This window comes from Neomonachus schauinslandi, chromosome 7 (genome assembly GCF_002201575.2).
Source record: "Neomonachus schauinslandi chromosome 7, ASM220157v2, whole genome shotgun sequence".
Classification (NCBI taxonomy): domain Eukaryota; kingdom Metazoa; phylum Chordata; class Mammalia; order Carnivora; family Phocidae; genus Neomonachus; species Neomonachus schauinslandi.
In genome coordinates, this window is record NC_058409.1 from 63,568,870 (window position 1) to 63,640,958 (window position 72,089).

Genomic DNA, 72,089 nt, shown 5'->3' on the forward strand with positions numbered 1-72,089 from the left:
AGACAACTAGTTTAATAGCTTATAGGCTTATAAACTTTATTCACTTTAGCAAGGAAAAAAATCCACCTTTAAAAATAATACTTTTTAAATATCCCTCCATGTTAAAGGCATTTGTGTATATTTAATTTTCTACACCAAAAATAATCCTTCCAAGACAAAGGAGAAGTAGGGGGCACTGAGTTGTAAAACAAAGACAATTCTAAGCTATTTTAAAAGGATACTAAGGAATAGTTTCCACACAGGTGTCAATTTCATTTACTTGCTAGGGAATGTGCTACTTTAATTCTCACCTTTCCTCCTCCTTGGACATTCTTGTTCCATCCTTCTTTATGCTTTGGGAAAAATCCAAGCATATCACAAGATTATTAGGAAGGGTTCTGAAAATTCACACCTCTGAATAAGACAGGGAGAGAATCTTTCATCGTCTCAATATATAAGAATCTGAATTAAGTCATTTAAAATTACATACATAGCAGTCATTTCAAGTTCTCTAGAATAATAGCAGAAGCTAAATTATCTCTTTCAAACAATCCATAAGCAAGATAAAAGAATTGGTTGGTGCTTATGCATTTCCTTGGCTCTCAAATTACAACCTCCAAATCATCTGATTTTGTCCCAGTAAGATAAATTCAAAGACCTCATCTCCTGCCTTTGGCATTAATTTGAAAAATGGCTGATACACCTTCTCAAATGTATGGGCCTTTCTAAAATGGCACAAGGCAGATTTAAATGGGTACAATTTCAAAGCTGAGCAAAAAAGATTAAGTGTTCATACTACAGATTGAACATCTAAAGAGATTTTAGGTTAAGTCCCCTTTGAAAATTCTGCCCTTGAGAGACAGTTCGCTTTTCATCACACATTTAGATTTTCATTTCATTTTTGCTACTTTCAGAGCATTCTGAAACTCTCTCTCCTCTTGTCGTTGCACTTTAACACTAGATCTAATAGCAGAAAACACGTTTTTCCCCCTTATCTTAAACATGAGCACAATTTGAATAAATTAATTTGATTTCTCTCCTGTTGTGGAAGCTCAGTCCAAATGTCTATAAACAGATTTCCAAGTTATCTCTCCCGTATTTAGGTTTGAACAGTTCATCCTTCAGAAATACAGATCTGAAAATCATTCCCAGAAATCCTTTAAAGAAGCCTATTACATTTCATTTTGAATGACTGCAATTTGTTGGACAGCAAGCAATAAGACTACACATATTTGCATATACACCAAAGAATTACATAATCTGAAAATTCTCTTTTACTAGCAATTCAGTAACACATGATACCACACTGCTCCTGCTGGAACTACAAAATATAGCCTTTCATAAAATCCTAATTTTTCTGAAATAATGTTTTTTTTTAAAGATTTTATTTATTTATTTGAGAGAGAGAGAATGAGAGAGAGAAAGCACATGAGAGGGGCGAGGGTCAGAGGGAGAAGCAGACTCCCCGCTGAGCAGGGAGCCCGATGCGGGGCTCGATCCCGGGACTCCAAGATCATGACCTGAGCCGAAGGCAGTGGCTTAACCAACTGAGCCACCCAGGCGCCCCGAAATAATGTTTTTAGGTAATAGCTTTTGAGTTTGGGATAACACTAGCCATAGTCTAGAACCTAGCCCTTTGCTATCTAACTAAAGACACAATTCCTCAGAAAGAGCCTTTAATGAAATTAGCTCAAGTTGCAGCACAAAGAAAAAAAAAGGCGGGGAAAGGAAGGAAGGACACCATGAGAAAATAAAAGAGCAGGAAAAGAGAGAAATAAGGAATTCTCTTCTGGCTTAATGATATAAGAACAACACTGGATTTCCAACAGAGGCTTCCCTGGCAGTTGACTTAGAACAAAGAAACAAAAATCTCTTATATATAAATATACTTTCAAGCTATGTCTTTGAAGTGAAAAGTGGAGGCCACATGAGTAGAACCTATTACTGTGACCAATCACAGAATCACAGGAAGCCTCACCTGGATTAAAGGCATTTCTTGAGCACAGTATGGACTTAGAATTGTCTTAAGGGATCTCTATGAAAGAAAGTATCACTTCAGGAGAGTTTCCAATGAGCAAATTCCAGTTAGCTGATGTGAGTTATTTTGCACAGGAAAATCATATAGAAAAGCTGTAGACATTAAAAGTCAACGGTATCACCCACAACAAAGATGCTCTGAAAAGTCAGATCTTAAAAAAAGATTTATACCCTTGTGGTTTATGAGGTGGGGAAAAGGGAATTTAAATTAGAAAAAAAAATGTTTTTGATAACAGAATTTACAACAGTTTAGTCTCAACTGAAATAACTAGAATATATGTGGAGTTCCCTGAAGGGTATTTAGTTGATCTACTGCTTTCGATACATGGCCTTCAAACTTGCTTTTAACCATGGAACAACTTGTTCAAATGAAAAAAGAGAAACATTAGCTCTGATCCCAAGAGCTGCTCTGGTATCTGATAATCTTTCTGTTTCGATCCCCCTGTATCCTTAAAATGAAATCCCTGATTAAATCTCACCAGAACAAAAGGAGAAAAGGGAAGGATGAGGGGGAATAAGAAGAGAATTGGTGGTGTTGACTGTCATTATACCAGGTGCTAGTCTATGTCTCTGGGGAGAACCTTACCCAAACTTGATCTTTGCCCCTCTCCTCCTCTCCAATCCAGCTAATTATACTTGAGCCAAGCCTTTGAAATCTTTATCTCTCTTCTCCTCTTTGGTCACGCTCTGTCATTCTCCTTACTCTTGTGTTTCGACCCTCTGGAAATACCTATTTCCTCTAAGTCAGAGTTTTCTTGGGCATCACTGCCATCCCTAACCAGCAGAGATCTCATAAGTTGCCTAAACCAGTACTTCCCAACAATTTGCATAACATAATAGAAAAAGATAACAGTTTTATTAATTCAATTTGGCATTTTATCTTACTATAATAGATGCTCAAGGCTGCTAGAGATAACAAGCCTGAGACCTCTGCCTGTTCGGGTCATGCCAGGCCTATGGAGGTCTAAGAGCTTTACCTCCGCACATGAGTGTGGTATAGGCAGAAGACAGTGCAAATTTTCAAGGAGGAAAAATCTAAGAGGCCCTGACCTGGAATTTTTTTTCCCACTAATACCCTCAAATTCCTTACTCCCTTATTCTCCCAGCCAACCTGCCCTCAGCCCCAGAACAATGTGTTAAACTATGGCCTTCTTCAGCTCCCAAACCTAAATTCTTAGCTACTCGGGAGAAGATTCACACAGTAATGGGAGCTGGTACCAAGAAAAATACCATGGTCTCTTAACTTCAGACAGGATCTCAAGACCATCTGGCATTCCTTTGATGGATTTTAAGCAACTCTTTCCAACTCTCTGTAACAGCATTTTAAACCTTCACCATTCTCTTGAAGACCTCAAGTCTGAGTTCTCAAAGCCTCTTAGGTCCCCTTCACAGAGAGATACAGGCCATTGGCTAGGTACTGTCTCACCTCCCCTAGACACACTTGTACCCAGATCCTGGACCTCCATGTTCTCCCTGGTTTCAGTAGAAGAAACACCCAACTACAGGCTAATTCTTCTCACCCTCTCTCCAGATCCCATCCATTCCTTGAGGATGTTGTTTCTTAAATTATATCTTCCTACATTTAACACATCCTGTCTATGGACTCTTCTTTTAATCCATTGTTATTAAAAGGCCTTTCTCAAGTCTACATTCCCCTGTTTCTCTTCTTTCCACCATAGCCACACTTCATAAAAGGAGCAGAAGACACCTATTATCTCTTCTTCACCTCCCATTCACTCCTCAAGCTGAAATGTTTCTGCCTCTTGTCAATTCGTTGAATCTGCTCCTGTCCAGACCACTAATAACTTCCTCAGTCCATTGGGCACCTTCATTCTGGAGCTGCCTGGCCATTCCTTTAACCAGTGAGACATTTGACTCCCATTGTCAAACTCTCACTTCTCTTGAGTGCTGTGGTACCACTCTTTTCTGATTTTCTTTATGCCTTTTCAGATGCCGCTTTTCAATTTCTGTTTTGAATCCCTCTTTTCCTACCATCATTCTCCTTCAAAAGTTAGGATGCTTCAGATGTCATGATGAGTCATCCCTTCTTGCTTGGCGTACTTTCTCTACAGTTTGGAAGCAATCTAACTTCCTAGTTTTAAATGCCACGTATAGTCATTTTAAAACCTTTATTTCTCTGTCTCTGTGATTATAATGGAAAATTCTTAAAGGTAGGGAATTTTTTTCTTATTTATCATTATATTTCCAATATCATTATGTGATCAATAAATATTTGTTGAATGAATGAAGGAATTCACATCTATATTTTTATCCCAGAACTTACTTTTAAGCTCCAAGATTGTTTATCACACTGCCTACTTTCTCTTTCCATTAAGCTGTTCCCCAGATGTCTCAAGCACATATTTTACCCTAAACTCATCACACTTCTATATATTCTTTGTGGTGTTCGGATAATAGCCACTCAGTGAGTGAGTCAAGGTGATCATCAGCATCCACATTTTGATATAGTTGTGTGGTTCTCTACTCTAGGAGTTTACAGTTTTGAAAAAGAAATTATGTTGCAAGAATAATATTTCAGAATTTAATGATTTATACAAGTATACAAATGTAATCCTTGAAAGTATATCCAGGGCTTACTGATCTTGTAGTATACCATAAACCCCACACCTCCCTGCTGAGTGTGGAGCCTGATGCCGGGCTCCATCTCACGACCCTGAGATCACAACCTGAGCCACCAAGGGTTGGATGCTTAACAGACTGAGCCACCCAGGCACCCCTGAACATCTGTTTTTTAATCTGCTTGGAACTACTGTCATGCTTCCTCAACTCCTTCTCTTAAAAAAAAGAGAGAGAGAAAATAGATGAGCCAGCAGTTTTTCATGGAGGTCTTCTTAGTTCTTAGACTGGAGTGGGTCTGGATGCAACCTGTCCAAAACTCCTAAGGCTTGTCTTGCCCATAGAATGTAAGAATTACAGGTTGATTTGTTTCTTCCACTAAGTAATGAGCTTCTGAAGGGCAAGAAGTTTGTCCTAGTCTCTTATATTTTCTTATTTCTTATATTCTACATCCTCAGAGATAAGCACAGTGCCTAACACAGAGTAAGTACTTAATAACTTTGGGTAAATAATACTAGCAAGTTGAGGGTTTTATTTTTGGGGTTGAGAGGATAGAATAAAATTATGCACAATTAAATAGATCAGTACGTTAAACCATAAGTTTTTATCTGGAACACAATTTATATGCTTATATTTACTGATTTTCCAAAAGAGTCAAGAAGTGCATCCTTAAACTTAGTAAGGAGAATTATAATGAAACATAGTCATTTAATTGGGTGGTTCCACACAGCTCCCTGAAGTGACATGATAAGTCTTCACCTACATTTTCCCTTGGCATTCTCCTTTCTGCCCTTCCACATTTTCTCTGGCTTCCCTTCTGGAAGGTGATCTTGGTGACTAGAATTCTGACAGCCATTTGGGGACCACACGAAAAAGAACAAGAGAATCACAGACATCTGTCCTGACATTTTTGAGCCCCTGAACCAGCAAATACCTACCTCCAGACTACTCACCACAAGAGAAAAATAAGCTGTAATGCGTTTAAGTTACTATGACTAATAATCAAATTCATTACATTAGCCATATTCCTAGCTATGGAATAGCCAACTACCTGATATTATTCAAGGCATTTTGAGACATCCCTATTGCCTCCATCCCTACCTCCTCTTATTCTTACTGCACCCTTAACATACACACTGACACAGCACAGCACTCATACACAAACACACACCTCAGTCATCAGATGGCCTAAGCCTGAAATTCCAGTTTGAGACTCATTTCCTTAGTAAGTGTGTTTAGTCTTTTTCAAAATAGAAATGTCCCTAGAATTAGTAAACTTCAACCTTACACATTCATCCTTACGACAACCTTTTATAGCTTGTTAATGATGTTGCCTGACACTTTGCTAAGAATCTAAAAGTATCTTTAGAAGACACAAACACTGCCTCAAAGAAGTTACACTCCAATGATAAAATCATTCCTGAAAACTAACAGGAAAAATAGAGTCTAGGTGCTCAGAAAGAAGTGTGGACTTGTGTTATTGAGACATGAAGAAGGCAAACCAAATTCATTATGGTGAGTAAGGAAAAATTTCCCAGAGGAAATTCCATTTCAATTCCATAGTCAGGATCAGTAAGAATTAGAGTGCTCTGTGTGTGTGTGTGTGTGTGTGTGTACGCACACGCACACATGTGCATGATAGGAGGGAAGAGGTCAGCAGGGGGAGTGTTCTAGGGTACTGTAGGAGAGAAAAGGAGGAGTCTTGTATATAATTTTATGAGTTTAACCTTTATGCCGGAAGTTAAAGAAAGCTACTGAAATATCCTAATACATGGTATAACAAGATTAGATTTGCATTTTTAAAATATTGTGTTTTTCAGTAACGTGTAGAAAGAATTACAAGGGAATAAGGCAGGAGATAAGGAGTCCAAAGAAGTTCTCTCAGACACCCAAGTAAGCAGTGATAAAGGTCTATGGCAGTAGCAGAGGCCGTGACAGTATGTTTGATGGGAAGATGATACTTGGGAAATACTTAAGAGATCAGATCCAAGTGGTTTGGAAAAGTGTACAAGCAGAGAGGTTGAGAATGCTGCCTAGGTTCCTGACTTGAGCAGTAATATTTATAACTATCCATACTAAACTTTTAATAGATTCCAAGCAAGTGGAGAAGTTGAATTTTCAAGACAAGCCGCTATGACTCCAAAGCCTGTTAGATAAACCAGCGCTGCCTCCCACCACCAAAACAGCCAATACTGACATAGACCAATATTAGGAAAAAGCATTTTAATGGGAAACAACAGAGAGAATAGATTCACCTCATTTATTTTTATAATTTTGCATATTCTGTAAGAAGACAGAGTCTTAACATAAAATTTCTCCCTGTGTTTCCAAAATTTTTTCAGCTCACTGTGAGTGAGAACACTTTCTGATGGATATATTAGAGGGTTTATAAATAGTATTTGGCCAGATGGATCACGTGAAATCCCATAACAGTGACTTAGATATGCCTGTATGGGCTTAAATATAAGTGATCAGTTTCAAAGTGTCCTTCTGAAAAATAACAAATATTCTGAGTCCAGTGCTATTTCATTGTGCTTCCACTTCTCTCCCTTCCCCCATCAAGCCTGAATTTTCAGTCATTAGTCATTGTGGAATGTGGGATTCTCTCAAATGAGGTTTCAATCTGGCACCATCAGAATTTTACCTTCCATAGCTGAAATATTTAAGGCATCCATACAATAACCAACACTAGAGATGTGTAAATAATCTGCCACAGGCCCTCAGTGATTAGAATTGTTTGTCTAAAAATGTCCTTAGGTCAGCTGGCAGGATGCTGTTCTTCTAACCTCTTCCCATTCTGGTTTTGTTTTGTTTTGTTTTTTCCATTTGCTGACTTCTCACAGGATGTGAATTTGACTTCAGTGTCACAGAACTATGAAGAATTTTTTAGAATTAGTCAAGACCATACAGCATAGTCCATATTTCATTCACCTTTAATGCTTAACTGAAGTCAGTTGATGATGTTTATAAAAGATACGTCCATGGCCACTAATGACCCCCTTGTTCCTCAAAAGATGACTTCTCACTCATAGAAACATGTCTTCATCTTTTTTCTTAATCTTTCTTCACAGTAGCACTACTCATAAGAAAAGAACAGCTGGTTTATCCCAAGAAGAATGGAGGTGATCCTTGACTATCGAACTTTGCTAATCTCCTGAAATATCAAATATTTGAAAATGCTTCAGCTGATCCCTAACACATCACACCCTTGCAGGCAAAAATCACTGACATTGAAAATTAAAATCCGCACTATCTTAAAATGCGTATTTTGTTCACTACAATGATAATGAGTTCTTTTTAAAGGTATCACTGATTCAGCCACAAGTCACTGGCTGTCAAAAAATGGCAGATTGCTCTTCTGATAAAGTGACACAGCATGAAATACATCTTTGAACATAGGCTCCTATTTAAAGTGTGGAGCTCACACCTAAGGAGGCAATACCATTAATTGGAAAATGTCTCAAGAAAGATCACACTATGTTGCAACAATAGAGTATTCAGTTATGCTTTTTGGACAAAAAGAATAAAAAAATAATGCTAATTTTCTCATCAGTCCATACAACGCTTTCATTTACTTCCATTCTAACACTGTCATATTCTTGTACTGAATTACTTAAAGATAATAATTACCACTCTTCCAAAACAGTCTTGAGGTCTGCCCTGCCTGGAAGGAGAATGAGGGTTTGATTTTCTTTAGGAAGGAGAGGTCTAGGTTTTACTCACCAACCTGCTATATGACAAACAGCCTCTTGCTCTAAAGATCTAGATTCAGATTCTTCCCCAGATTACTTGTTTGGGTTTTTCGTCAGCCCCAGAAGAGGAGCACTGGATGCTTTACACCGAAAGTCAAATTTAAGTTGAAGCAAAGACAAATGAAGAGGATGAAAAGCCATACTTCCCCAGCCAGACTAACTGGATCCACCCTGGAAATCAGTGCAAATTTAGTGTTGTAGCCAAACTACTTCGTGTCTCCTGTTCAGTCATCTCCAAATGCAGTGCAATAGGATTTAGCAACTCTAATCTGAAATCAACCTTATTCTCTTGCCAAAGGAGGCTGGAAAGGAGAGGAATCTAATTAGAAAATCAATTTTGGTGAGGATGGCTAAATAGCACATAGTTTATATATTTATCATAGAGGCAGTAATACTAAAAACCGAAATAGATAAATTGAAATAAAGACATTCCCACTAAAAGAAAAAAATACAAGTATTAAACATGTTCTAGTTCTAACAGTCTCTATGTTTTGACATTTTAAACCGATCTTCCCTAATTTGATGATAAAATCCCCTAATCCCTTCTAAAGACAAAGATTACCCATGGAATGCCATCACAATGCTTTCCTGAGACATTGGAAGTTAATTTGAGAAGATTTGGAGTTCACATCTCCTGAGCTTCATCTTGTTGTGAAGATCTGGCCAGCAACATACACGCTTTCTCCCTTACACCCATTCCAGTGCCTGCTGATCCATCAAGAACTCAGTCCCAAGTGTCCAGTTCAAGACAAAAGAGAACTTAAAACATTTATTCAGAACCAAGATAAATTTACCAGGTTAGGTGTTCACTAAGTGGGCAGCTCCCTTTCAATGCATCCAACATTTATTGAACTAGCCAACAAGCAATATCCTAGAGATCCTGTAGAGGGAATAAAAATCAGGATGCATATGGAAACTTAGATCTAGCAAGAAAATACTCAAGTATGCAAATAAGTGCAATAAACAGACTCAACCCTCAGCTCTTAGCTTAAACATTACCTCAGAAATTCTCTCCTACCCCTCTCTCCCTACATCTGACTAGGTCCCTTGTTAGCCCTTAGCCCTTCTCCTCGTATACTTTTGCTTGTCTTTGTAACACTGGCTATAATATGCAATTATGCATTTACTTCATATTAATATGTTTCATATTTGTCTCCCCCACTTAATTGTAAGGCAAGAATGGCTTTTTCTGTTTGTTTGGGGATTTTTTCTTCTTCTTCTTACTATTACTCAGAATTTAGCATCAATGCTTAGCACTGTGAAGGGGTGGGAAGAAATGGATGCAAAACTCAATTCAATAGCCAAAAAAAGAAGTATAAATAAAGTGGAATTAGTTGATCTGGAAGACTTGGGAAGATTCCATAGCACAAGAAAAAATTAGATTACTAGGATTTCAAGATTCAAAGGGGGAAGGGAAGGGATGCATCCCTCTGGCTGAGGAAAAAATAAAATGTGAATAGATACAGAAAGGGAGGAAAGTGCAAGGAATAATTCTGGAGTACTGGGTTAGATCAGAATACACCATTTTTGAAGATGAAAGTAAAAAATAAATCTGAAGGGAAATGAGAGACTAATTGTGGAGATTGTAGCTGACATACTAAGAATTTTGGCATGTGATTTTACAAAACTTAGTCATAAAGTTTTTTGATCCTGTATGTAGCTGTGTTTCTTCATCTCAAAAATAGATACAACAATGCTATACCAACTTTACCGAATTGATTCCAGGAATGCTACATATGAATTTTTTTCTATTGAAGATGCAATGAAAATTCTTGATATTGTTCATGTTGACTAAAAAAATCAATATAATATTTAAATTTAAAATGGTGAGTGATAGAACATAGGGCTGGATTTGTGCTGTTTCTTCTGAGTCATTGTTTTCTTCCTCTAACATTTTATGCACAATTAGACTTTAATGAAACATACAGCACACCCGAGGTTGAACAGTCTGCCACCAGCTTCCATGGTTGAGTTCAGATGTGTGTGTATGCAAATTAGCATGTGGGGAAAGTGCGTTTCCTTTGCTGAGATTTACAGTAGCCTTCTTTGTCCTGTTGGGTCAGGGTCTGCTTCCATTTTCCTATTAATGAGCATCACTCTCCCTTCCCACGGATCCAGGGTTGGAACAGGCTCCTGTACCAGGAGGAAGCAAATGAAAAATTCCTATATTAAACATAATGGTGCATCAAACTGAGCCTTTCCCATTCCAGGCAATTAGAATGTGTTACTCTGTCTTCCTGCCTCTGCCTCCTTCTGTACCCATGGCTTCTTGATCTTAAGTTTGGATTTGGCCTTTATAATTTCTGACTTTTGTTTCCAGTTTGGTGTTTTACTTCTTGACTGTTCTGACCTTCAAATTCTATATATGCATTGAACTGTTTGCTTTCTTAATTACTTCTTTGACCTGATAATAATCGTAATTACAGTAAAGGCCAACATCACAGGGTACTTGCTGTCTGCCAATTGTTACATGCACATTATTGCATTCTTGAAATAGTCCTTCAGTGTGTGTATCACTATTCCCATTTTGTAGAGGAGGAAATGGAATCTCTAAAATGATAAATAACTTGTCTAAGTCATACAACTGGTAGATGGCAGAAAGAGAATTCATACCAGTTTTGTCTGATTCAACATCTCTTTTCTTTCCTGCAGTAACACTCAGACTCCTGCTTTTTAACTCCTGCACGTCTAAGCTCTTCATTTCCTACCAATTTGCTGACTCAGAGCCTGGGCTACACCTATAAACTGTCTTTTTCCAACTATAACCAATTTACGAAACTGGGGAAATAAAATCATGTTGCATTTTTTACGTAGTTTGTTGGAAACACAGACTGTGGAGTCAGAGACATTAATTAGAATCCACACTGTTTCTTTTTATGTACACTGCACGACTTTTGGAAAGCTATTTATCCATCCTGAACACAGATGCCTCACCTATCACATTGGAGGACTTCCTAGATGATCTATAATGAAACTCTCAGGCTTTCTCTCTGGGGCATGCACTCAGCCCATCTGTGCCAGGACAGTGACAGGCTCTAGCTGTCCACTTCTGACACCCTACCATATTTGAAATCATCTCTCGCATTTCCCTTGTGCTTTCTTGACCAGGCAGTGTCTCTCACTCTTTTTATAAAAGGATACACAGTGTCCCCTTTATGAGGACCCACTGGAAAATCCTTTCAGATTTCAGTACCTGCAAGGGCTTAGCTTCTTCTGAGTAATTTTTCATATGTTAGCTCTATAGATACTATGAACTTTTAAATCACCAGATTCTTTCCTTTGTTTTGGTTGCTAGAAAACTCAAAACCAACTATTGGCCTACCTCTGGGAACTATTACAAATCTTATGGCATGCTTTTTGTATATTAAATTTCTATCCAATTTCCCTTGCTATTTATTATTTACTTTTGTTCAGATCATTACAGCTATTAGTTTGTTCTCCTTATCCTGTGTATGATCTATATTGCTATAAGTATAACCTTTGAAACTGTTTTTTGAACTGGAGAATGAGGCAGAAATGTATACTACTGAATGAGTAGTAGATAGGTATATAGGTAGATTCATAAATAAACCAATAAGTAAATGTAGTATGCCAGGTCTTGCTTTCCTACAGCTACTGACCAAACGGTAAGTTTAATTTTTAATGTCTTTGAGTCTTGATTATTCCATAAAAGCTTATATGAATGTTCAAAACCAGCATTGTCTTTAGCAAACCAAAAAAGTTTTCAATAGTAGAATCATTGAAAATGATGCCACCAACAGAATAAAATTTGTCTGATATTCATTAGGACATTGTTTAGGACAAAAAGTGGTAGGTCAATTTTATCTGCAAAGTAAATTGCCTGTGTTTTTGTTGATGCCAGCCAAACTGAAAGGAATCACAGCATTGTCAATCAATCAAACAATTAGCCCTTATTGGGATTATGATTCAAAAGTACATACACGCCCATATATAAAAGACCATTTCGTTAAGAATGGGGACACCACAGCCTTATAGGAATAATCCATTTGGATTTATAAAAGTCTTGATCCAGCTTAGAACTCCAAATCTCATAGAATCAAACATCTTAGATGCTTTTTCTCACCCTCCTCTAAAGCAAACCAAAACACTCCTATTTCCATTTGGATTAGAAAAAAATAACATTTTCATTAGGTTTGGTGTTTAAAGAACTAATTAGTGGGGCGCCTGGGTAGCTCAGTTGGTTAAGTGCCCACCTCTTGGTTTCGGCTCAGGTCATGATCTCAGGGTCGTGAGATCGAGCCCCTTGCCGGGCTCTGCACTGGGTGTGGAGGCTGCCTAGGATTCTCTCTTTCTCCCTCTCCCCCTGCCCCTCCCCACCCCTTCACACATGCACACGAGCTTGCTCTCTCTCGCTCGCTCTCTCTAAAACAAAAACAAAAAACCAAACTAATTAGTATGAAAACACTGTGTGTTGCAACTGGTACTGAATTTGAAACTTGCAGAAATTCATCTAGACTTTTATTTTAATCAAAAATGTCTATTGAGCAACTACCGTATTTCATATGTTAGCTCTATACATACTATGTGCTAGATACTGAGAATACAGTGATAAATAAGACAGAGTATCTGTCCTCTTGGCTCTTGCATTCTACTAAAGGTGAAACAGAACAGTGCAATGCAGTGAAGACAGCAGAGGTGGTAAAAAAAAAATAATAATTGTAGCTACTAATTTGAAGAATCACATAGGATGATGAGACTTTCCAGAGATTAGCAACAACAGGACATCACTATCACTCCTAGATTGGAGGGACAAAGAGAGGAAGTCATGTTAACTAGAATCTAAAGACTGTGGTCAGCTGGAGGAAGCTGGAACCACAGTGCACCTGAAGGAGTAAGCTGGAATGACCGAGAAAAAAATAGACATTGCTGGAGACACCACTCCAGACAGAGGGGGAGGCAAATTCCTTCCACCTGGCATCAGTGCCACCCATTGATCAAATATTCCGGGAAGCCGGCTGACATGCTAGCCTGGTAATTACAGCCTGTAGTAGTCAACGCCAAAGTCCAGCAGTCCAGTGGGAGATGGGCGAGGATGGGATCTGAGGTCAAAAAGCTCAGGCTTGCACAGGAAGAGAGGGTGACCTGGGAGCAGAGGAGCTATTTTAAATGATAGTCGGGATGGTCAGACTAGGTAGGATGGGACATTTGAGCAGGCACTGGAGATGAGAAGGAAGACACCATGGGGAGATCTGAGGGGAGCATTCCAGGCAGAGTAATAACAGATTAAAGGAGGAAAAGACCTTGTCAAGCCTGAGCAAAGGCATGAAGACGACATGTGAGGGGGTAAATGATAGGAGATGTAATCAGACAATTGGCTGGAAACAGCTCACTGTAGGCCCTTAGGGGTCATGATAAGGAGTTTAGGTTTTACTCTATTAAGTGAAGAAATTTTGACTTGTCTTCTCTACTTGCAAAATAGGCGCTGTGGAAATTAGGCATAATACTGCTTAAAACTTACATGCCAGTCTTAGGGGGAAATGGCTCAACTCTGATCTTGTAAGGACAATAAGGAGATTTGGGGCAAAATTCTCCAGCTGTGTCCCTTGGCTACATCTCCCCAACCTCACCAATGCATATATATTCAAATTAATTGGAGGAGATTTGTGAGCAAGCACTCAAAGAGAATCCATGCTTCACCACACTCTTCCTCCCATGTGAATGTAGAGAAAGTTCCAGTAAACTTCAAGCTATCAACTTAGCTGCGGATACAAGCTCTGGCATCCTCATTTTCTTTCTTTCTTTTTTTTTTTTTAATTTTTTATTGTTGTGTTAATCACCATACATTACATCATTAGTTTTCGATGCAGTGTTCCATGATTCATTGTTTGTGCATAACACCCAGTGCTCCATGCAGAATGTGCCCTCCTCAATACCCATCACCAGGCTAACCCATCCTGCCACCCCCCTCCCCTCTAGAACCCTCAGTTTGTTTTTCAGACTCTTTTTTTCTTTTTTCTTTTTTCTTTTTTTTTTTTATTTATTTGAGAGAGAGAGACAGAGAGAGAGCATGAGGGGGGGAGGGTCGGGAGGGTCAGAGGGAGAAGCAGACTCCCTGCCGAGCAGGGAGCCCGATGCGGGACTCGATCCAGGGACTCCAGGATCATGACCTGAGCCAAAGGCAGTCGCTTAACCAACTGAGCCACTCAGGTGCCCCCAGAGTCTTTTTTTCTTAACATATATTGCATTATTTGTTTCAGAGGTACAGATCTGAGATTCAACAGTCCTGCACAATTCACAGCGCTTACCAGAGCACGTACCCTCCCCAGTGTCTATCACCCAGTCACCCCATCCCTTCCACCCCACCCCCCACTCCAGCAACCCTCAGTTTGTTTCCTGAGATTAAGAAATCCTCATATCAGTGAGGTCATATGATACATGTCTTTCTCTGTTTGACTTATTTCGCTCAGCATAATACCCTCCAGTTCCATCCACATCGTTGCAAATGGCAAGATCTCATTCCTTTTGATGGCTGCATAATATTCCATTGTATATATATACCACCTCTTCTTTATCCATTCATCTGTCGATGGACATCTCGGCTCTTTCCACAGTTTGGCTATTGTGGACATTGCTGCTATAAACACTGGGGTGCACGTACCCCTTCGGATCCCTACATTTGTATCTTTGGGGTAAATACCCAGGAGTGCAATTGTTGGATCGTATGGTAGCTCTATTTTCAACTTTTTGAGGAACCTCCATACTGTTTTCCAGAGTGGCTGCACCAGCTTGCATTCCCACCAACAGTGTAGGAGGGTTCCCCTTTCTCCACATCCCCGCGAACATCTGTCGTTTCCTGACTTGTTAATTTTAGCCATTCTGACTGGTGTGAGGTGGTATCTCATTGAGGTTTTGATTTGGATTTCCCTGATGTCAAGCGATGTTGAGCACTTTTTCATGAGTCTGTTGGCCATTTTGGCATCCTCATTTTCTACTGATTGTTTCTAAACATCATAGTTAGGAAATCTCTGTGCCTTGGTTCCATTACTTTATTGTTCTTTATTTTCATTTTTTATTTTATTTAAATTCAATTAGTTGACATATAGTACATCATTAGTTTCAGATGTGGAGTTTAGTAATTCATCAGTTGCATGTAACACCCAGTGCTCATCCCATCAGTGTGCCCTCCTTAATGCCCATCACCCAGTTACCCCATCCCCCCATCCACCTCCCCTTCCGCAACCCTCAGTTTATTTCCTATAGTTAAGAGTATCTCATGGTTTGTCTCCCTCTCTGATTTCTTCCCATTCAGTTTTCCCTCCCTTCCCCTATGATCCTCTGCACTGTTTCTTATATTCCACATATGAGTGAAACTCTATGATAATTACCCTTCTCTGATTGACTTATTTCACTCAGCATAATACCCTCCAGTTCTATTCATGTCGATGTAAATGGTAAGATTCATCCTTTTTGATGGCTGAGTAATATTCCATTGTATATGTATACCACATCTTCTTTATCCATTCGTCTGTTGAAGGACATCTCGGCTCCTTCCACAGTTTGGCTATTCTGGACATTGCTGCTATGAACATTGGGGTGCAGGTGCCCCTTCACTTCACTACATCTGTATCTTTGGGCTAAATACTGAATAGTGCAATAGCTGGGTTGTAGGGTAGCTCTATTTTTAACTTCTTGAGGAACCTCCACACTGTTTTCCAGAGTGGCTATACCAGCTTGCATTATTTTTAAAAATGGTGAGATTTTTAAAAAGTAAGTTTTTAATGAGAAATTTGATTGTATGGAAATGGTCTCTTGTCACATATAATATTTCCATGCAGTTGTTAATGACTTTTGGTACTATAAATTTTATACAGTATAGACTCATTATCTTCATGATCTTCTACTTATCAACCAAAATTTATTTAAATCAGTTAATAATTATGGAAAACATTTTCTCTTTAAAAATTTATGGAGAATACAATACAAATGGCAAAAGCAAGAAAAATTTAATGAAAAGTTTTTATGGAGGACTAAGAAATAAATTATATTAAGGTATATCAGATATTTATTTATTCAGGTTATTAGTTCTTTTTTTTTTAAAGATTTTATTTATTTATTCATGAGAGACAGAGAGAGAGAGAGAGGCAGAGGGAGAAGCAGGCTCCCAAGGAGCAGGGAGCCCGATGCGGGACTCGATCCCAGGACCCTGGGATCATGACCTGAGCCGAAGGCAGATGCTTAACGACTGAGCCACCCAGGCGTCCCTCAGGTTATTAGTTCTTAAGGACCTACCACAGGCCAAGCATCATGGCAAGTATTGAGGACACAACTGAGATATGGCCCTAGACACAGTCTTTGACCACCTAGAGATTTATGATTAATGACCATGTCGCTGTACTTCCTGTGGCAGTTACAACAGTGCCTTTGCACATAGTAGGTTCTCAATAACTGTATGTCAAATGAATGAACCAGTGACTCCATTTCATGTATTAATTTCATTAAAACGAATCAACTTCCATAAGTTTACTTCCAATAGCCAGATAAGTACATTTCAGAATACCAAAAAGATTAAACCAAAAACTGGCTTTATTCAGTTGGTGTATAATAGTTAAGGTGCAGAACTGAAATCATATATGAAAAATGGTATATCACTGAAAACAGAATATGGAAACATCTAAAAATTAAACAGCTGAGTAAAGTTTTGGAAAGGCAAAACAGAAAAAGAGAAGAAAGAAAAGCCTAGACCAACCTTCCCAGTAAGAGGGAAGGGTTAGCATTGACTAGAGCAAAAGAGCACAGCTGATAATCCAATAACCCAGTACTTGCTATAACTTTTATATAAAATATTGCCCTTTTCTAAATTGTGTGATGGAAGATGGAAGCAAATTAGCATAGCATGTAGAACAGAATGGATAATGCCAGTTATTTCCAACATTTCTCTGGAAAATTATACCTGAACCTCACTTAATGGGAGCATATAAAATATATGAGTATGTCAAAGTTCAAGTGTTCTCTATATAGTAATACAGCTTTTCCTTATCTACCCCATTCTTACAACCTTTCATACCTGTATAAATTATCTAGCATGGTATATTGACAGGTATATGGTCAGAGGTAAGATGAAAATCTCCTATTATCATCTACTGTATGATTAGTAAGCTAATTAACCTAACAGTAATGCTTACTATAACAATCTCTGAATGTCTTGAAACCTGAAATTCTCTAAATATTTGGTGATGCAAATATTAAGACATATACATTGTTTAAAGAACCAAGTCAGGATCAATGAAAGAATAACCAAATGAATAGGACTATACGTCAGCCTTGTGCCAGACACTAGCAAATATTATGTACAAATAATACCTAAAGAAGAAATGATGAAGAATCCAATCTCCATCATTTCACATAATCAAAATATAGGCTGAAAATAATTTTGTCAACTCACAAGAGAGAAATATTCCACTAAATGTGGCCAAAGATCTGCTTTTCTAAGGAGATAAAAGGAGTTCATTGTATCCAGATTTAGGATAAATCTGTTCATGCAAGCAGAGGCATCTGTTGTTACTAGTATTTTTGTGTGTGTATGAATATGAATTGAATATGAATTTTACTTTCATAAGCTGCTTTTTCCATCTAGTTTTTAAATTCAAAAGTTCTGGAGAGATTTAAAGGGCAGTAGTCTTCCCCAAACTCTCAAGAGTGTGGGTAGAAAGAGGAATGCTGGGAAACAATATGCTTGTTTTTTAAAAGTGCTATAATAGCCTTGTATTTGTGAAACTCCGAAGACCACTACAGCTCTCTGGTAACAGGAATATACCAAGAAAATCTGAATCATCCCCAGGCCTAGCACAATGGAATGAGGTCAAGAATCAGAAAAGCGGAGAATATATTTCTTCCTTTAAAATTAGATGAGCAGATGCCCAAGGGAAATGACTGCTATGATGGTTGATTATCCCAGTTAAGCCCAGGCTTTTAACCTGGGTCTAGCTTTCTCCATTTATCAGCATGAAAATTTGCCTGCACACCGCCAGTTTCCATTTCCACAGAGAAAACTTTGGTGGAGGAATTAGAAATGCTGATTCTGGAGGCAATCAGAACTGGGCTCCAGGACCGGCTCTGCCCCTTCTCAGCTGTGTGACCGTGGGTAAGTGGTTCACCTTTGCGAACCTCATCAGTTTCACGGGATGGTAAGGACTGTAGGAGATAGAGTTTATCCATCACAGGGGGGTTTTTTCCCAGGTCTACAGACCTGCCCTGACCTCTCTCCATGTTCTATTTACTCTGTTCTGCCTCTGGAGAAAAATTTCTCTGATTAGTACATTTGGAACTAAAACCCATTCACACTCAGCTCTAAGGAGCAAGCATTGCCACCAAAATCACAGAGAGCAAAGATATGTTCTGCTTTTCTGTGCCTTAAATCTTACATGGGAAGCCTGTCCCACCAGCATTGTCACAGTTTGTGGGGAAGATCTTCCAGTGTGGCTTCCACTTATAATCAAGGTGACACTTATCTTCTACTTCTCTCATTTTTCTTATTTGTCAACAAGTTTAGAAGCCTGATGGGGAAGAGGAGTGCCCCTCTTCCCAGGTGCCCCTTTGGAAATCCCCATATTTGTTATTATTACAACTATCACTGGTCTTTCATTGATTTGGGAAAGGGGAAAGGGTTAAAAATATTCCGTACTCTCCAGCAGCATTCCTCAGGAGTTCATTAACATCTACCAGATAAATTACAAAATAATGGAACTGTATGAAACCTTAAAGCCCATTTAATTGAATGCCATTTTTGTACAAATAGAAACCTTCGTTCTTAAATTTATCCCAGTCCTGTAGATAGCTGCAGGCAGAATCCAGACACAGCCAAGATTTTCAGACTTCGAACTTTCTAGCCTCCCAATCTAATGTTCTTCCTACTCCCTACTCAACCCCTGCACTAAGTGAGCAACTCGTTCTGTTTTATTTGTGCCTTTTTTTTAACTAGTAAGTTTTTTTCTTAATTCAGATTTGGGGTTTTGGGAGAGAAACCAAGAACCTTAGAAAGAAGGGGGCAAGGGAGCAGGGAGAACTAAGAAGAAGCTGAGTTCACTCAGTTTGACTTGTATCCACAAATTTGGTTTCTCCTGAGGTCTCTCTAACTTGTAGATGGCCACCTTCCTGCTGTGTCTTCACATAGCTTTTCCTACGTGTGAGCTTCCCTGGAGTGTCTTCCTCTTCTTAGAAAAAAAAAAAATCAATTATGTTGAGTTAGGGCCCCACCTTTATGACCCTCATTTAATCTTAATTACATCTTTAAATGCCCTAGCTCCAAATACAGTCATATTCTAAGGTACTGGGGTTAGGGTGTCAACATGTACATTTTGGGGAGACACAATTCAGTCCATAACCCCTTTTGAGTAAAAACCTCAAAGGTTAGGGCCCAGCAATCTGTTTTAATAAGTCTTTCAGGTGATTCTGATGCAAGTTAAAGTTTGGGAGCTCCTGTACAAGCCCGCGAGAACACCCACTCATCCTGAGGAAAGGGCAGTTTGAGCTGAAGCGATAAGCTTATTGTGAGGATCTACAGATTTTTGAGAGAGGGCTGATTCTGGCGGGCACTTTCTCTCTCTCTCTCTCTCTCTCTCTCTCTCTCTCTCTCTCTCTCACACACACACACACACACACACAGATTAATCTAGGTCCAGAAGACCTCAGGACCAGTGTTGTTTTGGCAAACATGAGCATGTGAAATAAAGGGAGCTGTGGGGCTCAGTCTTGGCAAGGACCTAGCCACCGAAGGCATGACTGTGAGCGTCCATCCAATACTGTGTGAGTGCTAGAAGCACATGCAGGAGCGAGCAGATTCAACTGGCCTTTGGAAGTGGACTGAAGCTCTTGGATTGAGTAACCACCCTAATTGGATTCTTAGATAATTCTGGAAGGGGTGGGATCTCAAAAGAGAACTGATGCTCTATTTTAACACATTGAAGCCCACCTTCAAATGCAAATATAAGTGGCTCAGTCCATTAAGCGTCCGACTCTTGATTTTGGCTCAGGTCATGATATCAGGGTCATGGGATAGAGGACCATGTCAGGCTTCCGGCTCAGCAGGGATTGTGCTTGAGATTCTCTCTCCCTCTTCCTCTACCCCTCCCCCACTCGTGTGTGCGTGCTCTCGCTCACTCACTCTCTCTCAAATGAATAAATTTTTTTAAAATGCAAATATAAAGTAGAAGAGGTCATAAATTATTTATGTCATTATTGAAATTAATTAATCTAAAAGGAAAGATCACTGTGCTTCCTGAATGAGGCAGGAAGGGATAAAAGAAAAGGACACCCTTTAGGATTTAAAATCCTGGCTGGATCTCAGAATCCCCTGAGAACATTATCAATAAATGGATTTCACAATCTTGGGACACAAGCCTGGTCTTCTGGGTAAGCAGAAATTTGGAATAACATACAGAATTAATTGAATTAGTAGTTGATCATTATTAAGCATCAGAGATACAAAAATAGTACTCGCACTTCTTGTCACATGTTTATAGGAACGGGAAAAAGAAGAGAATAGGGGCACCTGGGTGGCTCAGATGGTTAAGTATCTGCCTTCAGCTCAGGTCATGATCTCAGGGTCCTGGGATCAAGTCCCGTGTGGGGCTCCCTTCTTGGTGGGGAGTCTGCTTCTCCCTCTCCCTCTGTTCCTTTCTCTCTCTCTCTCTCTCTGCCTCTTTCGCTCAAACAAATAAATAAAATCTTAAAAAAAAAGAAAAGAAGAGAATAAAGGGAGAGAAGCTTATCACAAATAATTCCACATTAGAATTTAGATATTATGAAATGGTAACACTGATAGGGGAAATGGATTCCCAGCTACTCCCCCCCTCCCCCCGCCTCCCGGACCCCATCACAGGCTTCCTGCATGAAGCTGCCGGCCCCTGACCCATTCACCAAACACAGGCATGCCACTTTCTGGCGATGTGTTTGATGCCACCACTTCAGCCCTGCTAGCAGGACCTCACACCCATTTTAAAAATCTTAATATAGTTGCTCAAGAATGAGAGATCTTTTGTCAAAATTCAGATTGAACTTGAAAGAGCTATTTCTTCCTAGGGTAATGAGCTCAACAATCACCTACAATAGTTATAAAAGGGATTCTAAAAATTAACTCAACTTCTCACCTCCCCGTCCCAATATGAAATAAATTTGGCTAATTTCAAAACAAATTAAGCAAAATAATTTCCTTTTGCAGCTTTGGGATGAGTTGTTATACTGTCTTCTTGTCATGTGTCTGTTTCTAAAAACTCCTTTTCCTTTTATACCAAACTTAATTTACTTTAATATAAAGGTCTTGCTTCTGTTAATCATATCCTAGAAGCCACCTCCTTGTTTGTTTGTTTGTTTTTAAATTAGCCTCTGTATGTATACCAGATAGGATTGTGTATTTTATCTTCCTAACATCAACAGAGATGACTAGAAACTCTTACATGGCTACTAATTCTACCTCTAACACAGGCCCAAAAAATCAATTATCCATAAATCAGGGCAGGTTTGTGTAATGCATGTAATGAGTTGTGACAAGATCCTTGAAGAGATTTTGATCAAAGCACAAAACTAAAAATTATGTTGCCTTGTTTATTCCAAACAGCCTCTTCTATATTATCAAAGCTTTTTAGTTAGTTAGTTTTTACTTTTGTTCTTCTTTTTGCAAACTTTTCTGCTATTTCCCACCATATTTGACCATTGGAACTATAATTTCTAGAGGGTCATCAGTAATAACTCATTGGTATAATTGTCGCATTCATCTGTGAATTCAACTGTGTGGCAGTTGGCAATCTCAACTCACTTGAGATAATTCCCATAATATCACAAAAAGATTGCCTTTAAATAACTCTCTCCCATCTGCCTTAGATACCAATGGTGAAGAGGCTTCAAATTAATTTTGATAGTTGTAGTTAAGAATGTTAATTAACTTGTTTATATCATACTTGCCTCCCAAACCTGTATGTGAAAACATCATACAGTATAATTACTCTTTAGAATCTACTCCTGTGTCTCCACATAAATTTCTCACCTGTCCCAGATCTTTCTTTGGAGCTTTGTGATCTGTTAGCAACATTATATATCTACCTGTTGGAATTAAAGAACCAGTGGGACCATTCTGTGTGATTTCTGGGGTTTGGCTGAACACAGCTCTTCTCTTCCTGAAAGCACTAAGATGGACAGGTATATAAGATAAAATGTAGCATTTGCATTCAGTTCCCATTGATATATGGCACAATCATTTATCGAGTTCTTTTGCAGACTAAGAAATGTAATAGGTGCATGGGGTTATGAATGAGATAGTCTCTTCAAACCTCAAGGAGCTTAGAGTACAAAATGAAAAAGTGTAGTGTCAGTTTGTTGTTCCCTTGAGTGCCAACTTTAAGCAAGACGTTGTACAGGGCAGGGGTGAAATAAACATGGAACCTGTCTTCCAGGAGTTCACAGTCAAATAGGGGAGGGGCTGCAAAAAGGAAAAGAAAGCTGAAAATGACAAGTATCATCAGTGAAGCATAAAGTGCACTAGGGCTTGAAAGGAGGCTAGCAATGTGAGCAGGAATGCTCAGAGCTGAGCTTGTGCTATTTTAATAAACAATAATTATAAGAGGTTCTCAGAGAAATTTCTTTTTATGAGGAGTCATGTAGAAAAACCCTACAAATGGATATTAAAATTATTTTTCTATGTGTATCAAAATAACAGGATGTGGTATACTTGATGGCGTATGCTAAATAGAAACACATTTGCATAGCATCTGATCTGCAGTTTTTTCAAACGCTTTTGTTGGAAGTTGACAGAAGCCTCCCAGGTGTCAGTGTGTTTGCCGAAAGACATTTTCCGTTCCCACATCTCCACACATAGACAGCATTATATTCTATGCTAAAAGGACATTGTCAAATTTTAGTCTAAAAAGAATCCTATGATCTGCCAAATAATTTTTAACTCCAGATATAACTTCCATCAGCAAATGTAACATGAAAAATAAATATGCAACTGGCTCTTAGGGTCCATGTGTTGAGCATTTGGAAAAATTAAGCTTCTAGAGAGTGCCATATTAGTGCTCTTCTGTGACTAAACCAGGCACATTATACTCTAAAATAGTCAATGTGATATCTTTCTAAAGGACAGAATGTAGTCAATAATGAAATCACAATATTAAAAAGGGAGAGGTGTTACATGGGAAAACCAAATGCTCTAATGAAGTTCATGTTTCATACCTTGCCTTTGTGGCCTTATACATGTATAGATTTTATTTTCTCAGTGTTTCACTTTATCCAACAAGACTCTAAATCCCTCAAAGGTTAGTACTGAATTGTCTGACTTCTCTACTGAAAGAAGGTCTTCTTCCCCATCCTTTTTACCTGCTAAGCCCTACTTAGGACTAAACAAAAATGAAACCCAGAGGGACACAGGGTCAACATTAAGTATTTTATGAGCAAAAGGTAGATGCAGGCTGTCTTCTGAAGAACAGACTTGTATATTAAAAGCTGCTGATCGTTCTTAATACTCCGAAAGCCTGTCAACAAGGAAATTCAAAAGCTGTCATCCCAGGAGATATTCAAAATTGGAAACAGGAAAACCATACAGGTATCTGGAGATAAGAAGGAAGGTTTGGACCTCGGGCAGCTCAACGCATTCTGCCGAATACTTTCACCTCACCCAGCACTGTTTTCCAGGAGTCCCCAGAATGTTCATCTGTTTTCACTTCGTGACGTCACAAAGGTGCTCTTCCACCTTGGACCTGCCTCATTCTTTAAGGCTTTACTCGGAATCTACCTCCACCCTGTTTCCTCACCTTAAATTCCCAATAATCTTTTCCAACTTCCTGTACCATTTTCAGATCTGTCCTCCACAATTGAAATGAGTGTTTGCTCACTGGTACTGTTAGATGTACTTGAAACAACAGTTTATAAAAAGAACAACAGTTTTAAAAAAAGAAGATGAGAACCAGGCTCAGAAAACCTAGGCAAGGCTGGGGCAGAGAATAAAAGGCCAGTGAGTGGGTCAGGCCCTAGGAGAAATTCAGATGCAGGTGATCACAAGGTGGAGCCCAGAACTAATGAAGCATTCTACAAAGGAAACATTTTTTAAGTACCTGTGCCAAAAGATAAGGTGAAAGTGGTAGTTCAGAAGCACATATTAGAAACAAGGCCAGGAGGGCAGGGAAGTAGTGACTATTTACGGCAGCAGACCTTGGAATCCAGAGAGATTCTAAGAAGCCAATTTTCAGGTGTGTGGTGAAGCATAAATGATAGTATGTATCTAAAGTAGTCGCCCATTCTTTTCCCTAGCGGCGCCATTCTTTCCAATCTCTCCCAGGACTCTTGACCATGTGACCTCACATGGAATCTTTAAACAGATCTATTTAAAGCTAGTCATGTCTGCTTTGAGGCCATAGAAGGGCCCATAACCTTGCCACACGCATGATGGGGAAGCAAGCCCTGAAGAGCAGGGATCATAGTACAGTACTTTGATTTTTCTGCTCCTTATTCCTAAACCCGATCTAGAAAAAATAAATGTGGAAAAATATAGGATTTTTGCACATCTTTAAAGTTAGGTTATTTTTAATGTGCTATTAAGGTATAACTTGACATACTGCTTATAAAAGAATGACCATCTCCAGTTTTTTCCATTCTGTGTTCTTATGCCCTCCCTATGCTTTGTGGGGTTTGATTGCCTTTATTGTGCTTGATAGATGCTGCCCTACCACGACCCCCACAGAGTTTATCACATAACTATTTTTGAAGAATTAAATAAGTTATAAAAGTATGTTTCATATATTCCACACTTATCCCCCACCTGCAGCCACTAGCTGGCATTTCTTTCTGCTTTGAAATAGCAATTTCTGATCCCCAGAGGCTTATCAAAGTGAAACACACTTTCCTTGCTAGTGTATCCAGAGAGCTAAATCAGCAATACCTGGCCTTTTTTTTAAAAAAAAGAAAGTTGTTGAAATCCCTCCAAAACCCTATAAAACTCATAATGGTCATATAAAAGTAAAATAACATTGAATTTGAACTTTTGATTGCCTTTTAGTGAATCAGATATATAAAATGTTCAACAACAAAAACAACACACACAAAAGGTAAAATTAATGAGTGAATTAAAATTGTCGACACGTAAATGAATAAAACCTCAAACTTGGTCAATACTGGAGGGAGAAGAGAACACAAACCGTAATAATCTTTCAGGAGGTGATGCTTCCAGCTAGACTCACTACAAATTCTCCTAATGAGCCCCTGAAACCACAAGTTATTGTCCTTCTTCTTTCTCTTAATGATGTAATACCAAAAGTTATTGAGCCGGATATGTGGTCACAAAGCTACAGAGTACATTAGCCAGCCTCCCTTGCAGCTACCTATGGTCACATGACTGAGTTTTGGCCAATGAGATATGACTCTAAGTAGTATGTGGCAAATCCAGTTTTTGGCCTTAAACCTTTGGTGCCCTTTCCCCATTTCTACAGGTTGGGACATAATCATATTACTGGTCACCAGGTAAATAAGGATAAGGACAACTGACAAAATAGACCCTAGGTAAAACACCTCAGCTATTACTATGACTATAAAAAAGAGAGAGAGAAAAAACAAAAAACTTTAATCTTATTTAAGCTACTGTATTTGAAGGGTCTTTTTGTTTCAGCAGCTTAACCTTTGCCCGAAACATTACATCCCTCAATCTATATCCTGGCCTCACAAAAAACTGTCTCCTTCTGCCTTCCCTTAGCTCCAACCCAACTGTATGAAGAATGACCAAACACTCCACCATAGAGAAGATGGAAAATTAACTCCAACTATCTTAACTGTCGTAAAGAAACAGACACAGTTCTCCCTGTATCTATGACTAAGAGCTTAATTTCCTGGGACCACAAGAAACCATCAACTCTAAATCACATATCAGATATTGTTCTAATTAGGACTCTTCTTATCATAAAAAAACAGTAAGCCACTTGTAGGCTATAAAGCAGGGGAGCTTTAGATAATGGTATAGATCCATGGACTCCCTGGCAAAGTACCAGCAGGGTTCATGGGCACTGAAGTCAAAGAACCAAGACAACTCATTTTATCTCTCAGGATTCACATAGCTTCTAGTTTCTGCTTCTCTCTGCACAATTCTTCTGTCCTCTTTCTTCCTTTTCTTTGCAGACCAGCTTTCTGGTAGGGGTGTCACCAGATACTCTGGCTGTCCTTTACCAGTGCTACATAGAGACAGGTCTCAAAGAAATGGGTTAGGGCAGAGATGTTCCTCAGTACGTCTACCAAAGATGCTAAGTGCTTAAATCTCTTCTCTTTGTCTTTCCCAGGACTCTCCCTTGCTACCCTTCCTCCAACACTATGAAAATCCTGTCTTCTACAGAGAGACCTTCTTTCTAGATCTCTTGGTTCTTTCCATCCCAATTCTGAGAAGTTACAAGGCAGTCAGGCTTATGGCCCAAGGTCCTGAGCTAATACACACACCATTCCCCAAAACAGTCTCAGGCTTTCCCCAAAATTCTACCCCTGTTTCTATTTACCCTCCTGTGATCTCCCTCATTTTCATCTAACTAATGTTTTGGTTAATGATCTTATCAACATGTGACACCACTGCTCACACATTATGTCTCATGAGGGAGCTGAAACTTCACTCACCCTGGGTCTCACTCAATAAGATCTCAAAATAAACTTCTAATCATCTCTCTGAATTATTTTATACATGTTGTTTCTGGCATACTTAAGATCTTATTCATCAAAAAACTTGAATAGCCCGTTATTAGATACCTACAGTGTATCACAAATTACATTGATTGATTGATTTTTAGAGAGAGAGAGAGAGCTTTCGTGAGTTGGGGGGAGGGGCAGAGGGAGAGGGAGAGAGAAAATCTTAAGCAGGCTCTACACCCAGCGTGGAGCCTGGTATGGGGCTCCATCTCACAACCCTGAGATCATGACCTGAGGAAAATCAAGAGTCAAATGCTTAACCGACTGAGCCACCCAGGCACCCCTCACAAATTACTTTTAAATAACATCCCCAATACTTCTATAAATAGAATTATTATATTATGATTTATGTATTAAGACTTTGTTTTAGCTTTTTTAAAATACATTTTAAGGAAAGGAAAGAAGGCAGCTCAGAGAGATGGAGAGAGGGAAGGAAAGAGTTTTGCTCAACCTCTGAAAGGCCCTGACCTGGCTTTAGCTCTCAGCTACCCCCTTGGATTTTATCTCCCAAACATTCACACATGTCTTAATGAAGTTTGTGGTTGCAGAGAAGTAAGGAAGAAATAACAAGTAAGTGGACAAAACTGGGAAGACTGGCCAGAGAGATACAGAGGAGGGAGATTTCTTTCAAATGGAAAGGTCAGAGGAGGATATGACATTTAAATTGACTTCAGAATATATTTTGTGTAACGTGAATAATGTGAGCATAAGAGAAAGGGAGAAAAGTGGAAAAGCCTGGTGAAAGTAAGAGAAGAGAAGAAAGTCATTTTATAGCCCAGGTTCCATAAACAAAACATGGTGTTCTGTGAACAGACAAGACTGCTTCTCCATAGCCTTCTGCTGTCTCATATGTGCCAAAACTTACACGATTCTACTGCTAGAGATTCATTTTTGGGCAACTAAGCAGAAGCCTCAATAGGGTCATATATTAGGTCTGTGTCAGTTATCAGAAACTCTTTCAATTGCCTTGTGTGACTGAGAAGGGAGGTAACAAGATACAGAATAAGCAGGCGAGTGTTGATGGGATGGTCCAGGGAAGGCCCACGGAGGAGGTCCTGCGTGCAAGGACGGCCTTGGGGGTGCATGGATGGAGCTGGAGGTGGGCCATACAGACTCTGGCCACAACACACACACACACACACACACACAGGAGAGACTATGATCAAAAGCCCATTTTTGCCTATATTACTATTTTTCCCAGAGCCACTCTGGAAAGAAAGCAAATGAGAAAGAAAGCAAAAGATTGCAGAGTGCCTCAATGTAAGACCCACGAAGGCAAGGACTTTGTCTAATTTGTCTCTGCTTTATCCCAGAGCCTACAACAGTGTCTCGCACTCAAACATTTGGGGGATGTGTAAACAAACACCTACCCTGTGTCAGGCCCTGTGCTTGGTCCTTTACCTACATGAGCTCATTCAAGTCTGACCCATAAACATGGATGAGGAAATTGAGATCCAGAGAGAAGCAGAGTCTGGCCTGAGCTCATTCAGCCAGTGAATGGCAATGCCAGGATCCAAATCCTAGTCTCATTGACTAAGGCCAGTGCTATTAACTACCGTGAAACGCTTCTTCACCAGACAGGAAACCAGACCATGACTATAGCACACAGTAATCTCCGTTCAGCGCAACTAACTCTGATGATAGAGTCATTCAGATGGAAACTGGAGGAGCCAGTTTTAAGGAAGGCTGAGGGAGTGCAGAATGCAAAGTGAAGCTGACTGTATTTTATGGTCTCAAATTTGGTTCGCCTGAAGTTTAATTGGGACCAGAATTAGTTCAAAGCACCAGTGAGAATTTATTTTTTATCTCTGCCTCTCTCTTTGCTTTAAAATCCTGTAGAAGAAAAACAAAAACTATTCCTTCATTAAGCAAGTGGCATCAGAAACTATCACATCAGTGTTGAAAAACACCAAGTAATTTCTTAGTTTCAGAAACCTCAGGTTGCCACTAACAAAATCCCAAGAAGGCTGTGATAACCAGTTACTCAGAAATATTTTGGTGATTCTTTGGTAGACTTAAACCAGAGTAGCTCTCTATATAATAATTTCTATTAATCATCACAAGCACAAAGATGTTTCTTTTACTCTAGGACTCTATAAAATAATCAATGGTAGAAGAATGAAAAGACAGGAGGAATAAGTGGGAGGAAATATATATTAAACAGTACCATTCATTTTGTATTCTTTACTAATGGACTTTGGCAGGTGACATTGTACATTCAGGCTGAGTCTGCTTCTGAACGTTTCTACTGAATGCCAGAGAAGTGTGATGCAACAGACACTAAACTGACGGGCAGCCTTGTGCTAGCTAGTAAAGAACGGAAATGAGTCATCCATTTTCACCCACACTCTTGAAACTAAACCTGAAAGGGAAAAAGTCTAATACAAAAATACAGCTCCCTCTTGTTTATTGCCCTGTCCACATCTGCAAGAACAGTGCCTGACCTGAAGGTTTATGGCACAGATGTTTAATAAATATTTGTGGAGGGAATAAATAAGTGAATTTCTTTCCATTGTTCCCTCAGTCTAGGAAGACGCAGGACAGCAAGAACAGGAGAGTCATGCTGATGACCCACAGAACTCTTGTGTTTGCTGAGACCGCAGATAGACTTGTATCAAGATCCACGTAGACATCTAATAGTCACTGTTAACTCACCATGTGTAAAACAGAACTTTCAATTTCTTCCCTTATAAATCGATCTCCCCCAATTTTCTGTCAATAAATGTGTTTCCATCTGGCCAGCTGCTCAGGGCAAAATCCTAGAAGTGATATTAACTTCATCTCTTCCCCTCATGCCCAGTATCCAAACTCTTAGCACGTAAGCTCTGCTCCCCAGAATATATCCTGAATCTAATCACTTTACCACCTCAGCTAAGACCATCCGAATCCTACCACCATGGTCAAACGTCTGGCGATTGCAATAACCTCTCTCTGGTCTGCCGCTTCCAAGTTTATCCTTATGCAATTTAATCTTCGTCTAGTTCTGTACCAGGTAATTTCTTAATTCCAGAAACTGTGATCATTTTAATAATGAATATTATTTCACTCCGCTGCTTGTAACTCTCCAGTGGTCTCCTGTTGCCCTTAGAACAGAAGTCTATTCTGCCATTACCTGCAGGCCATGTCCAGTCAGGCCTCCTCACCATCTCTCCGACTTTATTTCTACCACACTGCCCCTCCCGCCCTCACCATGCTGGCTTGCTTGCTTCTCTTTGAACATTTCCATTGCAAGGACTTTGCAATTCCTGTTTCTCTATACGGAATGCCCTTCCTCCGGATCTTCATGTGGCTGATTCCATCTCATCACTCAGGCTTTGGCACGAATGTATCCTTACCTGGAATGCCTTCCCTGAGTGATGTTGACCCTCTCCACAATACCCACACACCAGGTATATTCTATCGCAGCATCCTGTTTTATTGTCTCCATAGAACTTAAAACTATCTGAAATTACATGATGAATATATATGCTTACTTGGTTATTATATGTCTCCCAACTAGGGTGTAATGTGATAAAAGTAGGGATCTTATTGGTCTTGTTCTTCGTATCTCCTAAACTTCAAAAAATGTTTCTGGAAGTGTTTGAGCAGTTTTTGTGCCTGTATTTGGTACTTTTGTTGAGTAAGTGGTCATTATTTTACAGGGACTCTGCAGGCAGGAGAGAAACTGTGATTGAGACTGAGTCCTTTTATATTGGCTTTAAAGCAGAATCTGATAGCCCTCTCTTCACTTTTAAACTGCCAGTGTATCACAGAGCTAATTCTGACACATCTATATAAAAAATTAATTTCCTCAATTCTGTGTGTATAGTATTCAGTTTTTTTTCTAAATATTATGCACATCCGGCATGGCTGTTAACAGCTAAATGATTCTTTTAATCGCACATTTCCCACTGCCTCTCTGCCTCACCCCCCTCATTTTAACTTACAGTGATAATTTCCTAAATGTAAGCAGTTTCGTTTTAAATGCTGGCAGAAAAAAAGAAGCTCTTCTTTGCAATGGCAGAGGTATCTGTTGTTACTTAGCCAAGTACTTCTTCAGTAGCCAAGTTCTCATTAGAAAGCTAACTTTCCAGAGTAGTTCAGAGGTGCCATTTAGAATAATTTCACGTTACTGAGCCAATGTGCCATATCATGACACCCCGAGGCTACTTGCCCTGGAGTGTCACAAAATGACACCCTGTCCTAATCATCACTAAGTAATATGAACCCATAAGCCTGATCTTCGAAGTCTAAGTGTACAGTCTGCTTCTATACGAGGAGAGATTTGATTTTTTTAAATCATTTTTAATGATTGTTTAGCTTATTGCAATAATGGGGCCTTCATATTTAAAGTAGTTGCATTAGCTGTCATTGCAAACGAAGCTGCATTTATATTTTTAGGTTTATTTCACAGTACTCATCATTTGCCCATCTGTCTATCCACTTGTACTCAAATTACAATACCATTCTGGTGGGATATGTTTTTTTAATGTCTGTATTAGAGAGAATGGTAACAACACAAACTGAAAAAGCAAATAAATCCTAGAGAAGAAAAATAAATCCATATCTCTAAGAGGCATAAATAACCAAAAAATAAATAATAAAAGTAAAAAGAATCAAAGCTATTCAAGTAACAGTCTTCAACATTTTTGTTTTTTTATCAAGAATTTGTATTATTTTTGTTGAAAACTGCACCGAATGCTCTTTCCAACTTTACATTAAACAAATACAGTAATGGTAATTCACACTGAAACAAAACACTAAAATAAGACATATTCCTGATAGTTGTTTAAGTTTGTTTGTTTGTTGGTCACAAAAACAGGAATGTACCTCTACGATGGCTCAAAATAGAACATCTTCTTTAAAAAAAGTTAATGATTCACAAAATACAGCATGTAACTGGTTGATACAAATCTAATATTTGTTAAAATAGTCACATCTTATAACACATCTGAGGTGTTTTTGTATAAAATATTACATAACGAAAAGAATATTTTAATGCCTAAAAATGTGAGTTTGTTCATAGACTAAGTTACCATAAAAAGTGTTTCCTGAGACATTAAAAAAATGCACCATGATTCTTCTTGAAACTCTTCAACTCAAAACTTTCCACTCAGTAAAATAGCTGAGGACCTGCAACTGAGAAAATATATTGGAGTACAAACAATTTGTGAAACTCGATACTTTTTCTTTCCTTTTGTCATCATCCAAGGGTATTACTGCACTTATAACCAATTTGCCTGCCCAGTATATAGTTCAGGTGTTAGAGACACCTCTCCACAGGATCCTGCAGTATCTTCAGTGTTATTTCAGTGCTATGCTTACAATTGTCTAGAACAGGCAATCTAAAAATCAGGATTTTTTTTGGTAGTAATTTAATCTTCCTATTTGTAAAGGAGGTAACCAGCCCCCATATATCACAGGATGGGGATTTCCTCCTTATGTTTTTGTTTTGATGTTTGAAATTCCTGTTGCAACATTCTAGAGCAAGGTGCTCAGGACCGGCTGTGCCCAAGGGATGGATGAAGAAAAAAGATCTATCTATTCCTTGTGATTTGATGCACAGATACGACCTTTTAAAAAATTAATAAATAATAATGTAAAAGCAACAACACGTGTGACACCATATAAAACATGACTATTTGTATTATTTCTTCATTTTCCAGTTCTGTTCAAAGGTAGGATTTTGCAGTAACTTACTAATATTAAGAGCCAATTGATACTAAAGCAAAACTGAGATGATGGATTTATTAGTTATCAGTTAGAGGAGTTTTAAATGGGCCTTATTGCTTAGCAGTAAGAATAGCAAAATACGGAAGATACTATAGCAGCCATTAGGAACTTTTACATCTATTTTAGAGAAATAAATATAAAATCACCTAGGCTAAGTGACAAATGAGTGGTATAGACACTTAATTTTGAGAGCCAAAATAATAGGCTTTTAATTACTTTTCCAGTTTAAAATATCATTTGATAAAAAAACTATATGAAGGGAACTTGGTCAATTACTATTAAAATTAATATCTATAAAAATTAAAAGCAGCAGATCTGCATTTAGGAATTTATTCTATTGAAACACATCTATCTGAATACAAAGACATAGGTAAAAAAAATGTTGATTGCTGTAAATGTTCATTGGTGAAGAGAATGGAAATGACTCAAATGTCTGACAATAGGGTACCCAACACACAAAATAAATCATATCCTCCTAATGTAATATAAAAATAATTTAAAAACTGAGTTAGAATTGTAACTTACGTTGTAAATGAAATAATATCTAACATACTGAGTAAGTAACTCACCAAGCTGTGTATATAATATGTTTTTGTTTCTGTTTTGTTTTTTTTTAAAGATTTTATTTATTTATCTGACAGAGAGAGACACAGCGAGAGTGGGAACACAAGCAGGGGGAGTAGGAGAGGGAGAAGCAGGCTTCCTGCTGAGCAGGGAGCCTGATGTGGGGCTCCATCCCAGGATCCTGGGATCATGACCTGAGCCGAAGGCAGACACTTAATGACTGAGCCACCCAGGCGCCCCGTGTATATAATATGTTAATCCAAAGATATATATAGTTGTTTATATATAACAGATCATGAAATTTTGCTTATATTATTGTGGAAGTATAGATATTACTGGAAGACACATAGAAATTAATATTAGTTGCCTCTGGGAGGAAGCTATGGGACAAGGAGACAGGACAGAAAGTCAATTTCATTATACTAATGTCTTTGAATAATTTAAATTTTTGATCAGGCACATACAGTTGTTTATCAAAAAATACTTGTAAAATATAAAGGATGGAAAATTTAAAAATACTATCCACATTCAATTAGGGCTCCAATTTCAAGATGGTCCAAACTGGGTAATGGGAAAACTTTTCATTAAGAATTGAAATTTATTTCGGGGCGCCTGGGTGGCTCAGTTGGTTAAGTGACTGCCTTCGGCTCAGGTCATGATCCTGGAGTCCCAGGATCAAGCCCCGTGTCGGGCTCCCCGCTCGGTGGGGAGTCTGCTTCTCCCTCTGACCCTTTCCCCTCTCATGCTCTCTCTCTCTCTCTCTCTCTCCAATAAATAAATAAAATCTTTAAAAATAAATTGAAATTTATTTCAATGGCTCCCTAAAATGTACTGAGCTTTAAAAAAGGTAATTATTACAAAACATCTCCCTATACAATATCTCTATATGAGCATGCTCAGTTTGTTTTATTGAATTTTATATATACAGATGTTAGGATCTCATAGGATTTATTTCACTTCGAAAAAAACAAATATTGAGATAAGATAATGGCTTGCAATGTCTTAGCATTAATTGACTTTTTTTCTTATAGTCGCTAACCACATCCTCTACCAAAACACTCTTCTGTAGCTTCTGTATCTTGTAAGTTTCTTTGTAAGTAACAATGATCTTCAAACACTCAAATATTATTTTTAATGATCTAATAGTTATAAATTAAGGAAGTACAAAATAACACAAAGTATTAGTAATTATTCTTATACATTGAATAATATTTCTTCATGTTTCTATGGCTGAGTTCTGATCTTTAAGAACACAGCCATAGCTGCTTTTTTCAGATGTTCTATAAGCACACACCATAATTATACCTACTGTTAGTGAGTGTGCTATCTCCTTTTGGCCCTGATACCATAAAGGTTTATGTGCTAATAATAGTCATTATAATAAATCTATAAAAAGATTGAGAACAATGATTTTTCATCAATCTGAGATTCAAAGTGAGCAGTTATGATCACTTCATTTTTTAATAGAAGAAATTTAAATTTAAATATTCAAATGTAAAATATTTAATAGAATAAAATGGAAAAATATTTAAACTAGATATTTAAATGGAAAAGTATCTACAGAAAAATGTAGTGATTACATATTAAATTCAGAGTTCTGTGGATAAAGTGGTTCAAAGGAAAAATCATTGAGAAATACTCTATTTTGTAATTTTGACAAAGAGTAAATACTGTATTTATTTCTAAGCATCAAAATAAAAGAAAAACTGAAGGGGAAGAATCTAAAATTTGAACTACCCTAGGCAACTGACATCCAGAAGAATATGTAAGAATGTTTTCACAATTTTTCCTAAGGCTATATCTAATTAAAATGCAATAAAAAATTATCCACATAATTCAGGTATATTTAAAATCCCACCTTTTTTTGAATAGCCAGTGAATAAAATGTTCGGTGTTTGAGCTTGATAACAGGATATAGTCCATATTTTACATTACCAAACAGAGACAAATAAAAAGCAGGCAGCAATAAAATGCTCAGTTCCAAACTGTTAATTCTTCGAAGTTTGAACTGGCTAATAACACAAATTGGGACGTCTCATGAGGATGTAGTCCTGCTTAAATATAACTACTCTTGAACTTCTGTGGAAAAGAGTGAATGTGGACATTAAAAATTTGCAATCTAGTAAATGAAATATATTTGACAGTTAATTCCTCTGGGTGAGTATATTGGGCCCAACTCTGACTTCTGTGCTTGCCTTAGGCTCCTATTAAGGTCAGACAAGCATAGAATTGGGTTGAATGTTCAAAATCCTAGAAACTTTTCTAAGTACCCTAATTAGAAAGGGAGCAAACATAAATTTTCTGTAAATTGGAGGATTCTATTTTGTATCACTATCGTCTGAATTCTTAAATCCTACAAGAAGATGAGGAAAACTATTTAATATTTATATCTATTTTGGAAGGGAGGAAAGAAGGAAAAGAGGGAGGAAGGGGGGAAGGGGGGAGGGAGGGATGAAGTTTACATGCTTCACAGTTTCTCCAGGATGCAATTACATTTATCCTATCATATAGGGTAACTATTATCAGAATCTTCATAAAAATGGCCTGACCTAGGCAACACTGCTGTCACAAATTTATTTTTGAGGACTCTTTACCACCCATTCTATATACACTTCATCAGTGATTTCTCCCCTCTGGTGTTCCTTTTCCTATAAAATATGTTTTCTCCCAGAAGTTAAGTATGATGATAAAGAAAATGTTCATTAATATGGCTTGATGGTTATTTAGGCACTGGCATTTCACTCTTGGTCATTTGAAGACTGAAATGACCTACAGATCCAAGGGAAGGAAGCTGTAAGTCATTCATTACTCATTCCCTCATTGGAGCAGATACTATCTGTGCCCTGTTCCTTGTCGCTCAGTAATCACCATTATACCGCCTGCAGTTTCTTTCCAGAAGCACCTTGGAACCTCTGTCTGAGGGCTTTCTCTGCCATAGGAGCATGCTCAGAAGGAAGGTAATAGAGAGTGGATGCCCTCAGCAGCAGCCCTCAACCAATCAGAATGGGGGTTCTACATCATCTCTCAGAGAAAGCCAGTAGAAATGAGCCCCAGTAGCCCACAGTGGTCACTTGCTCGCTAACATGCTCTTTTTGAGAATCCTTCCCCCTTTTTTTTTTGGTCTTACTTCTCCACTCTTCTACTGAGGCTTCTTGGGATTACTTTCCAAATAAACTACTTGCACTTGAATACTTATTTGAGAGTCTGTTTCTGCTGGGGAGCCCAACCTAAGACACTCATTCATTCTTTAAGAACATTTATTTAGTATATTCTAGGGGCTAAGAAATGTGACCAGCAATAGGAATCAAATATGAATCCTGAGGACAAGTAAGTGAATATTTTCAAGCAGGGAGCTATGTTATACACTTCTGCAAATTCCTATCATAACAGATCACCTTCTATAATTAGCTTTGCTTGTTACCGTTCATCCTTTTCTTTAGTCGAGATCAGATAGTTATTACCTGGTATTCAGGTAATTTTCTTCTTTATCAAGTCATGCTTGGTTTCCTCATCCCTCTCAGCACCTTTAACACTTCAACCTACTCATTCAATTTGACCATCTTCATTCTTATTTTCTCTCCTACCTCTGCAACAGTCTATTGACTATTCTTTTTTTTTTTTTAAGATTTTATTTATTTATTTGACAGAGACACAGCAAGAGCAGGAACACAAGCAGGGGGAGTGGGAGAGGGAGAAGCAGGCTTCCCGCTGAGCAGGCAGCCCGATGCGGGGCTAGATCCCAGGACCCTGGGATCATGACCCGAGCCGAAGGCAGACGCTCAACGACTGAGCCACCCAGGCGCCCCTCTATTGGCTATTCTTCATGACAAAGCAATGTATCACATCACAGTAGCCAATAAGACTAGGTCCCAGTTCTCGTTTCCAAAATCTTAATTGTCATTCATTTGGGTATGTTACCCAATGGGGTGAAAGCAATTTCCCAATATTCTGCCATCTTTAAATGTCTCAGCCTAGTTCCAGCGTATCATTCCCATGACGAACCACTTACAAATATATTTTTGCATTTAATCCACAAGTAGTTCCAAGAGAGGAATTATTATATGTATTTCATAGATTAGAAAACTGTGGCTTTCTGTCCTGAAAGTTGATATTTCCACATATTCTACTGTACTCACCCCACGATCATATACAAAGAATTTAAGTACATTTTTCTCATGTTCTCCTTAACCATTCATGAGAACCTGTAAAATGGTCAATGCTCAAATGATCCTTCTGGCATTTCAAGAATCATATGCTTAGGGGCGCCTGGGTGGCTCAGTCGTTAAGCGTCTGCCTTCGGCTCGGGTCATGATCTCAGGGTCCTGGGATCGAGCCCCGCATCGGGCTCCCTGCTCATCGGGAAGCCTGCTTCTCCCTCTCCCACTCCCCGTGCTTGTGTTCCCTCTCTCGCTGTGCCTCTCTCTGTCAAATAAATAAATAAAATCTAAAAAAAAAAAAAAAAAAGAATCATATGCTTATATTTGATTCTCACTGAGCGGTTGTTAAGAATATCTTCAAATAATCTCATTAGTAATGAGCTATATTCCTTGTGTGTCATTCATTAGTGATGTGTTGTCTCTGAATTCAGGAAACAGTTCCTGCAAACAAATTTTTCTCTAAAACAAAACACCTAGGAAATTTTCCAATGGCACATACGCCAGTTAACATCTCTTTTCTGCTACTAGAATTTCCTTTAAAATATTTGAACTCTTGGTCCTAGCAAGGCCACCTCCTCCATCAGTCAGTTCATGTGTCACACTGGTATCTGGGGAAATGGTTAGGTAGTAATTTTTCTTTGAGAAAAACACTATGCTTTTATTTATTATTATTATTTTTTTTTCTCTCTCGGAAATTTTATTGGTCCTGGGGAAAAGAAGGCAGGCAGACCCAGCCTCCTGCCCACAGTGCCACAGGCTCTTACTGCTTCTGTTTGCTGTTGATGGGGAGGTTCACCACCTCGGGGGGAAGCCAGGAAGGCCTTGAGCTTGGACCAGGAGCTGAGGTGAGCCAAGTAGGCAGAGAGCAGGGGGAAGGAACCCTGGCAGGAAGAGGGGGTAGAGGACAGGACCTGGTGAATCAGCAGCAAGTCCAGCAGGTTGTAGTCTGCGGAGGAGATCTGGTGGCCCACGATGAAGGCCTGGCCCCCCTGGTTCTGGGACAGCAGGGTCTCAGACGTCTTCAGGTGCCCTGCTGGTGCCTTCACATACCCCTCCTTGCCTGCCTCATAGTTGGTGTAGATGATATGATGTATCTGCCGCAGAGGTTCCCCACACCCTCATTCACCACATCTACCAGGGCCGCCTCCCCGCTGGTTCTTCCCGAACAGCCCAAGGGTGCAGCCCAGGTGCTGCAGGATGGCACTGGACTGGTACAGGGTAAGGCCTCTGTCCTGGAGCTTGGGAAGCTGCCCATACAGACAGGAGGTCTTGAGTGAGCCCTGCAGCCAGGTCTCCCCGGTCACCACCTCCTCCTTCCAGTAGTGCTAGCGTGTTTATGCTGAGCTGCGGGTTGTTTCAGCAGTATGAAGACTTGGCAGCGGGTTTGGAAAAGCAAATGGCCAAAGTTAAAACTTAGGAGGGGAATGGAAAGAACATGAAAGCATTAAAGCATTTCTCTTCATCGTTTTGGTCCTATAAATCCATAAGGTCCTCAGATAATAAAGAATTGGATTTATTTGCTCCTTCCTTTTGGTGTTCAAAATGACTGGAAACAGTGGAGCATCTGTCTGTGTCAGTGTTTCCAGGCTAAAAGAAGATGCTTACTTTAGAAATGATCATTCAAAATGATTCAGAAAAGAATGGGATATTTTTAGTAAGTCATTTACTCAAAAAACCTCCGTGGGACTGCTGGAGGAGCAAATATGAATTTATTCCCAGAGGATATAGTTAAATATTCCTGACTGAAATAAGGACTGTGCCACTGGAAACTAAGCATGAAAACAAGAGCAAGGAATTAAAAGAAAAGCACATATATGTGCTTTACAAATAAAAACCACCCAGAGGAAGATCAGGAATGAACAGTAAATATGAGACATAGGAAAGAATGGATAGTTGGCATATACATACTGTCACCAGCCTTCTCAAGGAAGCCTCTCCATTATTGCTATCTGGGATAGAAACATGACCTTTGATTACCAGACTTAGAGGAAAGGCTCGTTAGCAAATATACAGTATAGCCCATCTCCAATTTTCCTTTCTTTACGTACCATTTTAGCAAGTTGCCAAGATGTTCTGAAGGTGCATTTTAAAGGTTTTTCTTAATGGCTTAGGGTTATTTAGGATAATGGCCACTGTTGTTTTCATGAAGTAGAGTACCCTCCATAAAACCAAGAGGTATCCACACAAGTAAACGCTATCTTAATTTGAAATAAACTGAGGAAATGGGAAGATAATGAGATCTTCTAAAAATCATTTTTCAGTGGAGAGAGACATGTCTATCGGCAACAATAACTACTTGTTATATCTCTAGAACTCTAAGAAAATGCTAAGACCAATGGGATAACTTTGGAAGTTAACAAATCTCCAATTATAAAAATAGTATATATAATTTGGAAAAGGCAAACAAAAATTTTTAAAAATTCACAATTCAGTAATAGTCACCATTAATATTTTGAAGAATTTTTTGTTTTTTTTCCCAGCATATTTTGGGTTTTTTTTTAAATTAAGATAGAGTTGACATGTAACATCATATTAGTTTCAAGTGTACAATATAATGGTTTGATATTCATATATATCATGAAATGATTGCCACATTAAGTCTATTTAACTAGCCACACGGTTACAAAGATTTTTTTTTCCTTGTGATGAGAACTTTTAAGATCTATTCTCTTAGCAATTTAAAAATATGCAATACAGCATTATTAACTTTAGTCACCATGATGTATATTACGTCCCCAGAACTTATTTATTTCATACCTGGACATTTGTACATTTTGACCACCCTCACCCATTTTGCCCAGCCCCCCACCCCTGCCTCTGAGAACCACCAATTTTTCTCTGTATCTTTGGTTTTGTTTTTTTGTTTTTAGATTCTACATATATGTGAGTTCATACTTGTCTTCCTCTGTTTAACTTCTTTCACTTAGCAGAATTCCCTCAAGGTCCATTCATGTTGTCACAAATGGCAAGATTTCATTCTTTTATATGGCTGAATGATATTCCATTATGTATATATACCACATTTTCTTTAATCATTTATCCATTGATGGACACTTAGTTTGCTTCCATGTGTTGGCTATTGTAAATAATGCTGCAATGAGCACAGGGGGGGCATATACCTTTTTGAGTTAGTGTTCTCATTTTCTTTGAATAAATATCTAGAAGTGGAATTGCTGGATCATATAGTAGTTCTATTTTTAATTTTTTTAGAAACCTCCATAATATTTTCCATAGTGGCTACACCATTTATACTCCTACCAAGAGTGTACAAGGCTTCCCTTTTTCTCCACATCCTCACCAACACTTGCTATTGCTTGTCTTTTGGATACTAGCCATTCTAACAGTATCTCAGTGTGGTTTTGATTTGCATTTACCTGATGATGAGTAATGTTGAGCACTTTTTCATGTACTTGTGGTCCGTGTGCAGGTCTTCCTTGGAAAAATATGTACTTACATCTTTTGTGATTTTTTAATGGATTGTTTGGTTTTTTGCTATTAAGTTGTATGAGTTCTTTATATATTTTGATTATTAACACCTTATCAGATATATGATCTGCAAATATTTTCTCCCATTTAGTAGGTTGCCTTTTCACTTTGTTGATGGCTTCCTTTGCCATGCAGAAGCTTTTCAGTTTGATGTAGTCCCATTTGTTTATTTTTGCTTTTGTTGCCTTTGCTTTTGGTATCAAAATCCAAAAAATCATCACCAAGACCAATGTAAAAAAGAAGCTGTGTGGGCGCCTGGGTGGCTCAGTTGATTAAGTGACTGCCTTCGGCTCAGGTCATGATCCTGGAGTCCCTGGATCGAGTCCCGCATCGGGCTCCCTGCTCGGCAGGGAGTCTGCTTCTCCCTCTGACCCTCCCCCCTCTCATGTGCTCTCTCTCTCTCAAATAAATAAATAAAATCTTTAAAAAAAAAAAAGAAGCTGTGTTTTCTTCTAGGAATTTTATGGTTTTAGGTCTTATGTTCAAGTTTTCAATGCATTTTAAGTTAATTTTTGTGTATGGTGTAAGATAATGGTCCAGCTTTATTCCTTTTCATGTGGCTGTCTAGTTACCCTAACACCATTTATTAAAGAGACTGCCCTTCCAGTTATGTATTCTTCGCTCCTTTGTCACATATTAATTGACTATATAATGCATGGGTTTATTTCTGGACTCCTACTTTGTTCCACTGATCCATGTGCCTGTTTTTAAGCCAATACCGTGTTTTTTGAAATTGCTTTAAAATATAGTTTTAAGTCAGGAAACACGATGCCCCCAGCGTTGTTCTTCTTTCTCAAGATTGCTTGGGGCTATTTGGAGTCTTTTGTGGTGCCATACAAATTTTAGAGTTCTTGGTCCTGTTTCTGTGAAAAGGGCCATTAGAATTTTAATAGCGATTACACTGAATCTTAGATTGCTTTGGGTAGTATGAATGTTTTTAACAGTATTAATTCCTCCAATCCATGAGAACGGAATACCTTTCTATTTATTTTTGTCATCTTCAATTTCTTTCATCAGTGTCTTACAGTTTTCAGTGTATAGGTCTTTCACCTCCTTGGTTAAACTTATTCCTAGATGTTTTATCCTTTTTGATACAATTGTAAATCGGTCTGTTTTCTTAATTTCTCTCTCTAATAGGTTGCTATTAGTTTATAGAAACAAATTTTATATATTGATTTTGTGTTCTACAACTTTACTGACTTTGTTTCATTAGTTCTAATAGTTTTTTGGTGGAATGTTTAGGATTTTCTATATATAATATCATGTCATTTGCATATAGTGATAGTTTTACTTCTTCTTTTCCAATTTTCATACCTTTTATTTCTTGCCTAATTACTTTGACAAAGATTTCAGTACTTTGTCGAATAAAAGTGGTGAGAGTGGCCATCCTCATCTTGTTCCTGATCATAGAGGAAAAGCTTTCACTTTTTCACCATTGAGTGCGATGTTAGCTGTGGGCTTATCATATAGGACCTTTATTCTGTTGAGGAACATTTGCAGTATACCCACTTTATTCAGAGTTTTTATCATAAAGGGATGTTGAATTTTGCCAAATGCTTTTTCTACATCCATGGAGATGATCATATGATTTTTATCCTTCGCTTTGTTAATGTGGTGTATCACATTGACTGATTTACAGATGTTGAAACATTCTTGCATCCCTGGAATAAATCCCACTCAATCATGGTGTATGACTTTTTTAATGTATTGTTGAATTCAGTTTGCTAATATTTTGTTGAGGATTTTTGCATCTGTGTTCATCGGAAATATCAGTCTGTAATTTTCTTTTCTTCCTTGCAGCATTTTTGCCTGATTTTGGTATCAGGTCAATGCCTGCCTCAAAAAAAAAAAAAATGGATTTAGAAGTGATTCCTTCTCCTCTTCTATTTTCTGGGAAGAGTTTGAGAAGAATTGTTTTCCATTTTTCTTTAAATGTTTTGTAGAAAGCACCAGTGAAGCCATCTGGTTCTAGACTTTTGTTTGTTAGGAGGCTTCTGATTACTGATTCAATCTCTTACTAGTAATCAGTCTATTCAGATTTTCTATTCATAATTCAGTTTTGGTAGGTTGTATGTTTTTAGGAACTTAGCTATTTGTCTAGGTAGTCCCGAATTGTTGGTGTATAATTTTTCATAGTAGTCTCTTAACGATTCTTTATATTTCTCTGTATTATCAGTTCTAATATCTCCTCTTTTAATTCTACTTTTATTTATTTGAGTCATCTGTCTTTTGTTCTTAGTGAATCTAGCTAAAGGTTTGTCAGTTTTGTTTATATTTAAAAAAAACAGCTTTTAGTTTCATTGATCTTTTCTATTTTCCTTTCAGTCTCTATGTCATTTATTTCAGCTCTGATCTTTGTAAATGTCTGATTTGTTTTAGATTAGCTTCCAGAATTGCAAATACCAGTTCAAACACTATGAACAATTTGAAAAATCTAAAAACATAAAGCTAAATTGCTTTAAGATATGTTTTCTAATTTACATCCCCACCAGCTGTGCATGCAAATTCAGAAACTTTTCAAAGAGATCTAGGCCCACTCCACACTGATTCCAAAATAAATTATTATAAGGACAAAAGAATGACATTTGCCATTAAATGTTTTTTAATGCTTAGTAATGCTTTCAAGTTTACTTCAAGTATATAATTATAGAATTTTATTTTAATGATACTGCTGTTATATGTTTTCAAAGAAGATGTAAATCTGTTTTAGAAGATTCAACAGAATTAATAAATATCAAATTTATTATTCAGTAGTTAGTTATATTTACTTCGCATTACATTAGACAAATATATCTAGAACATGTATATACGTCTTATAGAATTTAGAGCATAATATATTAATTATATCCAATCATAATTGTCATGTCTTTGCTTTGCCCGTGTTGTCAAAACTACAATTTGCTTGGTATTGTTCTTTTTTTTTTTTTAAGATTTTATTTCTTTATTTGAGAGAGCGAGAACACAAGCAGGGGAAGGGGCAGAGGGAGAGGGAGAAGCAGGCTCCCCGCTAAGCAGGGAACCCTACATGGGGCTCCATCCCAAGATTCTGGGATCATGACCTGAGCCAAAGGCAGACGCTTAACTGACAGCCACCCAGGTGCCCCTGCTTGGTATTATTCTCTCGCTTGTAATACAACCCCAAATTACATCATTCCTGTTGAGAAAATTGATCCTGTTGGAATGATCTTCCTTTATGGTCATTTCCATAAAGGCTTTGTGGTAAATACAAGTGTTCACTTTCTTGAACACTTTAGAGCAATTTTGTGATGCCATAACCCACTTCGTTGTTGTATTCCCTTAATAGGTATTGGGTCACTTCACCATGAAGGCATGGTACTGGAAACCGAGTAGACAGATATGGAAATACATTGATCTAGTGTGGAGGTGGACAAGGCACTATAAACAGTATGTCATGGGAGCACAGGAGGCCCATCTGAATTCACCAAGAGATGAGATATTATTTGAGCTAAAATTTGGAGGATAAGAAGTTGGTCGGAGGATATTGGGGAAACATTACAGGCGGTAAAAATAACATATGCAAAGATATACGGACATTTTTAAAAAGCCCAACACATTGTAGGAGCTGCGGGTAATAAGTATTAGTGAGTAAAACAAGGGTTGAGCTTGGGAGGTTGGAAATAGACACAAAGCAGACCGAGTATGCAGGGCCTACCTCATGAAGCATGTGCTATTGCCTTGTGAAGGGAGTTTGGATTTTATTCTGTAGATAATGTGAAACTATTGAAGCATTTTGCATGAAAAATTTGTGGTCATAATTATAACTCTGGAGTCTATGTAATAAATATTTTGGAGGTAGAGAAAGTCTGTAGGTGAGCACATTTGGGAAGTTACTGTATGAGGCCAGAAGAGACATTAGTGTTTGTGTCAAGGTAATGAGAATTGGAAGGGAAAATGAAGTAAAAAAAAAAAATCTGTATTTTATGAGAAAGGTAGCAAAGGCAATAAGACTTAAGAATTGATTGAATTTGGAAGATGTTGTCCTAAAGCCAATTTTGTAAAAATTATCTCAGTGATGGGTCATTCAGTAAGATCTCATTAACTCATTACAACTGAGGGAAAAGGTTAATTTGATTTGTTTCAAGTCTGAATTACAGAATATTTGTAAGAGAAATTTTTTAATATACTTGTGCACAGAAAGTTTGTCAGTCACACTTTCGTGGTATTATAAAAAAAAAAAAGAATTAAGGGGAACTTTGGCAGAAAAAAAGATTCATTTGGGAAATCTTCCTCCATCAGACATTATTACCAAATGTAAGATGTTGTATTAGTTTGCTAGGGCTGCCGCAAGCACAGACCCAGTACCACAGACTGGGTGGTTTAAACACCAGAAATTTATTTCTCACAACTTTGGAGGCTAGAAGTTCAAGACCAAGGTGTCAGCAGGGGTGATTTCCTCCGAGGCCTCTCTCTTCAGCTTGTAGATGGCAGGTTTTTCCTGGTGCCTTCATATTTTTTTTTTTCTGTGTGTGTCTCTGACCTAATCTCCTGTTCCTGTAAGGGCACCAGTTATATTCTATTAGGGCCTACTTTCATGGCCTAATTTCACCTTAATTATGTCTTGTAGATCCTGTCTCCAAACACAGTCACATTCTGACGTACTGAGTTAGGATTTCAACATAGGAATTTCAGAGGACACAAATGAAGCCATAACAGATATGGACTGGAGTAAAGATCTAAAGAGGTATTTTTATTTCCATAGCATTAAGTAAAAAATTAAGAGGGAATATCATAGGAAGAACATTACATAAGAAACTTTTAGCAAGACAATTTTCAAAAATTAAATCACCTAAGTTCAATATACAAATTCCAGTTAATGAATGAGAGAATGTCTTCTTAATACTGACTAATGTGGTTTATTTATTTACTGGAGAGGCTTAGTAACAACAGAAAAGAAAGAAATTGTGAAGATACGTCATTATATTCAACAATGTTTATCAAAATGCTGGTCAAGTTCATCATATACTTTATGTTTACTTGTCAGAAAATTGGGATATTATGTATGCAGCAGCGGGAAGCTAACTGGAGGGGTTTTTGTAGTTATTGTTCAGATGACTTTACATCCAAAATTATAAAGAAGCACACTTTTTTAAAAATCAGGATTTGTAAAGACCAAAAATGATCACTAGTCAGAGAATGTGTCTATATTGTGCTAAAGCAGCTGATAATGACATTAAATGAAACTTCACTTTGGAATTTAAGATTGAGAAGGGCTCACGTCAGGTGTTAGGTTTTAATAGATTTGGAGGCCTGTTTAAAGGTTGCTTTTTTTAAATTTCTGTGTTGGAGCACAACATACTGTACACTAAAAAATAATAGCAGCCTAAAATTTTGTGAGATTTTTTTAATTAACAAAACAATATGTCAAACCATCTCTATGGATACTTACACAAAATAGGTGATAAGACACTCTGAGCAGAGAACATGATCTAGTAATGCTTATCATAGCACCATGGAAAGTAAGAATTTCAGGTCTTACTCCCACCTGTTCATTTCCTGTCTGTAGCCTCAAATTTAAGGACTTTGTAGTCCTCATTCTCCCTTTGTAAGAAAACTATGCAAAAAAGTAGCTATTTGTTTCACATTTTGCTAGAATGGTGGGGTGGGGGTCAAAGGTGGGGATGGGTAGGGAGTGTAGCATCTGATAAGAATGCTGAGATGCTTAGAAGTGTATCTCTTCATAAAATTGTATCACAGTCATGAAAATCAGCAATTATCCAGTTGCTAGACTATGACAACAACAGCAAACAATAACGACAAAAAGACCTAGGTGAGGGCGTGGGACTAGAAAGTAGTATATATTATATTCCTACTCTGGGTCAAATAGCATATTAGATTATTTGTGTTCTGTGTAATTTGCTTTAGAAATATTAAGAAACTAAGGCTCAGAGAGGTTGAATGATTCTCCCAGTTTACTATGGACAGCCAACAATGGAGTTAGTATTTTAAAATGACTCTGGACTCCCAAGTCATGCTTACGTCTCCCCAGTGTGCCCAAGAAAGCCAAGGTAGTCAATTCTCCTGCACAAATGGGGTCAGAACAATCAAGAGAGCCAAAGAAGTCATATTTGTTCAGATTAAACAACTCAATCTGCAAACTATTTCACTCTAATATCAGGTGGAAAATAGCATTTCCAAAGGAAAGAAGGAGAAGAACAAGAACACAAAACTGAGTTTCAGCAAAGAGGGCAAGTGAGCGATTAAAAATAAATCTTTCATGATTTGCTCCCACAGGCAAGGAAAATAATATTTTTCAATCCTGCTTAGCCCAAACTAATCTGAGTTATTTAAAGTACTGTAACCAATGGTGACAAAACAGAGAGTTTATTACACCCTTTCGCAGGCAAGGACTTCTCCGAAGCAGGAAGCACATGTGGAAAGGGACCACGTTATCCACGGTACAGTGAGCAGCTCTCTATTACATTCGAACAGGGTGCTACATCTGCTCCTCGTCACAATTGGGAATGCTGTCATACACCAGCCAGACCAGGCAGCTTATTTTCCATTCCGGCTGGGAAACAAGAATATTTTCAGTCCTGGTGGGCACTCAAACACAAGCGGAGTCATAAAGCCAAAGAGAAATTTGCCCCCATCCAGGCCAGTGCTTTACAAATGAGAGTCAATGTCTTTAGGAACACCAGTAGTTAATAGCAGAATCCCAGATTAGAAAGCTCAAGATTTCTGAGATCTATTCCTCCAAAATAAATGCAGAGTTTCATTTGCAAAGTAGGACATCATTACCTAAAGATAACAGCATCTGCAGAAATACTTACTTAGCAACTAAATCACAAGGTCTTCCTTAGAGCTTCCTTTAGGCTAGAAATAGTCCCTGCTTAGCCAGCTGGCCTGAGAAGCCAGTGATACACATAAAAACCAAAAGAATTACAGAACTCCTCCTATCCCTTCATCTACTATCCCTTCATCTACTACGTATCTGTAGCACTTTTTTTGACATGGAGGGTTATAGAGCTAACGGAAGGAGGAAATGCCTAGATTTTCTTCCTTTATGGCAGGTTTCTATGCCCGGAAATATCTACCTCTCCAGTTAATGAAATGTACAATTTTTTATTCAACTGTTGTTTAAATTTACGGCTGGTGGTATTTGCAAAGACCTGATAGCCTTGACTTACTCAGCGGCCTCAGCTCTGCTGTCAGTGGGCCCAGGAGACCCCAGATGCTGGGATGTGTCAGTAGTACTTGTAGCTAGAGAATCCGGGTCCCTGGGAGCACCGACTAATACTGATTTACAGGCAGCCTAAGAAGTCTTAAAGGACACCTTCATGTCCTGCTTTTCTTTTTTTTTTAAAGATTTTATTTATTTATCTGACAGAGAGAGACACAGCGAGAGAGGGAACACAAGCAGGGGGAGTGGGAGAGGGAGAAGCGGGCTTCCCGCTGAGCAGGGAACCCGATGCGGGGCTCGATCCCAGGACCCTGAGATCATGACCTGAGCCGAAGGCAGATGCCCAACAACTGAGCCACCCAGACGCCCCCACGTCCTGCTTTTAAAAACATATTTTAAAAGCTCCTGTTGCTGCTATCCTAATTTTGTTATGTTGTTTTCCGAATCTATTTGTGGAGAAAGCAAATACTCCCATATTAATGCTATACTGATTATAAAGAAGAAAAAAAAAGCTTCTGTCAGATTTATCCCTCTAATTTACACGTTGCATTTTAAATTCACATGTGAGTCAGGGGAAAGAGACAATAATTCCACAACAAAGTATCTGTGAAAAGCATTATTTATTTACTTTGACCTAAACAAAGAGGCAGGAAGACTCTTCTAACAAAGCTTTCTTTTTTTTTTTTTAAAGATTTTATTTATTTATTTGAGAGAGAGAATGAGATAGAGAGAGAGAGCATGAGACGGGGGAGGGTCAGAGGGAGAAGCAGACTCCCCGCCGAGCAGGGAGCCCAATGCGGGACTCAATCCCAGGACTCCAGGATCATGACCTGAGCCGAAGGCAGTCGCTTAACCAACTGAGCCACCCAGGCGCCCCAAAGCTTTCTTGAATCACTCATATCATCATATTTATTTTAGGATGGGCATGCAACTTTCTTTGTTTTTAAGATTTTATTTATTAAGTTAGTTAGTTAGTTGACAGAGAAAGAGCACAAGCAGGGGGAGCAGCAGAGGGAGAGGGAGAAGTAGGCTCCCCGCTGAGTAGGGAGCCCGACACAGGGCTCCATCCCAGGACCCTGGGATCATGACCTGAGCCGAAGGCGGACGCTTTACCAACTGAGCCACCCAGGTGCCCCAGGCATGCAACTTTCTAAATGTTCAAGAGAAAGTTGTAAAGACAGCATCTGTCACTGTATCTCGCAGGTTGCAAGGTATCCTAAAGGTAACCTTATTAACATGACAGTCATTGACCTCAGAGATTCCATCCCCAGTCATTCCTTCCGTCAACTACAGAGAGAGAGAGAGAAAGAGAGAGAGAGACGTCAGTGCACCATTCTGTTATTTCCAGATGCTTGCTTCCGGAAAATTATGATGCATGCTACATGAATGCTAGACAATACCAGTTTCGTTTTTCCCTCACCCAGATACCTCTTAAGTAGTGTTTAGGAAACTGGTTTAAAAAGTATGCTTATAAATGTTCTGTATTTATTTGCAAAGTTGCCCTGGAACACTTCTCTGATCATGCCCATTTCCAGTAATTATTTTAAATTATGTTTTAACAACTAAATGACTCCAGCAGCAAAGAAAAGGTCATATATAACAATTTCACGGTGTGACACACTTTGTGTGAACTGCACTGAAGGCAAAGGGTTGCAATAAATAAAATGGCTTTTATCTCTAGCAAACTTACTCAAAGACACACACATATATCTATAAAAGCTCGTAGGCATTTCCACATTTCCTGATGATCATTGGCCTTTCTTGAAACGTATGCTTAGCCATGGAATCTAGGAGAGGGTCTCTCTGTGTTTTATAAGCATCATTATCAGAACAATGGCATGCAAGGAATGACAGATATCTCCACTGGGGATTTATGTTCGTTAAGAACTCAGAAAACACAGAATCTGCACCTGCTACAAGATAATATTGGGCTAGTAAAGCAAAACAAAGATTTCAACACAAAGCTGAAGATATTTACACAGGTTGGGAGATTGGCTGAACTGAGTCATGAGAAAATGAAAACCACGTAACTGCTTATAAGGCACCCAAAGTCCAGAATATTAAGACACTGTTTGATACAAAGAATTTAGATTTGTGCCAGAAAACAATAGAAAAGATACTATAGATCAGATTTCACAGGAAGGAAGAGTGGAACAGGTCCTACCAGTTCTTACTATTCCTTCTGTCCACATACGCGTTGTACTGGCTTTTCTATTTTTCATTGCCATAGAAAATGCCTCAGATGCTACACTGTGGTAGTTCTGTTATGAATAACACCGAGACCCTCAAGGATGGCAATAAGAACCTAAGATGCTTTTCTAGGTCTTTATCTACAGCATGTTACGTACGACATGGTCCATGCCATCCCCAAATAATAACATAACACTTTCCACCTCCCCGGTGCACCTAAGGGCCCACCTGTCAGCTTTATGACTTGAGAATGAAACATACAGGAATCCTGAAGGCTGCCAACTGCAGCACGCAGGTCAGTGTGCATATTCCTGCTTCAGGGCTTTTACCATTTCCAGGAATAACACCCTGAATTTAAATAGTAGCTTTCCTCCAAGGAACACAGACCGTTCTCACATATGCGAGACATAGATAGGTAAATAGATCTATAAACAAAGGAAAGTAAGGACTTGTTGATGCTATTTTAGATGAGAGAACTAAAACACAGTAAGTTAATAGGAAACCAAAATGATGCCAGAGAATGCATGATCTTTTAACCTAGACTTTTCATTCAAAATCCCATCTTCTATATGCTAAATTATCATTATGCAAAACTTATCTCTCGCAGGTGGTGGCATTTTCTTGGTTATTTGGAAAAGCCTTCCTGATTTCAAGTTTGAATGCAAATAATCTTCACTGAGATATAACTAGCCCAGGATTTCCAATATTGTCACTCTAATGTCAAGTTTTTTAGTGTAAGAAATAATATTTGGCCGTATAAAGATTATTTAAATGAGTTGCTATCCTGTACCTAGTGACTTTCAGTTTTTAGTTTTCCGGTTTTCGTTGACTAAGGAGTCAACTTAGAGTGAGAAAAGATCTCAGATTTTCTTCAGCCCTGAGCAAGTTCTTACAAGCAGACAAAAAATATAGTCAAATTAATTGTTAGTGTGTTATTCCGCAGCTCAAAAAATACTGCCTGACATGATTACTGAAGAATCGAAGCTCAATCAGTAGAGCATGCAAGTCTTGATCTTGAGGCTGTGAGTTCAAGCCCCAGGCTGGATGTAGAGTTTACTTAAGAAAAAGGTGGGGGGAGATGGGGAGGGGAATAGGGCCTTGTGGCTCCTAACAGCAAGCATTAGAAGAGAGAGGAGAGACAGAGGTTTATGATGTGACATGAACAGGATGTAATGCATTTGGGAATAGGCAAGAGAAGTTTACTTTAAAAGAAAAGGCTGTGGGCGCCTGGGTGGCTCAGTTGGTTAAGCGACTGCCTTCGGCTCAGGTCATGATCCTGGAGTCCCGGGATCGAGTCCCACGTCGGGCTCCCTGCTCAGCAGGGAGTCTGCTTCTCTCTCTGACCCTCCCCCCTCTCATGCTCTCTATCTCATTCTCTCTCTCAAATAAATAAATAAAATCTTTAAAAAAAAATAAAGAAATAAATAAAAAAAATAAAAGAAAAGGCTGTGACCAATGTGTTTCAGATCCAAAGAGATCCTTTATTGGAAAACCCTGACAAAGACCAATTTAGTTTGTGATTACTGCAACGGGCATCGTGCTAAGTACTTTCCAGATTACCTTGTTTGATTCTTCTTATTCTCGACATAGGTCCTACTATGCCCAGTTTACAGTTGAGAAATTAGGTTAAGAGACGTCACCTGACTTGCCACAGGTCCCACAACTGTTAATTGGTAGAGTCAGAATAAGAGCCTAGAGTGATCTACCTCCAAAGTTTGCTCTGAACCACTCTGCCCCGCTGACTAATTTTGACGGGGGGCGGGGGTGGGGGGGGATTAAACCTTTGAGAAAAACCAACAAGGACTTTTTCTCAAGGATTTTATCTCTCACACCAGTTCTTCTAATGCTTCTCTTTTTCTCTTGAACTGAGGTACTCCCCCATTTACTAAGGAAGGGTTGGGTCAGAGATACATTCACGTATTATAGCTATTACTCATGTCCCACAGGAACCTGAAGGGCAACTCTTTGTGTGTAATTGTGAGCAGAGGCGTAATTAAGAATTTCTAGTACCTGAGTGAGCTCCAAGATTTATACTCCGCCCCAGCCCACTTTTCTTTATACCAATTATAGAACCGAATATCATTGTATGCACACATACTGATCCCCAGTAAGTCGAGGACATTCGCAGGCACCCATCATGTGCCGATCAATGCAGTAGACCCTGGCCAGCTCTGCACCCTACTTGGTTTTGTCCCTGCTGGATTCAGCTGTTCCTGCCCTACACTAGTGACAGTTGCTATCCGTGGAGAGGAATAGCACATTCACATCAGTCCCCAGTGGGCCAACAGAATTACTAGTTGCCGTTAAAAACTAACTCTATTAGTAAAATCTGTAACAATCTCTAAATTGTAAAGTACAGCACACAAAGCCAATTACAGCCTTGCTTTCTTCCCTATCTCAACTCCCCTCTTCTCTTTTCACACCCCACCCTGACATGTGAAATTACACGGTGCACTTTCATGATGCTGGGCCTTCAAAAATGCTGTTCTTTTTTCCTGGGTGCCGTTTCTTCTCTGAGCCGGTTGGCAAACTGCTCGTCATCCTTCAGGATTGAGCTCAAAGTCTAGAAATCCTCCTCTATTTTCTGGACTGCCTTCCCCCTTCTGTGCTCTCTTGGATCTGGAGAATGCCTGTGTTCTGGTGCCCATGGTAAGTGTCACGCATAGAAGTTATTCACATCTCCATCTCCCCAGCGAATGTGTGAGTCCCAGCAACCAGAGTACAACACGTAGTAAACCATAGGTCGTGACCGAATGGTCTGTGAGTGAATGAAGGAATGAGCATAAGAACCTAGGCTTTTCCTCAAGTGCCTTACAGTTTTAGTTCAGACTTGAAAGTGTATGCACGTACCTTGGTGTTGCTGACATAATCGTTCTCCATGAATTCAAATAGAAGCTGTAAACACTGATATCTACTCAAGAGAAAAAGAAAAACCTCTCGAGGTCAGTGGGACTGTAGAGTTGGTGGACCACAAAGAAGTGGAGGAATAGGAAGGAAGTGACTAAGAAGGGCAGCAACTAACTGGTTAGCTAGTCACCGCACATACCAACGTTAGCTCTGATTTACAGGAAGTTGCTTCAGTACTAGGAGCAGTCTTGATTCCTTGGCTGGCTTTCCCGTCAGGTGACAGTACTCGGCTCTCTGGCCCTTGACAGTAGTAGTAAGACCTTCTGCTGAGTCATCTGTCACACTTCTCTCTGGCATCATTCCTCCACGGAGAAGGCACTTCCTCTTCCTCTTCATCAACACCGTTTTCTTGATGAATTCTGCAGCTACTCTCATTACAGGGTGTAAGTTCCCTTTGCCCTTAGAAAGTACGGACTGTGGGTAATGAACATTTTGTCTAAAATATTTTCATGTTACAGTCTCTGATATATCCTCAAAGAATTATCTTAAGAATGAAGAAAGGGGTAGGGCACCTGGGTGGCTCAGTCTGTTAAGCGTCTGCCTTCGGCTCAGGTCCTGATCCCAGGGTCCTGGTATCGAGTCCCGCATCGGGCTCCCTGCTCAGTGGAGAGTCTGCTTCTCCCTATCCTTCTGTCACTCCTCCTTTTTGTGCTTTCTCACTCTCTCTCTATGTATATCTCAAATAAATAAATAAAATCTTTTTAAAAAAAGAATAAAGAAAGGGGTAAAAAAAAAGGAAATACACTTATAAGAGCAAGATCATTTGAGGTCTAAGCTATTAAGCTATTTGTGTTAATGAACTTTATATTCATAATTAAGACTTCAACATTTTAAGTGAGCAGAACTTAGTGGAGGCAAAAATAGAGTAATAGAGATATCTTATTAAGGATATTTCAATGATCCCTCGACCAATGGTAGCCTGGCACTCTACTGCGTATCCGTTAACAAAGTCAAAGAAATTTCCTAACTTCTAATTATTTGTAATCTACAGGAAGCACTCCAATTGTACTGCAAAGTGATGAGAGAGAGAATAGAGATAATCTATGTAATGGGTATAAATCTCATTTTACAAACTTGTATGTACAAGAAATATATTTATTATTTTCTATAACTATGCTTAATTATTTTTTACACCAGCCCCCATCTTCCAAGCTAGTGGAAAATTTGACGTTGGTAATTCCTAGTTCTTTCAATCCAATCCTCTTACCCGGGTCGTTGGAATAGGGGAGGAAGGAGGGAGCACCTGCCTCTGGTTATTGTTCGTTGTTTGCCCTGTCTGTAGGACTCTTTGGGCTTAGGGCTGCTTGCCAACCTCTATGTCCTGCACAAGAGACAAGACATTTTTACAGGGCTTCAGCTGGCTTTCTCTGCCTAAGTTCCTCAGGCAACTGGTTTGGTGGCTTCGCAACAGGGAGGCAGAATCATGAATTGTTTAAGAAGGCCAACTTTGGCATCACTTAGATTCACACCCTGAGCATGCCATATCTCGTGACCTCAGGCACATTTTGTTTTCTATTTCCTACTCTTCAGATTTCCACCTGTAAAGTAAGGGTGTGCCTGTTACATACCTCACAGAGTTGTGAGGGCAAAATGAGGTAACTCGAAGTAAAGTCGCAATGCCTGGCCCATGGTAAGTGTTCAGTAACAGGTAGCCACTATGACTACCAGTGCTGTCATTGTTGTGATTCTTAGTACTGACACCGTCATGCTCAGGGCACTACCAGAAAGAGTACAGACATCGTCCTCCCTGCCCCGGACCCACAGATCTCTTTCTCTCCCTCCGTTCCCCAGGCCGGCAAAATCCTTTTCATCGGGGAGACAAGGCCTATGTTCTCTCTGCTTCCTGCTGGATTCTCCACCTCCAATGGCACACCATTGTATCTTGTTATTTTTCCTGCAGTCACCTATTAAAATGTCCACAATAGCTTCATGTGGGGTTTTTTGTGGGCAGAGGGGGGGGTTTCTTGTCCAAAAACTGTCCTGGGCAAAGAATAGGGAGGAGGGAAAGAGGGGGACTACAGAAAGAAGAAAAGCATTAATTGTATTTCAAAATATTACCTAACTGCACTAATGCAAAGTAGTATGAGACCATTAAAAAGGAAGAATTTAACTCCCCCTGGGAAAAACAGAGGAAGGCGTAGGGGATCAAAACTGCCCCCCTAAAAATACTGCATGTTCACTGTGGCAAAGAAGGGGTGGGGAGGATGCATTCCCTCCCTCTCCTGTAAGCTCTCTGAGTGATGGACAAATTTTATTTTGTTCTCCAGTGTGTCTCTTATCTTTCTGGGCACCTGGCACAGCACAGGCATTTAATACCTTTTTGTCAAATAAATAAAATAAATCTCTATAAGAAGAAATAACATGCACAAAACAATAAGCCTTGAAAAAGTTTAGGTGTTCAGAGAAGTAACAGATACAGAGAACCCTAGCTTTAGAAGGTCAGCAGTGGGGAGAGAGAGAGAGAAAGGGAGAGAGACAGCACAAATAACAGAAATGAAACATGCCATACAACTAACCAGGATGAACTTATTGATTTACTAAAAAAGTTTAAATTTTCTCCTAAAATGGAACTTTTGACTTAAGCAGAGGGATGACCAAATCAGTTGTAACTACTGAGGATATGGAGCAAGGCCAGACACAAAAGAAAGAGTAGCTAGGTAAAGTCTGTGGTGGTCCAGGAAAGGAGATTGAATTATTGGACAAAACTGATGTTCCTCTGTTGTAGAACTGTGCATCCACACCCTTACCACAACTTTGTGGACAAGAGGATTAAGTGAACTTCCCCATCCCTTAACCCTGGGCTTGGCCGTACATCTTTTTTTGACCGGTGACTCAAGCATAAGCTTGAATGTGCTCATGCACTTGAGTAGCCCTTTGAGCTCTGGGGATCTGCCCTGAGAAGAACAGGCCTCACTAGGCACTCTAACCTAGGCTCCCAAATGAGATAGCTATAGCAGGCCTGAACCCAACGTGTAGCCTGTAGCTCCGAGCCCAGAATCTGGGGTCCAGGCTTGCCCAACGGAGACTCCTGAAAATAAAAAATTGTTGTTCTGAAGCAGCCATTGGATTTTAGAGGAGTTACTTTACAGGGTACTCTGGATTCTAAAACTCGAGACTTTTAAAAACTTGGTGGCCTTCTCTTCACACTGCTCTCTCTGCTGTTGACAGTCCCTATAAGACCCCAAACATGCTACCTCCAAAGTTATGAAAAAGTCCTACATTCTTGGGTGGGGTACTTGAGGAAGCCTGTCACTTTTTTCCTAGGGAAAAGCAGAGGAGTACCGACTCATTGTTTGGAGGAAGACCCCGAACTCAATGAAAAAACTCCAAAGTCAGTGTTTCAGAATGGGAAATTAACATTTAATGGTATAAATTGGGGAATTTTTTAGAAGCGCTTTAATGGGTGTTCTTTAGAAAATGTTTCTTTTGACAAACTGGATTTGAGCCATACTCTAAATATCAATGTCTGCATATATGCAGAGCTGTCTGTCTCATCTGAGTATTTGAAATGTAAAGCAAGGATAGAGAGGACGTGAAGAGGTCTTATTGGCCCAATTCTAATTCCAGTTCATGCTACTAAAAAGCTGGACTGGTTAAAGCCAACCCCGGCCCACTTGGATGATTGCATTCAAATAAGGCATTACCGAAGGCAGAAAAACCTCTTTGAGCTATGGTGTTACAAGTTCCTGAAGCGAGATCACAGCTTTGTGGCTAGGTGTGGAAGTTTTCCTTGAAGAGAGTATATCTTCCCAGCGTCAGTCATCCTGGATGAGTTCCAATCTGATGCGAGAAATGAGGATTTGGGGCCTTAGACTGGGGTTAACGGCACCTTCACTTTAGGCCTCGGACTGTGGACAGGGCCGGGTCATGCATACGCTGGGACGTTTCTGCCGAGCTGTCGGCCTGCCTGAAGCTGGACCAGTAAGAGATCCGAGGTCCTGTCTGCTCTCAGAGTAACCACTTGTAGAGCAATAGCGAGTTACCATCTTTGTTACCAACTTTCCTTCCATGATGCCAAAACCTTTCATAAAGTCTGCTTATCATTTTAACCCGGTCTCAACGGTACTGTGGGGAGTTGGGGAGACATCTGTCTCCTATTTCAGAGGGAGGAGAGCAGGCATCAGGCTTGTGTGGGATCAGAAAGGCAGTGGTGGTAGCTGTCATTCTTGGAGGACAGGAGAGCTGAGCCTGTATGTTTAGTGGTCTCTCGAGCAGGACGAACAGCAAGGGCAGCAGTTTAATGAGGAGGCCACCTGGTCCTGAGCAGGGCCTAGGAAAACTCTCAGAAGTAAGGAAGTCTTAATTCCAATGAGTAGGCTGGTAGGTGCTCAAGCTACAGTCATTGGGGAATTGAAAGAAAACATGATCCTATTTTATAGCCACTAGCTAGTAAAATCTGGAACATTAGATTACTAATTATTCATTTTATCACAAAATAATATTTTTCCAATTTTTAAAAGGCTTTTTCTTTAAGATGGAAAAGCAAGGCAATCCTGTAAGAAAAATTGAGAGCACAGTCCAAAATATAAATTCTCAGAGATAAACATATTTCTCGCATTAAAAAAATTTCTAGCTTTGTAAATAAAAACTGACTCGTATAGTAAATAACCATTGAATTGACAGAGACATATGGAAAGAATGTGGCTAGATGGGAGTTTTGTGGAGGCCATTAGTAAGAAGTTATTTAAATAAGATGTGTTTTTCAGTGCCAAGAGCATATTAATGAGAGAAGAAATCATATCTCTAGCTTTTTTGAAGATGCATTTGGCTTCTCTCTTTAAAGACTACTCTCCTGAAATTAAAACTAATGCTTTGGAAAAAAACAATGTGTACCTTCAAAAATGTAGAACATCGTTTTTTAGTTAATTATTGATAATGATTTAAAACAGTTTGATTTCTGAAGCCAAGTTAATTTAAGAACCAGATTGAAAAAAAAAAAAAAAAAAAAAGCTTTGTCTCCCTGTCCTTAAAAACAAGATTTGCCTGGTGCTTTTGAGGGACATTTAGGCTTTAATTGCTAATATTTCATAATATCAATTGAAAACACCTAAATTCAAGGATAGCTTTTTAACAAGTGCTTGACATTTTACTTACTCCTAACATTTATAAAATAGAAAACGTAATGAGGCTGATTTTTGTATGTGTGTGGTCCTTTTACTTTGCTTGAATCCTTATATGAGTCAAGTAGCAGTTTCAGCCTAACGCAGGGCAAGGAAAGGGAATCCCCTCCTATGGGGTCTTTAAGAAGAAAGAAAGTAGCTCCCTTGGGTGCTTATTGTATATTCAGGACTATCTTCAATATTTTAAATAAGAGAACGATTTTGTAGTATATAAAATAAAATAAGACAAAATTTCCATAATTAATCTAATTTTCTGATACACATCCCTGATCTTCACAGAAAAGATAATACAGTCTTCATAGAAAGTCATTGACTCTTTGAAGTGTGTTTTAGATCATTCTCTAAGTAATCTAAGCTCTCAACATGTCAGGAATAGGACTGTCTTAGGTAAGAGGGCAAATGGAAATACTTTTGCTTCTCATAATATGGACAAACAACTGTTCATTGGAATTTTAAATCTTAAAGCTCTTACTACGTTTTCCCCTGAGAATCAGTATTACTTTCTTGCTTTCATTCACAATTACAGTCCGAGGCTGCTGCTTATTAATATTTACTCGCTTTTTATTTGTAGAACATAGGAACCGTGCCTGGGTAGCACTGCACATTTGCAGGGCCTTGTCAGAGCTCTCAGTGACAGGACACAGAGGACATAACTCCCTGAGACCGTCAGCACTCTTCTATCTAGAGCAGCCTATATGTACTACTAAAGGGAACTTATTTAAAATCTATTATTTGGTTTTCAGAAGCTGCATAAAGACTAAATATTCCTCCTAATACAGAATTTTTAAAAATGTTCCTTTATCCTTTCTGAAAAAAAATATTGTTTCAAAGCACAGTGGTATCATCAGAAATAGAAGCAGCTCACGAGAAATATCAGCAAATGCCAGCAGAAAGGACTTCAGTGCATAAAAATGAAGTGTGTTAAAACTAGAGACCTTTCTATTATTAATGAAACGGAGTGCCATGAGGAAATGCAAGGAGACAAGAGTAATAGCAAAGTCATGAATTAAATAGTAACTTAAAAGCGAGAGTTACTAGTTTCCCAGCACATGCCATCTTCCTACTAACGTTTATTCAGTGGGGAATGATGAAATAGTACTAATGCTTCAAATAAATACATCTAATATATAAAAAAAATCACTTCAATATCAAGATGTTGGGGTGAGTGACATCAAGTACCTATTGCAGTTACATTAACAGCTTCTACACCAAAGAAAAGTCTCACGCCTTCCTCGGTTCTGCACATTTAAGGGCTTTCTGTAATATAGATCTTCCTTCGACCAAAACAAAAATCAAACCTGCAGTTTATCTTGTCTGAACTTGCAACACTAGAGATGAGTTTTGCAACTGTGATACATTATGAAAATATTACTACTGAAAGGAAAGTCTCAGAATGTAGAGGAGGTTAATTCTTACAGATCCATCACCATCAGAAACACCAGGAACCATGCACAATTTGGAGACAATCTCCGTGAGGTCCTTGGAGCTACTCCCACAACAGCCACTTTGCAAAGCTCACAATGAAGGTAAAGTAGTTCTTCCTATATCTTTGTAACAGAAAGGGAAAATGCCTTTACCTTTAATGAAATTCATTTTCACAGCCCATCAATCTTCGCTTAAGTACCTTGAGAAAAATGAGACATCTTATTCATTTAGAATTCCTCAGTGCCTAACTATCATGACATCTATTATTTAATTAGTTCTCATAAAAGCTTGTTGAGTGAAAGAATAAATGAAATAAGTATAAATGTCTAGCATATTTTTGTCTACATCTCCCCTTATCTATAATGTATGATAAACACAGTAGCAAGCACTCAATGAATGATCCACCAGAATTGTGAGTCAAGTGTCCAAAAGAACGGTATAATTTATTCCCTTGGAGTCTGTGCTTTTGAAGAAAATGAACACTACTCAATGCACCATAAGAATCAAGGAAAATAAAAGTTAGATCAGTGAATTATATCCTTTTGGAGACCTTTAATAATTACTCCTGAAAGTTTTAGACCATGATCCTGTGAAGCTTGATGGGGCTTTTGTAACTCAACTAATACGTGTAGAATAGAATTCTTTGTTTGGGATGGGCAGTTATCACCTTTAGATAAATAATGGCACATAGGTTTTCTTGGAAACTCGTCAAGAAACAAAAAAACCACTGAGTGTCCCAAGACAGGCATAGTTAATGTTGGGATAAGATAAATAAAAAAATAAATAATTAACACAGCTCAGTGTGACTCACCAGTTGATCACTGCACCTTCTGAGCCCATTTATTTTTAGAGGTATTCAAGTTTTACCTCTCTTATTTTCTCTGATCCTTCTGCCAGAGTATACTTCAATCTTTGGAACTACTTTTCAAACTATTGGAATCCTTCAAACAGAAAACTGTTTTCCTGCACGTGCACAACCTTACTTCTACCCTACGTATCTTTCTCCTCCTACCCCAACATGCGTATACTCTCCAGAAAAAGCAGTAGTAGTAATAATAATAATAATAAAATATTGAAGAAAAAAAAACAAATAGATGACACACTTAAAACAGTATAATGTGAAGAGGTTTTATTTACAAAAAGATTATTCCAAAAGGAGTGGATGGGGCATATATTGAAACCCCAAAAGATTATCTGGAACCCAGGGCTAGTAGCTGCCAGTCAGCCACCACCACAGACCTAGAAGGATGAAGGAAGGAAGTCACTGGAAGCCAAAAGAAGAGAAGAGTGTATCACACAACAGGCCAGTTTGGGAAGACTACAGACTTTTTTTTTTTTTTTAAGATTTTATTTATTTATTTGACAGAGAGAGACACAGCGAGAGAGGGAACACAAGCAGGGGGAGCAGGAGAGGGAGAAGCAGGCCTCCCGCGGAGCAGGGAGCCCCGATCCGGGGCTCGATCCCAGGACCCTGGGACCATGACCTGAGCCGAAGGCAGACGCTTTAATGACTGAGCCACCCAGGTGCCCCAAGACTACAGACTTTCTGTGGAGGAACACACCCGGCCTGAGAAAGCCTCGGAGGGAAAAGGCTGGGGAGTTGGAAACCACTGATGTAATGGAAACAGGGCAGCCCTGGTGTAGGAGAGAGAGGGGATGGGTGAGGAAGGACAGAGAGTGGATTTGTAGGAGACAAAGAAAGTTGTGTAGCATAGCCTGAGCATGGGAGAAAAACTCACTCATTTGCAACAATAAATGCTTATCACCTCTTGGCAGATGAGTACGGGTAGAAGTGACCCTGGAAATAATGGGATTCTGCTCCCAGGGAATTCAACAAATATTCATTGATCAGCAGCTACTATGTGGCAGGAATTATTCTAAACACTAGGGATTAGAATATGAATAAACCATGGACACTGTTCTGCAGAAGGTCATAGTCTGGGAAGAGATTTAGGCCCATAAACAGATAATTACAACAAAATATAAAAAAGTGCAGCCAATGAAAGTATGAACTCCTTAAGGGCATGGACTAAATCATATTCTTTTTTGTATAACTAGCTCCTAGCAAAATGCCTGGCACATAGTGGGGCTAAATAAATGTTAAATAAGTAAAAGGTATAGTATGGGATGGTACACAGAGGTAAACTTGGGAAAAGCTAGCTTTGTTGTCTGATAAGTCCTCAGCAAACTTAAAATGGGAAAAATTTGCAATTCACAGGTATCATTTTATTTCATTTACACAATTTTTCATTTTTGTTCTTTAAAAATATTTAGAGTTTCCTCTTATTTCCTAGATGCCAGTGAAGCACTACACCCTATGTAGGCTGCCTTTTTTCTACTCTCAGTTAAAACATCCCATTTCTTAGGTCCCTGCTTTTACTATACATATATGTGTGTGTGTGTATAAATGTGTGTGTGTATATGTATATATATGCCACACACACATATATATCTCACACATATATATTTTTTAAACATATAGTGTATATTTTAAAATTACTCAATGTGTAACTTAAGTGACAAAGAAGGCATATAGAGTCATTGGGAAAAAAATGGTCTACTCAAATGCAGTGGACCAATTAGCTAGCAATTTGGGATGAAGGTAAATTTATAACAAATTCATGCCTCATATTACAATAATTTGAGACTGAGTTAAGGTTTTAAAATAGAAAATGAAATGATAAAAATATAGGAAGAAAATTAGTCTATTTATGTTTATCTTGAGATAAGGAAATTTTACTACTGTAAACAAAGGAGAAAAATAAATGACAATGAGAAGATATTTGCAATATTTGTGATATATATGGCAAAGAGTTAATATCCATTGTGAAACAGGGAAGGGGGCATTGCAACTAGGCTTGGAAGGTATCTGGAAAAATAAGTGTTTTCCCACAATATAAATAATACACAGGTGCATATTGTTTCTCTCCAGTGTCCTAGTTTAGTAAATAAATAGAAAACATAAGGTAAAATTATGGCAATACTAGCCAGTATGAATAATCTGAGAACATATACAGGCTTGTGAAGAACTCTTACAAATCAATAAGAAAAAAGCAAAACTTCAATAGTAACGAAGTAAAAGCATGAATAAGCAATTCATAAAAGTATAAGTGAATAATAAACATATGAACAAAATGCTGGGTGGCTCAGTCGTTGGGCATCTGCCTTCGGCTCAGGTCCTGATCCCAGGGTCCTGGGATCGAGCCCCGCATTGGGCTCCCTGCTCAGCAGGAACTCTGCTTCTCCCTCTCCCACTCACCCTGCTTGTGTTCCCTCTCTCACTGTGTCTGTCTCTGTCAAATAAATAAATAAAGTCTTTTAAAAAAAATGCTTATGGTTTTAATCTAATAAATTGACAATGATTAAAAGAATGGTAAGATCTCTGGCACCTGGGTGGCTCAGTCAGTTAAGCATCTGACTCTTGGTTTCCGCTCAGGTCATGATCTCAGGGTCGTGAGATCCAGCCCTGCCTCAGGCTCTGCACCCAGGATGGAGTCTGCTTGAGATTCTCTCTCACTTTCCCTCCCCCTCTGCTCTTCCCCCTCTGCCCCTCCCCCAGCTGGCCACACTCTATAAAATAAATAAATAAGTAAAATCTTCAAAAAGAAAAGAATGATAAGATCCAATTTGGGTGAAATACAGGAAAATAGGCACTCATATACTTATTTATCAATACAAATTAGTTCACCATTTCTATGCAATAGACTTATATTGTGAATAAAGGATGACCATGATATTGTCAAAGAGAAGCCAGATTAAAAAGCAATAATAATGTGGCTCTTTTAAGATATGAAGAAATTGTTGTTAATTTGTTAATGATTGATATTGTGTTTTGTTTTGTGCAAGAGTTCTTACCTTTTAGAGATAAATATTGAAGTGTTTATTATTAAATGGATTTGCTTTAAAATAATTCAAGACTGCAGGAATAGCAGAAGGTAGACATAAAGCAAGATGGCCACATCTTGATAATTGTCAATGGCACATGGGTATTCATTATACAGTCTTTCTCCTTTTTACATATATAAAAACCATACCAGAATTATTTTAAGCTGTTTGCATACTAACATCCACATTTTGTAAGAAATAAGATTATATATGGATTATGCATAAAAAAAAGAACAGATGAAAAGATACCAAAAGTTAACAGTGGTTATCTTGGGGGAAAACTTTAGTTTTCTCCCCTTTGTTTTGCCATATATCCCAAAATTTTTACAGTGAACATAAATTACTTTGATTGCTAGTAAAATAATTTTTTAAGAAATGCATTCAAAAACAATTTTGAAAAATGCATTCAGTGCAATCACTTTAATCTTAGAAAAGAGGAGCCATGAAAGACAAGTTAATATGTTTTTTCCTAGGAAACCTTTTATTCCCACACCTTTCACAATTTTTATAGTCCTTTCCTTCATTCCACCTGCTTTCGATTCAGGAATATCAAGCATACTGCTCATGGGCTTAGATTAACTTTTCTTTCATATTTTATTTTCTCTTCAATTTCTTTTCTTCTCTCTACTTGGTATATCTTGATATTAGGCCCTCATTTTAACTAACCACCATTACACATCATTAACTAAATCCAGCATTTTGTCCCATCATACTTTCACCTAAAACCAATGAGAACTCATTTATGATATAAGGTATAAGCAACATAGAGCAAGATAAGAAATGTGCCTTAAGATATTTCAGCTAGTCGGGCAGACACCATTGTAATTGAGACTATAAGCATTAATGTTGGAGTCAACCAAAGTAAAACTGTGCTTTAAATGAATTTTTGTAAAATAGCAGTGACCTATATTTGTCTCTTGCATTTGAGCAGAGCAAAGTATTATAAGAGCAAAGAGGAAAGTGAGTTTTACAATAAAATGTTTGAAGGGACATACTGGGTTCTCTGCCTCCTCCTTCTCCCCCCACCCTTTAAATCTGCATAATACTTGTTTTAGAAAAATAAGAAGAATCTGACTATTATCAGTATTGTATCACAACATATCCACTTATGATCACTGATCCTCATAACCACCTCCACAGACTTATGTTCATGTAATCTAAGTGGAAGAAACTGAGACTCAGAAAAAGATTAAGTATGTAGTTCAAAGTCACACAGCCTGGATTCAAATACTATTTCTATCATATGCCAAAGCCCGTTCTCTTTGGATGCCACCACACTGCATTTATGGACAGAGCACGTTATGTGGATTGATGGGGAATGAAATGGGAAAACAGCGGGGTCAGGATAGTATGAGATATAGCAACATTAAAGGGAGAATAATTTCAACTGTGATGGTTATTCTTATTCTATGTTTTCAGCCGTAAATGTGCACTATCACAACATTTTAAATTTACAAAGGCATGCCTCTTGCCATTTGCTGCATACCCATGTGTTCCAGGATGATTCATGACTTCCAAGGATATTAAAACTGGAAGGGACAATAGAGATCATCTAATAAAATCTTCCCCTACTTAAAAAAAAAGAGTTGTAAGAAAATATCGTGAAGTGCTCCTTTATCTATAAGCTCAATTGCTATTGCTGTTTATGATACGAAAAACAATTGGGTGTGAATTTGGTGTAATTTGAAAATTCCTGTAGTAGCATCCATATCTATACTCTAAGTGCAGTGAATGTTATATATATTTGAGCAAATAGGTGACAGTGGACAAGGGGCAAGGCACTGAACTGGAACTAGAAGCCTGCGGCTTTGGTTTACTTGTGTTTCTCACAAGTTGTATGATTTTGATCACTTAAACTGGTCAGATTACACATAAGTAAATAGAAGTAACTGGACTGCATTCCCTTCTCTTGGAGTCTTTTAAGGGAAAGAACTGTAGAGTTCTAGTAGTGTGGTTAGACTTGGAAATCACCTGTACAAATAATGTTTCCTCAAAATACAAGTAAATCTACAGATGCCTCTTCTATCTTTCTAGTGTTCTGGATTAATAAATGAATAGAAAACACACAGGAAAATTACAGCAACGGTAGGGCAGAGAATGAACAGTGTGAGGTTATCCACAGTCTTTTTGTATAAATAGACATTTGTAACTCAGTTGAGGTAGTGTAAACTTGACCAAGGAGAAGAGATAACAGGGTAAGCAAGAAACTGACACCTTGGGATGTGAGGCAATCAATACTCAGAGCTTTGGGAAGAGTCAAAAACATCGATATGTTTAATTGGTTAAAGTATAAGAAAATACAACTCTATGGTATTTTCTGTATGTCCTCACTCAGAGATTAACAAAAAATTAACCTCATTTATTGTTTTACCTCCATATTTGGTTCTATTAATCTATAAGTAATTGATATAACTTTCATTATTAATGTTCTACTTTTTAAAAATCCAATTCAAACAAATCCGAAAGTGGCTAAGTAAATAACCATTCAAATACCTGATTCATGTACCATCTGGGCGATTATGGCATTAGCTGTGCTGCCAAAGTCTTTGAGATAAATGGCCTCAATATAAACATGTGATGATGCTAGTTGTACGGTAGCATCACAAGTGGCCGGCACCCCTGGAATCCAGAAACCTACATCTGCAAATCTATAACAGTTGTATTATTTGACCGCTGTCACTCACCAATCTTGTTCATACATGCCCTATTCTTGGACTGCAATCAACATAGATTGTAACACAGCAGACAGGGAAAAATCAACAATGACTATGCCTGCTCAGTTGTGACCCAGCTTATTTTGTGGACAGGAAAAGGCACTATTTTAAGATTTGTTTACTCTAGAACGTTGCATTTTTCCTTTATTTTGAGTCCTTTTCTACGTTAAACACTATTCCCCTTGTTTTTCTTTGTGTATTTACCAAATCAGATTCTCAGGTGTGTCGTAGATAAACGTAACTAGAAGTCATGAGAACTGACTGCTTTATCCACCTTACCTATTGATTACTAATTATTCATCTGTCTAGCTAAGGAGTATTGGAAGGGCTTATTTTTCAGAGTTTTAAATCAATGTTCAGATTGATCCTCTGAAAATAAAGTCAAACTCTGAGAAATTTCCTTTAGATCAAATAAATACAAATCAGATTTCCTTTAGATCAAAGACGTTAAAATGTGGATATAGCTGCTTGTTTCATAGGTAATAAGCCTTTGATGTGCCCAGTGAGTTGGATACCCTAGCAGCTCTGTAGTCCATATTGCTATACTCTAATATACTCATATATACTAATTTACTAATATCTAAATATAATAATATATGCTAACAGAGAACCAAGCAGTGTTGGAAATGTCACTGGGTATCACTGTAGACATAGGGTATAGACAGCAAGGAATGAAAGCAGAAGAAACAAGGCAGAGGGCAGAGAGACAGGCATAGTGGAGACAGGAAAAAGTAGGTATAAGGGTAGCAAAAAGTACAGAAAAGGAATTTAAAATAAAAAAGAATGTTAGTGACAAGTTTCATGTCCATTATTTAGTACTTGGCCATGTGACTTGTTTTCTTACATTTAAAATTGACCTGCAGTTTTTCATCATAAAATCAACTCATATTAATGATTTATGTGACATATTTTAAAAAATGGTACTTTTGACAGTTTTCTTTTTTTTTTTGTATCATCACTCCCACTGAAAGAAATTGACACATGAGGATTAAAATATTTCTGAGTATCATTCAAGAATTTTTTTATAAGTTGTCCCCTGGCTCAACACAAGAATATCTCATGGTGGGCAACTACTAGCATCCTTTAAAGGTAGTAATGTATAAAATAATTATAAAAAGAGTTATATATTAATACTTACAGAAATACTTCCTGTAAAAATACTTTCTTAAAATAAAAGCCTTTTTTTTTGTAAAGTGACTAATTAATCCCTGGCTTATGTATTTTTTATATTTCTATGCTCATTTGCTACATTTGCTAAAAGTATGGTAAAAAGAGAGACTACATTATGCTTTTGTTTTATTTATGCATACGTCCCAAAGCTTGTTGGTTTTTAAATTAGTTCATGCCATAAATAGGCTCAACTGATATGTTTAATTTTCCTACATATCAGTTAATAGCTATTGATTAGATATTAATTATATTAATATGTTTAATCCCTTTCTTGTGTCTGTACCCCCAATGAATAGTGTTCAGGGTAGTATGAAATCAAACTTTTAATTAAACATAAAAACATTCTAAAGAACTACTAAAAATAGTACCGAAAGATGTTCATTGGAATATTTTGTTTTCAAATAACTAAAATGCAACTGATTGAAAAGACAAAAGCATACTTCTTATCCCTTTTGTGCTGTAACTGGTAGCATTTTAATTGCCCAAACCTTTGTTCGTATCCTTTCATGGTTGATGTTTGCCTAGGTGTTCGCTCTATAATTGAAAACTAGGGATAGATATTCTCTTTCCTCATAGAAGATCCATTCATGCCACTAGCCTCTTCAGATTTATTTCTTGTTAAAATCTTGGATGAATAAAATACAAAAGCTTTGAAAAGTGTTGTTTATCAAAACATATGTGGTACAACAGTATCTCTGCTGAGATTTCTGTATGTTCCTAGTATTCTAAAGAAAATACTCTGTTGATTTTTATGGCATGTACTTCTTGGGTCAAATGCAGAAAGTGCTCAGACATATGAGAAATTTTATGAATTGAAATTTGGATAAAATCATCTGTCCCCAAATGCCAGAATTAGTTATTTAAAGAAAGAAAAATAGAATATCTGCAGTTTCCAAACTGGAAGAAAACATGTCTATCTACTTTCCTCCTTCCAAAGACATACAGCGTCTTTATGCTGGGACACTGTACCTGGATCGGCCCCATTGATCAGTTCTTCACCACCAAGAATTTAATTATGTTAAATGGATCTTAAGAGTTTGTTTGGAGTTTTTAGCAAGGAAACCCAGGTCCTCCCACTCCGAGGGAAGCCTCTGTTACCTAGGGAGTCCCTCTTTTCTGCCTGGGTGTGCAGCTGATGAGAAAAACATAGGCAGTGGTGAGGTAGCAAGAACACAGAGTCCAAGTGGTTATCAGTGTGGAAACAGACCACTTTTTAATTTTTATTCCATATTCAAGCAGGGCCTTTCTTAGTATTAAAAATATAGGATTTGCAAGCATAAGAAATAGAAAAGAGTGAAAATAATTTGGGCCAGAGAATCTTTAAGATTATCTTGTATACCACCCATGTGAACAGCTGCTTCTCCCCTCCCACCTCCACACAGTCAATAGCTCACATTAAGATTAGCAAAAGAAACAGAATAGGGTTGTCATTGTTACTGCTGAGATAATGTTTCAGGAGATTGATTTTTCTGCAACCATGTAATTCCACAAATGCACATTGAGACTTTGTGGCCATCTTTATATCTGTAAACTTGTGAAGTGGTATCAATTCCACTTTTATAAATAGTCAGGTAACCTGGCTTCTTTTAGGCCTGGAATGTGTGAGTCCAAGTGAATTTTCTTATCTTTACTCTGAATAGTTCTTTGCTTCAGGAAATAGTGATTGACAAACCTGAATAAGACCTGGTCCCTCACCTTGTATACTTAAAAAATTTCATGGGGAAAACAAAGGTGTAAACCAAACCAGGCAAATAATCTATCTTGAGCCTGGATCAAATAAATGGAGGAAAAACAAATGCACTGTGGTATGACCCACGTGGTACTTTGGGCTCTCTCAGATCAATCCACGGAAAATGGAGTTACCTTATTGATGAACATGTCTACGCCAAGGCTGAATATCCAGGCCTTATCATATTTTCCAAATTAGCTCATGACCAAGAAATCAAGAATGCTATTAATTTACCTTCCATGTGTGTAATGATAGCTCAGAACATATCTCCAGGTGCCAGTTCATTTTTACTCATAATTGCCAAATACGCTATTATGTTGACCCAAATCACAGACCTCTTACATTTTTTAAAATTTATTAACACTGTTTTTTTAGAGCACTTCTGGTTCACAGCACAATTGAGGGAACGGTATAGATATATATGTATACCCCTGCCCCCACACATGCATAGCCTCTCCCATTAGCAGCAACCCCCAAGAGAGTGATACATTTGTTACAGTGGGTTTAAACCTACATTTTGAAACATCGTAATCACCCAGAGTCCATAGTTTACATTAGGATTCACTCCTGGTGTTTTACATTCTGTGGGTTTGGACAAATATATAATAACATGTATCAAAAAAACACAAACATGTAGCCATCGTTATAGTATCATGCAGAGTAGTTTCACTGTCCTAAAAATCCTCTTTACTCTACCTATTCATCCCTACTACCACCCCCACCCTTGGAAACCACTGATTTTTTTACTGGCTTCATAGTTTTGACTTTTCCAGAAGGTCATACAGTTGGAGTCATACAGTATGCAGCTTTTTCGGATCAGTTTTTTTCACTTAGTAATAAGCATTTAAGTTTCCTCCATGTCTTTTCATGGCTTGATAGTTTATTTCTTTTTAATGCTGAATAATATTCCACTGTCTGGATGTTCCAGGTTTATTTTCCAAATTTTGGAAATTATGAAAAAAACTGCTATAACCATCTATGTGCAGATTTTTGTATTGACATAAGTTTTCAGTTCATTTGGGAAAATATCAAGAAGCAGCCTTCCTGGGTCATATGACAAGAGTATGTTTAGTTTTGTAAGAAACCACCAAAATGTCTTCCAAGTGGCCATACCATTTTATATTCTACCAACAGTGGATGAGATTTCTTGTTGCTCCACATCCTCACTAGCATTTGGTGTTGTCAGTGTTCCAGATTTTGGCCATTCTAATTGATGTTTAGTGGTATCTAGTTGTTTTAATTTGCATTTCCCTGATGACATATAATGTGGAGCCTCTCCTCATTTGTTTATTTGCCATCTGATCTCTTCTTTGGTGAGATTTCTCTTAGAGTCTTTGGCCCATCATTCAGTTGCGTGGTTTGTTTTCTGGCATTCATTTATAAAATATTTATAAAATATCAAATCACTGTGATTTACACCTGAAACTAATAGGATATTTTATGTCCATTGTAATTCAACTAAAAAAAAAGGTCATTCTTATGTCAACTATTATTCGGGTAGAATAAATCCCTGATTTTTTTGTTAGTTGTTAGAGTAATGAGTTGGTATCCTAGAAAACTCCATTGGAATCAGTATCTTGAGGTTAGTGTGTTTTGTTTGGTATTGTTCTATTTTTTAATTATTTTGTCTCATCATGGACTCATAATTTTTTACATATTCTGTTAAAATCTTTTTGATGTGTAAGTTGCCTTATCTGAGGTCAATGGGACCTCCTTCAAGCTGTATTATATATCTTTTTAATATGACCACATTAGAATTTGATAGTTTCTGCTTTCTGGCATAAGACATCCCAGGCTAATCTTGAAAATTTTCTGTTTCAGATTTAGAATCAGCCATTTCTCCAAGGAGCCCGAATTCCTTTTAATGAAAAACAGTAATTTGGAATACTCATCACTGCTAGATTATCATTGTTTCTAAGCCTTTTCTAAAATTAGGGAAATTAGTAGAATCTGTTGTTTGGTTGGATGAGTGGGTAGACTCATGAGTGTTCACTGATATTTCCAGTTCAAATTTAAAATCACAGAATGTTTTAATATTTTATACTTGTTTTCCTCTCTATGGAAACTTCTTTCCTAAACCATTAACTTATTTACTTAATACTTTATCCTATAACATACCTTAAATAATTTCAAAATAACAATATATCTAACAGTAAAAATTAGAACACAATTTTAAATGTCCATTCTCTTGAACCTTCCTCTTTGAGTGAAATGAAATTTTGAAGTAATGCCTAAAATTCACATATACATAGTAGTTATGCATGCCTTTAACTTCTCTTTATCAAATTATGGCAGCCAAAATATCCTTCTATAAATCCTTCTAGAAAAACCTAAAACCCAACTATCTATGCTATAATATATCTATGATAATATAAAATTAGCTAGTTGATTATTAAAAATTATTAGGAGCCTACTATTTGTCAGATATTGTCTAGGGTGCTGGGAATACATTGCTGTCATGAGCTATCAGTATAGACTAGATTTAATAGAATTTAAATGTGAATGTGTACCCTGGTAGCCATCATCTATGGTGGCTCCTAATGATCCCCACCTCATGGTATTAACACCCTTGTGTAATCCCCTCCCATATTATACTAGAGTTGGTCTATTGGTGTGACCAATAGAATATGTCAGAAGAATTGGTATGCCACTTCTGATATTCAGTTATAAAAGACACAGCAGCCACCATCTTGGTTGCTGCCTCTCTCTCAGATCACTTGGTCTGGGGGATACCAGATGCCATGTTGTTTATAACAAACATGTTACACACTGAATTTAGTTCAGTAACCATGAGGCTTGGATTTTAAAAAATATATGAGGATATGGGACAAGGTCTTGGCCTGCATAATGTGAAAAATTAAATGATACCAGTACATAAAAC

General features: G+C 38.2%; 1 pseudogene; it reads right to left on the reverse strand.

Moving 5' to 3' along the window:
• Positions 1-38,201: 38,201 nt before the first annotated feature.
• Positions 38,202-42,314, reverse strand: LOC110587353 (annotated as a pseudogene).
• Positions 42,315-72,089: the final 29,775 nt, after the last annotated feature.